This window comes from Triticum aestivum, chromosome 1D (assembly GCF_018294505.1).
Source record: "Triticum aestivum cultivar Chinese Spring chromosome 1D, IWGSC CS RefSeq v2.1, whole genome shotgun sequence".
Classification (NCBI taxonomy): domain Eukaryota; kingdom Viridiplantae; phylum Streptophyta; class Magnoliopsida; order Poales; family Poaceae; genus Triticum; species Triticum aestivum.
The window spans coordinates 435142725-435213437 of record NC_057796.1 but is presented as its reverse complement, the minus strand read 5'-3'; the positions used below and the strand labels follow the sequence as shown (position 1 = coordinate 435213437).

The following is a 70713-nucleotide window of genomic DNA, read 5'->3' as shown; positions in this document are numbered from 1 at the left end:
CCGGAATGGTCCGGAGGTAAAGATTTATATATGGGAAGTCACCATACGGTCACCGGAAATATTCGGGGGTATACCGATATTGTACCGGGACCACCGGAGGGGTTCCGGGGGTCCACCGGGAGGGTCCACTTGCCCCGAAGGGCCTTATGGGCTGTAGGTGGAAGGGAACCAGCCCTTAGTGGGCTGGGCGCCAACCCCCCTAGGGCCCATGCGCCTAGGGTTTGGGGGGAACCCTAAAGGGGGGCGCCCCCCTTGCTTGGGGGGCAAGCTCCCTCCCCCTTGGCCGCCGCCCCCCTCTAGATCTCATCTAGAGGGGGCGGCCCCTTCCCTCTTCTCCCTATAAATAGAGGGGTGAGGGGAGGGCTGCAGCACCACATCCAAGGCGCAGCCCCTCCCCTCCCCAACACCTCTCCTCCTCCGCGTGTGCTTGGCGAAGCCCTGCCGGAGAACTGTCACTCCACCACCACCACGCCGTCGTGCTGCTGTTGGAGCCTTCTTCCTCAACCTCTCCCTCCTCCTTGCTGGATCAAGGCGTGGGAGACGTCACCGCTCCGTACGTGTGTTGAACGCGGAGGTGCCGTCCGTTCGGCGCTTGGATCATCGGTGATTTGGATCACGACGAGTACGACTCCATCAACCCCGTTCTCTTGAACGCTTCCGCTCGCGATCTACAAGGGTATGTAGATGCACTCCTCCCCTCTCGTTGCTATTAAACTCCATAGATTGATCTTGGTGATGCGTAGAAAATTTTAATTTCTGCTACGATCCCCAACAGTCCATGGCTAGGAAACTTAACCATCTTTGATTAACGAGCTAGTCAAGTAGAGGCATACTAGGGACACTCTCTTTGTCTATGTATTCACACGTGTACTAGGTTTCCGGTTAATAAAATTCTAGCACGAATAATAAACATTTATCATGATATAAGGAAATATAAATAACAACTTTATTATTGCCTCTAGGGCATATTTCCGTCATCAAAAAGAGAGAAAGAAGCCATGTAGCTACTGCCTACAGACCCGTAGGTCTGTGGTAAACTACTCACGCATTATCGGAGGGGTACCAATGAGGATGATGAAACCCCTCCGTAATCGTTTCCCCCTCCGGAAAGGTGCCGGAATAGGGCTCTAGATTGGATCTCATGGTTCTGGAATTTGCGCGGCTGGAATTGTGTTTTGTCGACTCTCCTAGGGTTTCTGGAATATTTGAATATTTATAGAGCTATGAGGCGGTGGAGAAGCTTCCCATGGTGCACCTCCTGGGTTCCCTAGGTCTCTTCTAGGCAGAAAAACCAAAAGGTTTCACTGCATTTGGTCTTCGTTTGATATCAATATTCTGCGAAGTTAAAAACAAGCAAAAAATAGTAACTGGCACTGGGCACTATGTCAATAGGTTAGTCCCATAAAATGATATAAAGTTGCTATAAAATGAATATAAAACATCCAAGAATGATAATATAACAGCATGGAACAATAAAAATTATAGATACGTTGGAGGCAGATCAATGTTCATTGGCACGTTTTCTGCCTGAGGATCAACTGCTTCATGATTTTCATCTGAATTCTTGATACGTCTCCAACGTATCTATAATTTTTGATTGCTCCATGCTATATTATCTTCTGTTTTGGACATTATTGGGCTTTATTATTCACTTTTATATTATTTTTGGGACTAACCAATTAACCGGAGGCCCAGCCCAGAATTGCTGTTTTTTGCCTATTTCAGAGTTTCGCAGAGAAAGAATATCAAATGGAGTCCAAACGGAATGAAACCTTCGGGAGCGTGATTTTTGGAACGAACAAGATCCAGGAGACTTGGACCCTACGTAAGAGAAGCTTCCAGGAGGCCACGAGGTAGGGGGCGCGCCTACCCCCCCCCCCCCCAGGGCGTGCCCTCCACCCTCGTGGGCCCTCTGTTGCTCCACCGACATACTCCTTCCTCCTATATATACCTACGTACCCCCAAACGATCAGAACAGGAGCCAAAAACCTAATTCCACTGCCGCAACCTTCTGTACCCACGAGATCCCATCTTGGGGCCTGTTCCGGAGCTCCGCCGGAGGGAGCATTCATCACGGAGGGCTTCTACATCAACACCATAGCCTCTCCTATGAAGTGTGAGTAGTTTACTTCAGACCTTCGGGTCCATAGTTAGTAGCTACATGGCTTCTTCTCTCTTTTTGGATCTCAATACAATGTTCTCCCCCTCTCTCGTGGAGATCTATTCGATGTAATCTTCTTTTGGCAGTGTGTTTGTTGAGACTGATGAATTGTGGGTTTATGATCAAGATTATCTATGAACAATATTTGAATATTCTCTGAATTCTTTTATGTATGATTGGTTATCTTTGCAAGTCTCTTCGAATTATCAGTTTGGTTTGGCCTACTAGATTGATCTTTCTTGCAGTGGGAGAAGTGCTTAGCTTTGGGTTCAATCTTGCGGTGTCCTTTCCCAGTGACAGTAGGGGCAGCAAGGCACGTATTGTATTGTTGCCATCGAGGATAACAAGATGGGGTTTTTATCATATTGCATGAATTTATCCCTCTACATCATGTCATCTTGCTTAAAGCGTTACTCTGTTTTCATGAACATAATACTCTAGATGCATGCTGGATAGCGGTCGATGAGTGGAGTAATAGTAGTAGATGCAGGCAGGAGTCGGTCTACTTGTCTCGGACGTGATGCCTATATACATGATCATACCTAGATATTCTCATAACTATGCTCAATTCTGTCAATTGCTCAACAGTAATTTGTTCATCCACCGTAAAATACTTATGCTCTCAAGAGAAGCCACTAGTGAAACCTATGGCCCCCGGGTCTATCTTCATCATATTAATCTTCCAACACTTATTTATTTCCTTTTCTTTTTACTTTTCTTTTATTTTACTTTGCATCTTATCATAAAATACCAAAAAAATACTATCCTATCATATCTATCAGATCTCACTCTCGTAAGTGACCGTGAAGGGATTAACAACCCCTTATCACGTTGGTTGCGAGGATTTATTTGTTTTGTGTAGGTACGAGGGACTCGCGCGTAGCCTCCTACTGGATTGATACCTTGGTTCTCAAAAACTGAGGGAAATACTTACGCTACTTTGCTGCATCACCCTTTCCTCTTCAAGGGAAAACCAACGCAGTGCTCAAGAGGTAGCAAGAAGGATTTCTGGCGCCGTTGCCGGGGAGGTCTACGCAAAAGTCAACATACCAAGTACCCATCACAAACCGTTATCTCCCGCATTACATTATTTGCCATTTGCCTCTCATTTTCCTCTCCCCCACTTCACCTTTGCCGTTTTATTTGCCCTTTTTCCGTTCGTCTTTTCGTTTGCCTTGATGTCTTACTTGGCTCGTTTGCTCGTTTGGTTGAAATAGTTGAGTATTTATTCCTAAACAGAGAAGCTAAGATCTATGGATCCTCATCCTCTTGCCAATCTTTTTAAGAGATCCAATTATGATGAACCAATTGCTAGTAAGTTTTGTGCACTAGATTATCTTTATGAAGTTTTGCTTGAAATTTGTGAATCTGGAAATTGTGATGAAGTACTTTATGAAGAGATTCACGATAGCTCCTTGAATAAAAAGCATGATTGCAATGATTTTATTATAAATTCTCTTGATGTCAATTGTGCTAATATTATGCAAAACCCTAAGCTTGGGGATGCTAGTTTTGCTATGTCCACTACCTGTTGCAATAATCATGATTGGGGAGATTCTTCTTATGATCTTGAAAATTTATTTAAGCCCCATGATGAATATAAGATTGATAATAGTGTTTGCAATAATATTGAAAGTGGGTTTGGAAGAGTGTCAACTTTAGATCCCACATATTTGGAGAATATTCAATCTTATGAAATTTTTGATAAAAGTGGGTTTGGAGAGGTCATGACTTTAGTTAATGTTAATCCCACTATTTCGGAAGAGTGTCAACTTTGCATGCATGTGGATCGTGTTGAAAGTATTTATTGTGATAGCTATTTTGTTGAATTTTCTTATGATCCTACATGTAATTATTATGAGAGAGGAAAATATGGTTATAGAAATTTTCATGTTACTAAATTACCCCTCGTTATGTTGAGATTGCTATTGTTCTTTTCCGCTTCCTTGCATATGCTAATTTTTTCTTGCTATGATAATTTGTTTGCCTATAAGATGCCCATGCATAGGAAGTATGTTAGACTTAGATGTGTTTGTCACGTGTTTCATGATGCTCTCTTTGCGCTTCATTTCTTGTCTTTCATGTGAGCATCATTAAAATTATCAATGCCTAGCTAAAAGGCTTTAAAGAAAAGCGCTTGTTGGGAGACAACCCAATATTTTTCCTTGCTGTTATTCAATAAATATTTGTTATAGTTTCTGGTTAGATGTATTTTTATGTTTCAATTAGTGTTTGTGCCAAGTTAAACCTATAGGATCTTCTTGGAAGATAGTTATTTGATCTTGCAGAAATTTCCAGAAACTTTCTGTTCACGAAAACAATTGTTAAAAATCACCAGAACGTGATCAAATATTTATTCCAATTGCTGCTGATCAATAAAAAAAATTCCTAGGTCGTCCTATTTTTGCTGATTTTTTGGAGTTCCAGAAGTTTGCGTTAGTTACAGATTACTACAGACTTTTCTGTTTTTGACAGATTCTATTTTTCGTGTGTTGTTTGCTTATTTTGATGAATCTATGGCTAGTAAAATAGTTTATAAACCATAGAGAAGTTGGAATACAGTAGGTTTAACACCAATATAAATAAAGAATGAGTTCGTTACAGTACCTTGAAGTGGTCTTTTTTTTTCTTTCGCTAACGGAGCTCACGAGATTTTCAGCTAAGTTTTGTGTTGTGAAGTTTTCAAGTTTTGGGTGAAAGATTCGATGGATTATGGAACAAGGAGTGGCAAGAGCCTAAGCTTGGGGATGCCCATGGCACCCCCAAGATAATCTAAGGACACCAAAAAGCCAAAGCTTGGGGATGCCCCGGAAGGCATCCCCTCTTTCGTCTACTTCCATCGGTAACTTTACTTGGAGCTATATTTTTATTCACCACATGATATGTGTTTTGCTTGGAGCGTCTTGTATGATTTGAGTCTTTGATTTTTAGTCCACCACAATCATCCTTGATGTACACACCTTTTGAGAGAGCCATACATGATTTGGAAATTATTAGAATACTCTATGTGCTTCAGTTATATCTTTTGAGTTATATAGTTTTGCTCTAGTACTTCACTTATATCTTTTAGAGCATGGTGGTGGATTTGTTTTATAGAAACTATTGATCTCTCATGCTTCACTTAGATTATTTTGAGAGTCTTAAATAGCATGGTAATTTGCTTAAATAATCCTAATATGATAGGTATTCAAGTTTAGTAAAAACTTTCTTATGAGTGTGTTGAATACTAAGGGAAGTTTGATGCTTGATGATTGTTTTGAGATATGGAGGTAATAATATCAAAGTCGTGCTACTTGAGCAGTTGTGAATTTGAGAAATGCTTGTGTTGAAGTTTGCATGTCCCGTAGCATGCACGTATGGTAAACGTTATGTAACAAATTTGAAACATGAGGTGTTCTTTGATTGTCCTCCTTATGAGTGGCGGTCGGGGACGAGCGATGGTCTTTTCCTACCAATCTATCCCCCTAGGAGCATGCACGTAGTGCTTGGTTTTTGATGACTTGTAGATTTTTTTCAATAAGTATGTGAGTTCTTTATGACTAATGTTGAGTCCATGGATTATACGCACTCTCACCCTTCCATCATTGCTAGCCTCTTCGGTACCATGCATTTCCCTTTCTCACATTGAGAGTTGGTGCAAACTTCGCCGGTGCATCCAAACCCCGTGATATGATATGCTCTTTCACACATAAACCTCCTTATATCTTCCTCAAAACAGCCACCATACCTACCTATTATGGTATTTCCATAGCCATTCCGAGATATATTTCCATGCAACTTTCCACCATTTTGTTTATCATGACACGTCCATCATTGTCATATTGCTTAGCATGATCATGTAGTTGACATAGTATTTGTGGCAAAGCCACCATTCATAATTCTTTCATACATGTCACTCTTGGTTCATTGCCTATCCCGGTACACCGCCGGAGGCATTCCTATAGAGTCATACTTTGTTCTAGTATCGAGTTGTAATCATTGAGTTGTAAATAAATAGAAGTGTGATGATCATCATTTTCTAGAGCATTGTCCCAAGTGAGGAATAAAAAAAGAGAAAGGCCATAAAAAAAGAGAAGGCCCAAAAAAATGAGAGAAAAAGAGAGAAGGGACAACGTTACTATCCTTTGCCACACTTGTGCTTCAAGGTAGCACCATAATCTTCATGATAGAGAGTCTCTTGTTTTGTCACTTTCATATACTAGTGGGAATTTTTCATTATAGAACTTGGCTTGTATATTCCAACAATGGGCCTCCTCAAGTGCCCTAGGTCTTCGGGAGCAAGCAAGTTGGATGCACACCCACTTAGTTTCTTTTGTTGAGCTTTCATACATTTATAGCTCTAGTGCATCCATTGCATGGCAATCCCTACTCCTTGCATTAACATCAATCGATGGGCATCTCCATAGCTCATTGATTAGCCTCGTTGATGTGAGACTTTCTCCTTTTTTGTCTTCTCCACATAACCCCCATCATCATATTCTATTACACCCATAGTGCTATGTCCATGGCTCGCGCTCATATATTGCGTGAAGGTTTATAAGTTTGAGATTACTAAAGTATGAAACAATTGCTTGGCTTGTCATCGGGGTTGTGCACGATGAGAGCATTCTTGTATGACGAAAATGGAGCATGACTAAACTATATGATTTTGTAGGGATGAACTTTCTTTGGCCATGTTATTTTGAGAAGACATAATTGCTTAGTTAGTATGCTTGAAGTATTACTATTTTTATGTCAATATGAACTTTTATCTTGAATCTTTCGAATCTGAATATTCATACCACGATTAAGAAGAATTACATTGAAATTATGCCTAGTAGCACTCCGCATCAAAAATTCTGTTTTTATCATTTACCTACTCGAGGACAAGCGGGAATTAAGCTTGGGGATGCTTGATACGTCTCCAACGTATCTATAATTTTTGATTGCTCCATGCTATATTATCTTCTATTTTGGACATTATTGGGCTTTATTATTCACTTTTATATTATTTTTGGGACTAACCTATTAACCGGAGGCCCAGCCCAGAATTGCTATTTTTTGCCTATTTCAGAGTTTCGCAGAAAAAGAATATCAAACGGAGTCCAAACGGAATGAAACCTTAGGAAGCGTGATTTTTGGAACGAACAAGATCCAGGAGACTTGGACCCTACGTAAGAGAAGCTTCCAGGAGGCCACGAGGTAGGGGGGCGCGCCTACCCCCCCCCCCCAGGGCGCGCCCTCCACCCTCATGGGCCCCCTGTTGCTCCACCGACGTACTCCTTCCTCCTATATATACCTATGTACCCCCAAACGATCAGAACAGGAGCCAAAAACCTAATTCCACCGCCGCAACCTTTTGTACCCACGAGATCCCATCTTGGGGCCTGTTCCGGAGCTCCGCCGGAGGGGGCATTCATCACGGAGGGCTTCTATATCAACACCATAGCCTCTCCGATGAAGTGTGAGTAGTTTACTTCAGACCTTCGGGTCCATAGTTAGTAGCTAGATGGCTTCTTCTCTCTTTTTGGATCTCAATACAATGTTCTCCCCCTCTCTCGTGGAGATCTATTCGATGCAATCTTCTTTTTGCGGTGTGTTTGTTGAGACCGATGAATTGTGGGTTTATGATCAAGATTATCTATGAACAATATTTGAATCTTCTCTGAATTCTTTTATGTATGATTGGTTATCTTTGCAAGTCTCTTTGAATTATTAGTTTGGTTTGGCCTACTAGATTGATCTTTCTTGCAGTGGGAGAAGTGCTTAGCTTTGGGTTCAATCTTGCGGTGTCCTTTCCCAGTGACAGTAGGGGCAGCAAGGCACGTATTGTATTGTTGCCATCGAGGATAACAAGATGGGGTTTTTATCATATTGCATGAATTTATCCCGCTACATCATGTCATCTTGCTTAAAGCGTTACTCTGTTTTCATGAACTTAATACTCTAGATGCATGCTGGATAGCGGTCGATGAGTGGAGTAATAGTAGTAGATGCAGGCAGGAGTCGGTCTACTTGTCTCGGACGTGATGCCTATATACATGATCATACCTAGATATTCTCATAACTATGCTCAATTATGTCAATTGCTCAACAGTAATTTGTTCACCCACCGTAAAATATGTATGCTCTCGAGAGAAGCCACTAGTGAAACCTATGGCCCCCGGGTCTATCTTCATCATATTAATCTTGCAACACTTATTTATTTCCTTTGCTTTTATTTTACTTTGCATCTTATCATAAAAATACCAAAAATACTATCCTATCATATCTATCAGATCTCACTTTCGTAAGTGACCGTGAAGGGATTGACAACCCCTTATCGCGTTGGTTGCGAGGATTTATTTGTTTTGTGTAGGTACGAGGGACTCGCGCGTAGCCTCCTACTGGATTGATACCTTGGTTCTCAAAAACTGAGGGAAATACTTACGCTACTTTGCTGCATCACCCTTTCCTCTTCAAGGGAAAACCAACGCCAGTGCTCAAGAGGTAGCAATTCTCAACAGGGAAATTGCTATTTCGAGAGGTCAGATTTTCTGCTGGCGTGAGCTGTAAATCTTGTGTCATGTCCTCGTCACCATGATGCGCATGCATCTGCGAATCATATAGGGCATCGTCTATGGTGCTCTAGATCTTGTACGTACTGGAGTTGGTCGAACAGTAGCGTCAGTTTGCTTCTCCTATTTTGTGATACGTCTCTGTCGTATCTATAATTTTTTATTGTTCCATGCCAATATTATTCAACTTTCATATACTTTTGCCAACTTTTATTATTATTTTTGGGACTAACCTATTGATCCAGTGCCCAGTGCCAATTCCTGTTTGTTGCATGTTTTATGTTTCGCAGAAACCCCATATCAAACGGAGTCCAAACGGGATAAAAACGGACGGAGAATATTTTTGGAATATTTGGAGACTATGGGAAGAAGAATCAACGCAAGACAGTGCCTGAGGGGGGCACGAGGCAGGGGGCGCGCCTGCCCCCCTCATGGGCCCCCCATAAGGCAGTTGCTGCTATTCGTTTGCTGCAAGAAAGCTAATTTTTGGAGAAAAATCTGGGCGAAGGTTTCAATCCAATCGGAGTTACGGATCTCCATATATATACGAAACGGTGAAAGGGCAGCAGACCAGAACGCAGAAACAGAGAGAGACAGAGAGACAGATCCAATCTCGGAGGGGCTCTCGCCCCTCCCACGCCATGGAGACCATGGACCAGAGGGGAAACCCTTCTCCCATCTAGGGAGAAGGTCAAGGAAGAAGAAGAAGGAGGGGGGCTCTCTCCCCCTCGCTTCCGGTGGTGCCCGAACGCCGCCGGGGGCCATCATCATCACCGCGATCTTCACCAACACCTCCGCCATCTTCACCAACATCTCCATCACCTTCCCCTCCCTATCTACAGCGGTCCACTCTCCCACAACCTGCTGTACCCTCTACTTGAACATGGTGCTTTATGCTTCATATTATTATCCAATGATGTGTTGCCATCCTATGATGTCTGAGTAGATTTCCGTTGTCCTATCGGTGGTTGATGAATTGCTATGATTGATTTAATTTGCTTGTGGCTATGTTGCTGTCCTTTGGTGCCCATCATATGAGCGTGTGCGTGGATCACACCATAGGGTTAGTTGTATGTTGATAGGACTATGTATTGGAGGGCAAGAGTGACAGAAGCTTCAACCTAGCATAGAAATTGATGCATACGGGATTGAAGGGGGACCAATATAACTTAATGCTATGGTTGGGTTTTACCTTAATGAACGTTAGTAGTTGCAAATGCTTGCTAATAGTTCCAATCAGAAGTGCATAGAATTCCAAGTCAGGGATGACATGCTAGCAGTGGCCTCTCCCACATAAAACTTGTTATCGGTCTAGTAAACTAGTCAATTGCTTAGGGACAATTTCGCAACTCCTACCACCACTTTTCCACACTCGCTATATTTACTTTATTGTGTCTTAATCTAAACAGCCCCTAGTTTTTATTTACGCGCTCTTTATCTTCTTGCAAACCTATCCAAAAACACCTACAAAGTACTTCTAGTTTCATACTTGTTTTAGGTAAAGCGAACGTCAAGCGTGCGTAGAGTTGTATCGGTGGTCGATAGAACTTGAGGGAATATTTGTTCTACCTTTAGCTCCTCGTTGGGTTCGACACTCTTACTTATCGAAAGAGGCTACAATTGATCCCCTATACTTGTGGGTTATCATGTTGCCTGAAAGAGAGGAGTGTACTCGAACGCAAATGTAATGCAGATACAAGATGATGCAAAATTAAAATGTACTAGAGATGTATATTTTGGTACCTCAACGGTTGGGGGCAGCTCTAGGGCGTCAGCACCTCCCTCTGAATTATTGTCACCTTCGTTGTCATCATTTTCTGGTTCTGAACCCCCTCGTTCATATATTCACTAAATCTTTCTCATGCTGCAAATCACATTTTTTTCTTCCGGGTCTGCCCTTTTTCTTGTGTCCTCTCAACAACGTTAGCAACACCATATACAAATTTGTGTGCAAGTTCAGAGATATCCCCTATAACTGAGTTTGAAGCCATTCCCTTCTCTTCATTTTTTTCGACGCACGGATGGCATTCTCCCTTAAGGTTTCCCCCTCATTTTCTCATACTCATTTTGTATGTTGGGTGTAGCAACCGTAGAACAAAGACGAAAGAATGATATCTACAAAAGAATCCACAAAGATACAACCTCAATACATAATCACTGGATGAACTGCAATATCACATAAGCAATGATTGTGTGGCCGTCTAGTAAGTGATCATGACTTCATGGTCGGTCCATGAATAGGGAATACAGATGTGAAATGACGTTCTTCCTAACGTAGATCTACGTTTAATCATGTTTTCAATTAACGAGATCAGGTACACTGAATTGTAAACGCTTGTATGGTTGCTAAACTGTAATAGTTCAGAGGAACGCAACATAGTAATGATATGCAAACAAATCTAGTACACACAAGCGGAAAACACTCGGATACGAACCTTAAGTTAGTACTGGTGTGGAATTAACCATGGACTTCCTGAATACAAGTGGATAAATCGAACATGTGTACATATACATATGCACGTACGGATGTTCAACAGCTGGGGTAGTGAGGGAGGGGGAGATGATTGTTATCTGGCTGTTTATGATTAGTTATTGGCTTCAACCTCACAGGATCCTTGGAGACCTTCCCGCTGCGAAGGTTACCTGCCGTCATGTTGCTCAACGGCCACGGTGGAATAAACCGAAGCTGATGGGGTCACCTACTACTGGTAGGGTCAAGGATCTGACATCTAAGGCCCACCTGGGATCCCACACCATCAGTGGTAGGTCTCTGGACCATAGACACATTCGGATGCGCACAACAAGAAATCCACTCAGATACACCGACGCACTCGGAGTCTTCCCTCCAGTCGGCCGAGCCACCACCACTCGGACAAGGGAGGCGCAAGGGCATTGTGGGAGCTGCAACGGTCGGCTAGTCTTAAGTCGGGCTTCAAGTGTAGTCATGGTTGCCGTTACCTGTAATTGCCGTAGTTGTGTCTATTAACACCTGTAACTGCCGTAGTTATAGTCATTAAACCTCCTTTAATGTGGGAGTAAAGAGACCACGACGCACTCTATATAAGACGCCCTCCTCCTCCATGGCAAGGGTTCAGCATTCCTTGTAATCATAGACCCCAAGAGAAAACAAGCCCGAGGGCATGAGACGTAGGGATGTTGCCTCCTCTGAGAGGGGCCTGAACTAGTCAAAACCGAGTTCTACACCTACACCGTAGCTAGGCTCTGCCCCTCTTTCATACCCCTAACACTCATTGTCAGGATTGTAACCCCGACAGAAAGCACCAGGAGGGTTCGAGATCTGGAGGAGGAAGTGCGGGAAAAGGAGCGGTGGAAATTATGAGTGTGGTTTATTGATAGCAATAAACAAGGTATTTATTGACGTTGGAGAAATATTAGCGCGTCCCCTTTTGGAAATGAGAGAATTCCTTATTTGACAATACCTTAAAATGTGGTTCCCTATTTGGCCCTGAAGAAATTTTTCTTCCTTGTTTGACATATGCACTAAATTTCTTTCCCAATATGACACTCTAGTGCATTTTGTTCACTAACGGAGTTAAAGACAGATGTGAAAATACCTTCTTACCCCTGGTGCATAAAGTGACTAAAAATCTGTATATGACAATATCTACAGTTATTCTACATATTTGGTCATGTTAAATGACCAATTGAGACCCCATAGTTTGGTCAATGAACTGACTTCAATCCAAAAAAATTCCTCTCATTTTAATTCAAAAAATGAAAATTTGGCAAAACCTCCCCTGTAATTTGATCCCATATCTCACACAATTCATATATACACACACTATGCATCACAACATGAACAACAACCAGAAGCAGCCATGTCCACACATACATCACATTCAGGTTCAGATTCACCACATACATCAGTACTAGTTGGCATGCATCACATACTGTTTCACACATGAGGTCAGGTCCACAAGTACATCACATGAGCAGCACAAAAGTACATCCAAAAGTAACCATGACATCAAGGAAAACATGAGAATCACAAACTAAGCCGCCTTTTGCTCTTGGTCTGATTTTATTTCTGGAAACGTTTTCAGAACTTCATCATAGTAGTGAACATGCGCAACTTCCAAATAACATGGCTGGTACTGCACTATAATTGATTCAACCAAATCTTCATAATTTGTCAAGTCTGAATCAATGACCTTCTCAAAATAAAAACACATGGGCTCTTTTCTAGCTTTTTTTTGGGTTGCCAAGCAATCTAATTTTCAGCACATAACAAGAATTTGGATCCATCCTGTACATAAAAGAGAAACTTATGCCTGATCATTGCTACTGGATATGGGTCAACCTGCTCCTCCTTCTAATCCTGCATTTGGAGAGAAATTTGTGGAAGGAACTCACCCTTCTAAGTCTGCAGCCGCACCATGGCCCAAGCCCGCATCCACGCCCGCAGCATCGCCATGGCCTGCGCCCACATCTGTGCTCACCGGCAAGTGCTGCATAGCCACGCCACGGCCGGCGCCAGCAGCTGACCTCACCGACGAACCATCCCCAGCCCCGCCTTGGCCGCCGTCCGCCGTGCCTGGGTCGCCGTCCACCACGGTGCTTGCTCCCGCACCCACAGCCGTGCTTGATGCTCCGCCCGCAGCCACCCCTTGAGCCATGGCCCCTCAGCTCACGCCGCCGCCGCCGCTGTACGAGCCAGCAACCCGCTGCAGCCTCTGAGGGAGTCCTAGACTAAGGGGTCCTCGGACGTCCGGCCTGTTAGCCATGGGCCGGACTGATGGGCTGTGAAGATACGAAGACCGAAGACTGCACCCGTGTCCGGATGGGACTCTCCCTCGCGTGGAAGGCAAGCTTGGCAACCAAATATGTAGATTCCTTTCCTTTGTAACCGACCTTGTGTAACCCTAGATCCTCCCGGTGTCTATATAAACCAGAGGTCTTAGTCCGGATGGGAGACTCATTACCATAGTCATACAAGCTAGACCTCTAGGGTTTAGCCATACGATCTCGTGGTAGATCAACTCTTGTAATACTCATATTCATCAAGATCAATCAAGCAGGAAGTAGGGTATTACCTCCATCGAGAGGGCCCGAACCTGGGTAAACATTGTGTCCCCTGTCTCCTGTTACCATCGACCTTAGACGCACAGTTCGGGACCCCCTACCCGAGATCCGCCGGTTTTGACACCGACATTGGTGCTTTCATTGAGAGTTCCACTGTGCCGTCCCCAAAAGATTTGATGGCCCCTTCAATCATCAACGGCAATGTTGTCCAAGGAGAAACCTTCCTCCCCGGACAGATCTTCGTATTCGGCGGCTTCGCACTGCGGGCCAACTCGCTTGGCCGTCTGGAGCCCTGGCCATCAGGTCAAATTTGGGAGCTTGAACTACGTCGCAGACGTCCGTGGAGACTTGATCTTTGCTGGATTCGAGACCGTGGCGATCGCTCCTGGTCACCCCGATGAACATGACCTAAATCTGTCATCGGTCCGCATCCAGGAGATTGCTCCTGTAACTGCTCTGGCCGTAGATCCGGGGCATATTGCGCCATCCAAGGACGGGAGGCTCAACCCCACCGCGGAGGCCACAGATTCCACGGCGTTGGAGCCAAACATAGACCTAAAATCACACGATGTCTTGGTCACCGGAACTCCGGGCTCGCCTCTGGTCATAAATTCCGAGCCATGTGCATCCACGGACGCCGAACTTGATCGCTTGTCGATCTTTGAGTTTAGCGCCGCAGGCATCTTCCAACACTCGCCCTTTGGTGATGTGCTAAACTCACTAAAGAATCTGTCCCTGGCGGGGGACTCATAGCCGAATTATGTCCGGTTTGAACTGGAGGCTGATGATGGGGGGGAATTCCGCTTCCCACCCGCCACCCACTTCATAGCCATTGTCGAAGACTTAACCGACGTGCTTGATTACGGCTCCGATGACATCGACGGTATGGACGACGATGCCGACGAGGAGCAGGGCCAAAACCCGCTGCTTACCGGACGCTGGACAGCCACTTCTTCATATGACGTATACATGGTGGACACACCTAAAGAAACTAACAACGATGACAAAGAGGATCCAGTTAAGGACAAACCTCCCGACACACAGCCCCGGCACCGGCGCCAGCGATGCCGGTCTAAGTCACGTCGTACAAAAGACAACAACACCGGCACCGGAGAAAATAATACTCCGGACGAAGCCGAAGACAATGAAGACCCTGTCGGGGCAATCTCCGAACAGGATGAACGGGAGGACGGGCACGGTAGCCCTGATGAACAGGCCATACACGAAGACTCGGAGGATAATTATCTTCTGCTCTCCGAGGAAGAGGAGAGCCTCGGCAACGAGGAATTCATCGTGCCTGAAGAACCTCTCGAGCAGGAGCGCTTTAAACGCCGGCTAATAGCCACTGCAAGGAGCCTAAAAAAGAAGCAGCTGCAGCTTCAAGCTGACCAAGATCTGCTCAATGATAGATGGACCGAAGTCCTGGCCGCCGAAGAATATGGCCTCAACGGCCCAGCCAAAAATTACCCGAAGCACAAATTGTTACCTCAGTTCGATGACGAGGTGCTGGAGCCCGTACCATCATCGCACAACGCGGCCGACCGACCGCCACGCGGCCAGGATAAAGCGGCAACTCAAGCCGAACACCAAACCGCCCCACCTCGCCGTAAAGGCAAGAATAAAATAGCTCGGGGTTGTACATACGACCGACGACAGGACTTGGACAGTAGAGCAGGACACACAAGATCGATCTATGGATCGCGAGGACGTGCCTCGACACGCGACGACGACTACCTATTCGGACGTGACAAACCTAGCCACGCCCGGACCGAAAACTGTAAACAAACTCCATCGGAGGTACGTCGCAGTGTGGCCCAGTATAGAGGCGCCGCACACCCTCTTTGCTTCACAGACGAAGTAATGGAGCATGAATTCCCAGACGGGTTTAAACCCATGAATATCGAATCTTACAACGGAACAACGGATCCCGCGGTATGGATCGAGGACTTCCTCCTCCATATCCACATGGCCCGCGGAGATGACCTTCATGCCATCAAATACCTACCACTAAAACTCAAAGGACCAGCTCGGTACTGGTTAAACAGTCTGCCGGAAAATTCTATTGGCAATTGGGAAGATTTCAAAGACACCTTTCGCGACAACTTCCAAGGAACATATGTCCGGCCACCGGATGCCGATGACTTAAGCCACATTGTCCAGCAGCCCGGAGAGTCAGCCAGGAAGCTCTGGACTAGGTTCTTAGTTAAAAAGAACCAAATCGTCGACTGTCCGGACGCGGAAGCCCTTGCGGCCTTCAAACACAGCGTCCGGGATGAATGGCTTGCCCGCCACCTCGGCCAAGAAAGACCTAAATCCATGACAGCCCTTACCGCTCTAATGACCCGCTTTTGCGCGGGAGAAGACAGCTGGCTCGCTCGTAGAAGCAACAGCGCCTGCGACCCGGGCACTTCCGAAATCCGAGACGGCAATGGCAAGCCACGACGCAGCAAACACAAAAGTCGCAATGATAATGAAAGATCACGCGACACAGCGGTCAACGCCGGATTCAGCAGTCCCAAATCCGGTCAACGGAAAAAGCCATTCAAGGCGAACAGAGACGGACCATCCAATCTAGACAGGATATTGGATCGACCCTGCCAGATTCACGGCCACCCCGATAAACCAGCTAATCATACCAACAGAAGCTGTTGGGTCTTCAAGCAGGCCGGCAAGCTCAACGCCGAACACAAGGGGAGGAGGCCGCCCGGCGATAGGGACGACGAAGAGATCCACCAACCAAATACCGGGGGTCAGAAGCAATTTCCCCCCGAAGCAAAAACAGTAAACACGGTATACGTGACACACACCCCTAGAGGTGAGCGCACGAAACACTCCCTCCGTACAGGAGATCATACTACGGCTACCTCAGCCGAACTACACAGCGGCCTTATCACGCCGCATACCACGTCGGCCATCACGCCGCCGGTCTCCATTCAACATGACCGATCAATGTCCATATTGGACTAGCAATTCGGCTTCCGCCGTTCGCCTAATATGCCTTCGAAGTGGGTACCGCGCATACATAATTATGCACTTGAAATACCCTGGGCACCGGCGGAAGCACAACGCGGGTGTGCCTGCAAACCCCCCTACTTTTCTAACTGCCCCTTTTTTCCTTTTTATTATCCCCTCCACAGGTAGCTCAAGGGCCGGTCACCCAGAGGACTCTACCAAAGTTCGGGTTCGTACAATCATCCAAGGGTTATTCCTGTCAAGGAATCCCTTAATCGAGGACAGGCGGCGCAGACGTGCGACAGGAGGTCCAAAATAAATTTTTGTAGATCGAGCTCTCTACTCCGAGCCTGTAAATTTCCTTTTTCCTCAGCCTTCGACCCCTGGCATGTCAAATAGCCAGGGTTGCGGCTTTGTTATCTTTATAATTATTGGCATATCACTCAGCTCCCAGTACACGTAACCAGTGTCCAATGTTGACTTTTTCCTAATCGACCCGAATTTTTTGCTCCTGTGGTTGTTTTACACACACACCTCGGCATAACTCGCCAGGGGCTCGGTATGGGAACAAATGAGTTGCCGGCAAGTCCGAACAGCTTTATAGCGTACCTCGGCGTCGCGAGTTTGGCCTTATCTGCATCAGCTCCGAATCATGTCTTGGGTCAATAGTTGGGTTCCCCGGATTTTGTGCTTGCTACCCTATGTTCCGCTCTATCGGCTAGGGTAGTAAAGGGAGAACTACTGCGATTGTGCTTCCGGTTCATCTGGTCAAGCACCTCAGTAGAGAAAACCGAAAACTGACTGTCATGATGCGGCAAGAGCTGGTCAACCACTCGACGACTTATCGGAATCTTTAGCGATTCTCTCCGTGTTATACGAAGGATCTTTTTCAGATCATCTGTACAGCGCATCGTACTAAAAATAAGCCGCGTACATACCAGGGGCTATATCGTAGACCCACCATAAAACTCCTATGGCTAAGTGAAAGTGTTAACGCCCTATAGTCTGATTGCCTGGTTCGCCGCATTGTCACCTCCTTCATGGACCAAGACGTTGGGTCAAGAGTGATCAAATGCTTTTCGAACACCCCCGTACTTCCTACGAGGGGGCTGAAGCCGACGACTGGAAAACTTTCAGATTATATAAAAATGGCCGCACAGGAGGAACAAAAAGCTTTCGAGCAAAACACAAAAATAGATTAAATATCAAATTGTCTTTTACAATTCCCTTACACCTCACTCGAATACTATGTCTTTCGAGCATTGACCCTCTATCAAGCAGGCTGCCTCTAAGACGTCTTCAAAATAATGCTCCGGTGCATGATGGTCCTTGCCCTTGGGTGGACTCTTCGCTGCAACATCGATGGCCTTCATCTTCCCCCAGTATGTCTTGACACGGGCAAAGGCCATCCGTGCACCCTCAGTGCACGCCGACCGCCTCACAGCATCGATACGTGGCACCGCATCAACAAGCCGCTGCACCAAGCCGAAGTAGGTATTCGGAATAGGCTTAGTCGGCCACAGACGGATTATGACGTTCTTCATGGCAGCGCCAGATATCCTATGAAGCTCGGCCCATTGGGACATATGTTCATTCAGCAACAAAGGGCGCTTTGACGTGCCAAATTGTGACCAGAAAAGCCTCTCCGTTGCATACCCCTCTCGCGCCCGGTAAAACTGCGCCGCATCGGAAGAACTCTTCGGCAAGTCTAAAAACTCGTCCGGAGAACTCCACACTTGGTTAAGCTGAGCATAGTTCGGATCGCCGAACTTAGTCTGTAGCTAATAGGGCTTACCGACCGCAATCTCCCCAGCTTGCCGGATCTCCTCACGGGCTGCCCTAGATTCAGACCGCGCTTCTCTCGCCTCTTGTAAGGCCTTGTCAAGTTCAGTCATTTTGGCTTCATTCTTCTTCTCAAGAAATTCACAGCGGCTAGTAGCATTTTTTAGTTCGAGCGCCATCGTGGATATTTTCTCCTCGTCTTGGCGCCGAGCAGCTTGTTCGGCCTTTAACTCAGCCGATGCCTTTTCGGCAGCCGCATTACTAAACCGGGCCTGCTCCTTGGCTCGGGCCAGCTCCGCCCGAAGAATCTCAACGGTGGCGGCACCATCTGCAGCCATGCATATCCCAGTATGCAACTTTCAGCGTCATGCTTATATTACAAATATGTATGTGTACAAGCTGTTTCGAATACATACCTTGCGACTCGTCAAGACGCATATTGATTAACGCAATGTCATCCGCTGCCACATCAAGCTTCCGCTGCAGCTCGGCTACCTCCGTAGTCCGGACAGTCGCCAGGGGGGAAACGGCATGTGTTCCAATTACATCAGATTGTTACCTGAGCATATCTTTTTGATCCTCCGATCGCCTCCCTTGGGAAGGCAATCCGAGTCTCAGGGGCTACTATCTATACACAGGTGCATTTTGCGCTTAAGGTACAGTTGGAAAAATTATATCACAAACCTCAAAGCCTCTTAGCAGGCTCGTAAAGGATTCATTCAATCCGCTCTTCGCGGACAGAACCCTCTCGACCACCGTACCCATCAAGGCACGGTGTTTCTCTGAGATAGACGCTTGTCGCAGCAGGCTCGTCAACATATCCGGCGCTTCTGGATCTTCAGAAGCTGCCGCAGGAGTACGGCCTTCCTTTGAAGGAACCCGTTCACTCGTTTCCAGAATCATCTCTGGCTGTAAACCGGATAGCCCGGGACCTTCATTGTTGGCCCCTGAACCCCGAGCAACAGATGGACCACCTTCCGGTAAGGTTCTCTTCACCCCCGCACTGCTTGTCGGTCGGGAGAAACCCTCCGCGACGACACCTCGAAGTCGTCCGCCCTGTTGGGCGAGGAGGTCGGGGGAGGCGTATCGCTTTCCATCATCTCCGGGAGAAGGTCTCCCGAGGAAGAAGATTGTTGAGGACAACTGTGCGCCGAATTGCGAAGATATATATATATATATTAGATGCTACTTCGGTAACAAGAAAGGAGCAGGATATGTTTAAAGCACCCTGCTTGACTTACGATTTGGTTGGAAGCTTGTCCTCATAATGGAACCGCGCGACGATCTCGCTTGCCAAGCCCGAGCCGCCCGGCGATGGCATTTTGCCTCTCTTGGGAGACCTCCCCTCCGATCTTCGGAGGCAGCCGTTTTCTTGCCATGGGGAGAGGGGACGTTCGCTCCTGCTGCACCTTTGTCTTTGGGCAAAGAAACTTTGATTTCCCCGGACACAATGTCTAATCCGTCTCCGGAACAAGGGTCACCTCTAGTCTCCCTGTTCTTGCCCTCTTTCATCGGCACCTGGTATGGAGTCGGGGCTAGCATCCTCGTTAGCACGGCGTCTGCTGAGTCTTCTGGAAGGGGGGCCGGACACCTGATTCGTTCCACTTTCTTTATCCAGCCCTGGAAAAAGACGGTTTGCTCAGTACCCTATTACGGTACATTCGACTAAAAGGTGTTCGGGAATTAAGTGCTTACCGAGGTATCCGGATGGTTGCAGTCAAGACCAATATCTTCGGTGGTGTTCGGCCACTGCTTTCGTTTCCCGAAAAATAATTTCCACATTCCCTCGTGCGTGGTGCCGAGGAAGTGCAGAAGAGTCCGCGGCCCTTTTGGATTAAAGTCCCACATGTGGAGAGGCCGTCGCTGGCACGGCAGGGTCCAGCGGACTAGCATTACCTGAATAATGCTGACAAGATCAATATCCTTCTCAATAAGGCTTCGGATGCGGCTCTGCAGAGTCCGCACTTCGTCAACTGGTCCCCAGTCCAACTCCTTGTTAATCCATGATGCAAGCTGAATTGGGGGCTGGATCGGAACGCAGGCACAGCTGCCCACTTGGAACCACGGGGCTCGGTGATATAGAACCACTCCTGCTGCCATAAGTCGGAAGATTCTGTGAAGGATCCTTTTAGCCAAACAGCGCTGGTAAGCTTGCTCACTGAGGCTCCACCGCACTCCGCCTGCTCCCCCTCCATCACTTGCGGCTTCACATTGAAGGTCTTGAGCCACAAGCCGGAGTGTGGAGGAGTTCGGAGGAAGGCTTCGCACGTGATGATAAACGACGAGATGAGAAGAACAGAGTTCGGGGCGAGATCATGAAAATCTAGTCCATAATAGAACATGAGCCCCCGGACGAAGGGATTAAGGGAAAACCCTAATCCTCGGAGGAAGTGGGAAACAAACACGACCCTCTCGCCGGATCTGGGGGTGGGGATAACCTGCCCTTCCGTGGGAAGCCGATGGAGGATTTTCGCGGTCAGATATCTTGCCGCACGAAGCTTCGTGATATCCTCCTCTGTGACAGAAGAAGCCACCCACCGGCCTCGACGGCTGGATCTGTTGACTGAGGCTTGCGGCGATTGAAACCTGGGTGTTGGAACTCAAGGTAGTAAGGGTTGAGGAAGAAGCAAGCATGGGGAAGGAAGACGGGTTTGTACCCCTTTATGAAGGCCGTGAATATCGAACGCCTCCTCCTGGGCCGTAAAGCTTGCCTATTCCCAAGGAGTTGTACCCTAAAGATGGTTGGGTTACCCACGTCCGTGTCGATAAAGAATCCCTTAATAAGAGGACACGATCTTTGCTTGGACAAGACGTGCCAATGACAACCGCGCCTCGGAACGCGGGGCAGCAGGCGGAAAAAAGGTTCGAAATAATGACCAGACTGACGTGATGTCATGTTGTAAAAAGTTGCCAGAGGATTGGACTTATAAATTATTATGCCCTCTGTGGAAGTATAAGCTACTTGTGTTGCAGAGCCGAACTCGATCATCCGAAGACCATTGTGAAGCATCCGGAAAGAGGGGAACCCGCCTTGCAATGCCGAATACAAATCTGCGTGCTGGACTCCTCGTGGTTCAGGGGCTACTGAGGGAGTCCTGGGCGTCCGGCCTGTTAGCCATGGGCCGGACTGATGGGCTGTGAAGATACGAGACCGAAGACTGCACCCGTGTCCGGATGGGACTCTCCCTCGCGTGGAAGGCAAGCTTGGCGACCAAATATGTAGATTCCTTTCCTTTGTAACCGACCTTGTGTAACCCTGGATCCTCCCGGTGTCTATATAAACCGGAGGACTTAGTCCGGATGGGAGACTCATTACCATAGTTATACAAGCTAGACCTCTAGGGTTTAGCCATACGATCTCGTGGTAGATCAACTCTTGTAATACTCATATTCATCAAGATCAATCAAGCAGGAAGTAGGGTATTACCTCCATCGAGAGGGCCCGAACCTGGGTAAACATTGTGTCCCCTGTCTCCTGTTACCATCGACCTTAGACGCATAGTTCGGGACCCCCTACCCGAGATCCGCCGGTTTTGACACCGACAGCCACCGCTAGGGTTGGGGGTGGGGAATCGAGCGAAACAGGGACGAAACGATGGCTAGATCGGGATCGGGCTTGTGGGCTAGCGACTCTAGTCAAACTTCCTTGTGGGCTAGCGACTAAGACGGGGGTATTTTGGTCCATCCAAAAAAAATAACGGAACGGTGTAACAAAACGGACGGCAATGTCACGTAAGGAAGAAAATTTAGACTACATGTCAAATAGGGAAAAAAATTCTTCAGGGTCAAATAAGGAACCACATTTTAAGGTAGTGTCAAATAAGGAATTCTCTCTTTGGAAATGTAGGCGTAGTCAGGGAGCGAAAAATCGGAGGGAACCAAATATTCTGAGCATACAAAATATTGTTGTAACGGAGACAGGACAGCTTTTTAGAAACAATGTTAACACTTTCACAAATAATGTGAACATTTTCGGAAATAACGTGAACGTTTTCAGAAATTTGATTCGGGCACGTGTATATGTATAAGTTTTTTTTTCTGGCATGCTTGTGCACGCATGTGTGTGGGTCTGATGCACCATGTTGTTTTGGTATAGAATCTAAAGTGAATTGGTCGTCGTTTGATTGTACTTTGATTTGAATTTGAACATGTTGATCCATTCATATATGTGTGCGTTTTGCACAAGCCTACCTTTAATTTTTCTTTTATACGGCCCGCCGTTAGAGAACGAAAATTATCCTAATCCAAAGATACTCGCCCACATCCTCCAGACCGGTTAGAGATGCCCAGCAATTTCGCGCCAATATTCATTCACGGCAACTGTGAAGCTTCAGTACGGTGGGTTATTACTGTATTACTTGTGCAGGCAGTAGCTACAGTTTTTATAGATATTCCTTGTGCGGGTCGTGTTGGTTGTGCTAGACAAGCATCAAGCCCAAGCTGGTCCAGGCGCGTAGTACAGCGGAGCCATATACAGAGTCTGGACGAGCCGAGGCGACAGTAAAAGGAAGCAGCCCAAAACATTAGCATTAATTTGACCGGATCGGTGCGGTGCCTACTGCTCGTATGCTCGTAGCACTCCAGTACTAGCGGTACGCAGGCAGAGTACCGGCGGGCGGTAGAGAGCGCCACCGTGAGCGGCCGGCGTCACATCACGCTTGCTTTTCCCCGCCGCTGGCCCTCCCTCTCCCGGCGTAGGCATATGCATAGCGCATAGGCAGAGTCACAGAGAGGGTGGGAGGGAAGTGGGAACTGGGTAGCAGCGCAGGGCGCCGGGCACTAGGCGATACGGCTCCACGATCTCGTCCCGTGTACCCATCCCATCCCATCTATCCCATCTACAAGCCCCGCCGGAAATATAATCATTCGCAGGATCGGGATCTTGGCGTGAGCTGGTGGCCGCACCCGCCCCAAAAGCCGCGCCAGCCACCCCCGGGAGCGGGACGACGACGACGACCGCAGCGGCGACGAGAGTTTTGAGGCGGGCGAGGTGAGATACAAGTCATGATTGCGTTGCAAGCTCCCTCCTGGTTTTTCTTTCTTCTTCCCCACCGCCGTTGGTTTCTTCTTTCTCGCGTCTCGTTTTGCTCGTGCCTCCTTTGTTGCGTTGCGCCCGGCCTCGTCGTAGACAAGCCGGGGGAATCTTTTTCACATCCCTGTTGCTGCTTGTGCGTGGTCACAGGTCACAGGCGAGGCGAGTGAGAACACGCGTCCGCTCCCATCTCCCACCTTCCCCCTTCTCTTCTTCGCTCCTTCTCTGCCGCTGCTTTTTACGGTTCGTTCGTTTGGGTGGGTGGGTGGCTTTGCTTGCCTGAAAAGCTCGTCCGGGGAAAAGGTTTCCTCTTCCGGGCTTCACCTAGGTCGCTTCCACTGATCCAACTGCCATCCCCCACGTCCCACCCACCAACTCCGCTGCTAGCCCGCCAGCTGCTGCCGCCGTTCTTGGCGCTACGCCGCTGGCTCTTTTCTGCTCGGCCGTGTTCGGCTTCCTCTTCCTCTCTAAAAGGTTTCTCCTCCTTTACCTCCCGACGAGAAAGCGACACAAACTTATCTTTTGGGGTGGTTCAGTCAATGCTTTTGCTTTCTTCCTCAACCTTCTCCCGTTTCAGTTTCAACCTGCTCCCGTAGCTTCCGGCCTCTTGTTTACGCACGCTGTTTCAAGTTTCGACTCCCCCGCAGGTCGACGCCATCTCCTCTGTTCTTGCGGTTGGTCGTACCTTTTTGTGTGTTCTTCTTGCCGAATCTTGACGCGTCCTTCTTCGCGCAGGTAGGAACAGGATCGGTCGTCGCGCCATGGGGCGCGCCATGCGGTGGCTCAAGAAGCTGCTCACCGGCGGCGGCGGCAAGAAGGAAGGGGCCAAGGACCAGAGCGCCGCCGCGCCGCCGGTCGAGAGGAGGAGATGGAGCTTCGCCAAGGCCAGGAGCAGCGTCGCCGACGCCAGCCGCAGGCCTTCCGTCACCGCCGTGGTCGCCGGCGAGCTCTCTCAGTCTCAGGCGAGGCCGTGCGGGTGCGGCCAGGCGCGCGAGACGGAGGCCGCCGTCTTGATGCAGAAGGCGTTCAGAGGGTACCTGGTACGACCCTGTCCATGCTTCTCTCGCGGTTCTTCTTTTCCTTAGTCTCTCACACAAACATCAGACTGAATTTTGCGATGAACACACGTACGTTTGAAGATTTACCAGGCCATTTTTTAGCCATTTCATTTGTATCATCTCTTGACAGATTAACAGTTGTAGACCGGCATGGAATGGGTAGATGAATAGGTGAAAGGCATATTGGTAGATTCCTCTGCATCTGCTGCCTTCTCGTTAGCAACTGCTCATTCTTTAATCTGCTGCTCCTGCTGCCGCTTAGAATTTGTTTATGTTTATTCGCACAGTTGTGCACGCCGTGACACAAGCCTAGTCGGTGCAGTCGTCATCATCACAGTTATTAAACCTATCAAGCACTAAAGAAATGTATAAAGAAGAAGTGTGTAAAGATTTGAAATTTGTACCGCGACCGGCAGGCCAGGAAGGCTCTCCGCGCCCTCAAGTCGCTGGTGAAGCTGCAGGCCCTGGTGCGCGGCTACCTGGTGCGGAAGCAGGCGGCCACGACGCTGCACCGGCTGCAGGCGCTCATGAGGCTGCAGGCCTCCTCGCAGGCCCTCAAGAACCTCTCCTCCCGGAGGTCCATCCAGCAGGTCCAGTCCGCCAGAATTCCTTCTCGCCGTGCATCGTGAACCGCATTTCGTCTGTGAAAATGAAGCTGAAAATTTGACGCTTGGTTGTGTGTTGTTGCGTAGGAGCGGAAGACGTCGGTGCCGGTGGCGCACCGCCGGAGGCTGTCGGAGGGCGGCGCCGGGGACGACCGCAGCCCCCGGATCGTGGAGATGGACACGTGCCAGCTGCGGTGCCGGTCGTCGCGGATCGCGGGCCGGTACGCGGCCGCCGACCCGCAGGCGCCGCCGATCTCCTCGCCGCTCGCCTACTTCTGCAAGCCGCCGTCGCGGCTGCAGGTGCGGGAGCTGGAGCCGCGGCAGCCCAAGACGACGCAGAACACGCCCCGCCTCCCGGCCATCGTGCCCGGCGGATCGCCGGCGAAAGCCCGGCCCTCGTGCGGCGGCGGGGGCGGGCGGGAGTCGAGCAGCCCGCGGTACATGGCGGACACGGCCTCGTCCGTGGCGAGGGGCCGGTGCCAGAGCGCGCCGAGGCAGCGGCACGGCAGCAACAACCCCGCCTTGGCGCGCGGCGGGTCGAGGAAGGCGGCGCCGCAGCCGCAGTCGCAGGACAGCTTGAGCTTCAAGAGCTCGGAGGCGTGCAGCCGCGTGGAGGACTACTCCGAGATGAGCGACGAGGTGACCAGGGACTACTACCTCGACCAGCTCTGGTGATGATCGTCCGGCGCCATTGTAGTCGCTCGGTATATAGTTAGTAGGAGTAGTATCATTTAGAATTAACAAAATGCTTACTAGTAGTAGTTCTAGTTCATGGCACAAGATATCATCACCATCGATGTGCTGCCGTTGTAGTCGCTCGGATGCCAGAGGGAACGGGAATAAAATCCGTTGTGCTTCCGGGAAACCATTTGGGGGAAAACGAGGCCGCCAAAGCCCATGAATCCCACGCGCCTCTGCTCTCTTCTGTCCTCCTGCCAGGATTCAATGGTGATTACTGAAACCATTTGGGAAAAAGAGGCCGTGACGCCGACGTCCCGCCCTCTAAAAAACACAAGGCATGGAAGCTGGGACGAGGGAAGTTAAAGAATACTGGAGTACGTACTAGGGAGTACTGGCAGTGGCGGATCCTTGGCAGTGAAGCCAAAGGTTTGTGGTTGTTTGGAGTACGCACTACTGCACTGCACTACAGAACTGCAGCGCCACTGAAGCGCACCGCTTTGGCTTAAATGCTGCCGTGCCGTGCTTCTGTTGGAAATGGCAGTACCAGATGGCCTGGCTGTCCCTTGATGTTGAGGTGGTGGGGTGGTAGAGAAGAGGAAGCTTGGCGAGGTGCATCAATGCCGGCGCAATTCCGGACGATCGAGCACGTCCTTTTCGTCCTCAGAATCTCTCTCTGCGTGAGTTAATGTGACACATACATACGGTGCAGGGCAGCAGTTGCACAGCATCGTAGCTTGCCCAAGACGGGGAATACGTGCGTACAAGAGCATTGTTTGGTGTGGATTGGAGGCAGTAATATATGGTCACGTCGCTGCAGATCTGTTGGTCCGTTGCGTTGCGTGAAGAGTCTAGAGGTTCAGATTACGGCGCCGGATTACGCGCGAGGTAAACCGGGGCCGAGGCCCCGGGAACCCGCATTCCCAGCACTTGCGCGCCAGCTTTACCTGCTGCGAAATTTTACCTGTCGTGTCACCGGATGCGGATCTCCTGCCTCAGCTCTGAACCCAGCCCCTGATGGATGGATTGAGGCTGAGGTTGAAGAGGACACGGGTCGCAGCTGTCAGTTTTTGGTGCGGAGCAGACGGGGTGACTACTGGCTCCAGCGATTGATCGATCGGATGGGCTCGCCGATTTGTTTTTACTCGCCGCTCTGCCGGATCTAGATCTGTATCTGCGACCGCGAGGCCGCTTTTTGACACAAGACGGGTGTCGTCTGAATCTGTATTTTGTCTGTCTCTGCCTCTGTGGCCTCGTACGTAGTACTTTGCATGTATGTACAGTATAGTTACTGCACTCGCGTGCGTGCGTGTACGAGCCGGGAGGGAGGGAGATCTCTTTGTCCGTGCCCTTCGACCCCCGCGGTCTCGCAGACTGTACGTACGTAGCGTGAGCGTGCAAGCTTCAGCTTCGCTTGACCTTGTCAGTCAGTCAGTCAGTGTGGCTGGCTGGTTCTGCATCTGCATGGACGGACGACGCAGAGGAGTGAAACGGCCCGCCTGCTCATACGGAGTAGTGTAAGTAAATATCCTACTTCTTTTGCTGCAAGCAAACGAAACATTTGTCAAAGCTTACCAAAGAAAATATTCAGAATTCTTTGAATTTTTTACTAGTTCTTCGGCTTTACTGTTCATCAGGTAGCATTTGAGTTGGGGAGCAGACACTACACGCCCCCCCCCCCCCCCCGAGCGAACGTTTTTGGTTCGCTGCAGGTCCGTTTTTTTCCAGGCAGGCCTTTTCCATTCTTCCAGGCCCATTCGCCATTCTCTTTTTAAATTTTCTATAAAAAGACACATAAATCATTATAAAAAATAAAAGAATAAAGTTTCCATGGCATTTAAAATAAAATTATCATGGTATAGATAATGAAAATTTCCATGATCTTAATAATTAAATTGTTGTCTTCTATATTTTCTATGTCATAACTTAAGCACATAGAAATCACCATGATATAAAATAATAAAAATTGCCACGCCATTTAAGTTTTTTCCATGATCTATATAACTTGTCAAAACAATGGTGTGTTGTTTTAACTAAGACTTCCTTCATATGCTTGGCTACGCGTCGTTCATAGGAAAAAGGTAAACAAGAATCTAACCGAGACCACTGGCGTCCGATATTCTCATGATCCTTATCCTCTTCAAGAACCAGCGAACACTCTGCACATGCGGGCATACGAAGAGCTATCTAACAGCTACAGAGGGTGTGTTTCGATTGCAATCAATAGCAATCATACCAAAAATTTGGCAAAGCCCACGAAAATTGGTGTCCGTTTGGATGGCAACCAAATTTTTGGCTCGCCCCACGCGCCCACCACCGACCAATACGATTCTTGCCAATGCGAGGGCGAGTTTTTTTTTAACACGGTACAGACGCAAGCGCTCATATACACGCGCATACACTCACCCATATGAACGCACACACGCACACCCTACCCCTATGAGCACCTCCAAAAGACTGAGCCGGTATATCATCTTGAAATTTACGAAGTCACCGTAGTCACCTCGTTGTCGACGTGAACGTCTTCTCCCGCTGAATGCGCATCGCCGAAAATCCTGAAATAAATCCAGGAATAAATGCGAACACAAGGATTTGACTCCCGGTGGGCTGGGGATATCACAATCCCTCTAACCATCCAACCACAGGTTGGTCCGCAACGCGAGGGTGAGTTGAGGGCGCGGAAAAGCTGCGCGGAAAATTGGTAACTCCCTCGCCCGCTCTCTCCGTGGGACCCGCTATATTATTGCAACGATTAACTAGCGATTTACTCTCGAAACGTATTTATTGGTCTGTATATCTCTCCAATTTCCTAATCTTCAGGTGATACATGCTCCTTTTTTGGCTCAACTAACCGGCAGGTGCATGCAGCAAGATATGTACTTACCAAACAAATTAGCATCGGTTGTTTAGATCGACTATAATCCGGTGCAAACCCCGAACCTCATTTGTTTATTATTACGGCCCAGAGCAGCCCTTTAGAAAAACTAATCCATAATTTGCCTTACAAAAACTAATCCTGAATGTCCTAAATAAAAACTACTTCTGAAACCTTTTAAAAAACTAATCCTGGAAAAACGGGAATTTTATCTCAAAAAAGATTGTTCTTTTGTGTGACAAATGTAACGTACATTTGAGCTTTTGCATGCCAATTTTCGTTTATTCAGCGTATTGTAGCTGATTAAAAAAGTTATGTGTCACATTTTTTTGACCGACTATGGATAAAAGGAAGCATGGATCAATCGTAAGTCCCAAACTTTGTTATGTTTAGTTGGCAACAAACCAAATGGCGGCTTCACTGATTTTGCCAAAAAAATTGGTAGGTACAATGGATCTAAACCAAAAAAGGTTAACTTGCCAATTTTCTGGTCATGCCAAAAATGCCAAAAAATTGGTGGGGCTAGCTGGGGCATAAATAAACACACACAGAGACATCATACTATCTCACAATTCCAAGATCAATGTCCTTTAGGTTCAAATAAAAAAAATGCACCAATGGTTGGGCCCGATACATACCTAGATAAATTATTAAAAAAATGTGATTTGCAGAGCATAAAGTTAACACTATTAAGGGGTGGAGGGGGCATATGCCCCCACCCCCAACTTCACCACGTTCTATCTATTGAACGGTCCAAAAACCACAACTATTGGAATACAATTTGTGTCATGTGGTTCGCCAAACCAAACATGACGACCCGAAGCTAAAGTAAGAGAAAATGTAGCTAAACTGTGCATGCCAATATTGACCGCACGACCCTCAAAAGTGAAGATACAATTAAAAGAAGTTGCTCAGGTTTTGCAGACTTACTTCGTTCTTTTCTTTTGTTTCTTCTACAGTTCGGTTTGTTCTTTCGTTTGTTTTCTTCCCATTTTTCTTTTTCTTTTTTTGATTCCTTAAAAGCGTGGTTTTATAAAAAAAATCATGAATATTTTTTCCAAAATTGATGATCCCTTTCAAAATTAGATACTATTTTTTAATTTTATGAATTTTTTCAAAAATCGATGAACCTTTTTAATTAGATAACTATTTTCACTTTTGATGAACTTTTTTTAAAATTCTAAGAATTTGTTTAAAATTCGATGATTTTTTTCTAGTTAGATGATTTTTTTTCAAATTCAATGAAATTGTTTTAATGTTGATGAACTTTTTTACAAAGTTGATGAATTTTTTTCAAGTCCGATGAACTTTTTTTTTTCAAATATGATGATTTTTTGAAATATTAAATGAAATTTTTAAAATTCTTTGAACTCCTTTTCAAGTTCACGTTTTTTTTTTTTCAAAATCAGTGAACTTCTTTGAATTCATGATATTCTTCATTTTTTTGCGAATTATTTCATTTCTTCCTTTTTCCCCAAATGCGATCGAGCGAACCAGGGGGAAAATGTGAAAAGTAAATGGGTCGAGGAGCACTCCCAGCCTCCCCAAGGGTCACTTCGGGTGGGTTGAGAGCGCACCACTTGGCGTGGCGCGCTCTCAGCCACCGCCATGTGTCACGCTCTTGGCGATTCCTCCAAATTTTACTTTTTTAATTTTTCCGCGCGCGTTTTTGGACTTTTTGATGATTTTTTCGGCTTTTTGATATCTCATTAGTCTTCCATAGCTTTTAGACCAAAAAAAAATGTTTTTCTTCATGAAAAATGTGTTTTCTTTTTTTTCATCCACGAGAGACACGGATTTGCTCCCGCGAGAGGCACGATTTTGCTTCCGCAAGAGGCACGGCCATGCCTCTAGAAAACAAAAAAAATATGTTTTCCCTCTTTTTTTTTCCTTCCGTGGGAGGCAATGTTTTGCTTCCATGAGAACCTCTCGGAAACGAAAAAAAAAATTGTTTTCTTTTTCTTTTCCTTTCGTGAGAGGCACGGTTTTAGGCCGTGCCTCTTGCAAAAAAAAGTGTTTACTCTATCTTTTTTTCCTTTCGTGAGAGGCACGGCCGCGTCTCTCGTAAACGAAAAAACATGTATTCTCTTTTTTTTTGCTTACGTGAGAGGCTTGGTTTTGCTTCCGCGAGAGGCACGGTCGTGTCTCTCGAAAAACGACTTTCGACAAGGGGAAAAACGTGCTCCCGGTCCATTTTTTCTTTTTTTTCGTGAAAAAGAGGTTTGTTAAAACCTATCAACCTAGGAGCTAGTTTTGAAGATCTCGATGCGAGGAATCCAACGGTGAAAACAGTTCGAGATTTGGACGACGGTTTAAGAGATAAAACAGTTTGAATAAACGGATCTATGAAAAAAAAGGGAAACTCACAGGTTACGACAAGTGGCGCATATCCAGTGCACATGCAACCCGCCATTTGTCACAGTCTGAGAAGATGGCAGTGATCTTTAAAAGGAGTACTTCTCAATTAGTGATTCCACAATCACATGACAAAGTGCACACTCTCGGCAATCATGATGGTTGTAATCGATATACCGAGGCCCACAAAGGTGTGGTGTCTATAAAGGGTTTGGCTCGTCTGGGCTGGGCTGGTCTGAGATGGACCCGCTGCTGCTAACACCGCCGCTTGGGCTTAATGTCTCTTTGAGTCTTTCCCGTCACGACTGTTTTTTTCTTAGTTCTCAAAAAAAGAGAGACTGTTTTCTTCTTACAAAAAATCACTAGTATCACTGAACAGAGAACACAAGGTGCATGCCACAGTTTTTTTTTTGAAGCTGTTTGCTGTGTTCGTCAGAGCTCACAACAACTGTTAAAACGAACCGATGTGGTGTGATTCACATCCCACTTCTAAAAGCCAAAAAAAAAAACGGAGCCGGAGGGCGGAGATAGCCGTACGTGCTCGTCATGGATTCAGCTGCAAATGCTGCAGCCGAATCAAAAGTTACTCTGCTGCTAGTCATTAACTTGCGGTTGCCGCTGCTACAACTTGAGCCACTCGAGGCCGTCTATGAAGCTGAGGGAGATGAATGGCTTGGCCTCCTCGTCGGTGAGCTCCCGGGACCAGTCCACCCGGCCGGCGTGGTTGGCCCCCGGCCCGGAGCACTTGTACTGCCCGTAGAACACCGTCCTGCGCATCCAACAGCAAAAGATGTCAGCCCAGCTGCACCGGAGGAACATAGAGAGAGAGAGAGAGAGAGAGAGAGAGAGAGAGAGAGAGAGAGAGAGAGAGAGAGAGAGAGAGACGTACATCTCTCGCGTTGGGTCGCCCCAGTTGTACCAGCCGCGCGGGATGATGATGTTGTCCATGTAGGTGTAGGCGAAGACGACGCGGGAGAAGGTGCCCCAGGCGCGGCCCAGGTAGAGCGCCCCCGACCCCGTCACCCGGCAGTTGAGGAAGGAGAACCCCGTGTCGTCCAGCATGCTCCGCCGGTTCTGCGCCGTCAGCGCGCCGGTGTGCGGCGAGATCGCGTGCACGTGGCAACCCTGTATGCATTCCCCACGTACGCCAAGTTAGGATAATTAAGCTAAGGGCAAGCAGATAGGCACGGCACCAACTGGCCAGCCAGCTCCTCCGTCACGGGCCGGGGCTAGCTGCCGGCACCTGGGGCCAAGCCCTAGATGGAGGGGCCGGAGAACCTGCCGCCACCAGAAAGCCACATTCCGCAACGGTACAAGGGGGGCGACACTGGCTCACCGCCATCAAGAACCAAAACCACCATTACTTAATGGAAATCAACATTCCCTTCCATCTTGTCTTGTCCCTGCGTGCACGGCGGACGAACAGAAACGAGATGGATACGGCCGTTTTTTTAGAAAAGGAGGATGACCCCGGGCCTCTGCATTTGGGAGATGTATACGGCCACTTTATTGATTATTTTCGAGGACCTTACAAAGTATTACAAACAATATACCTGAATCCACCATCTTGGCAACATATGCCGTTACTCCTATCCATATGATGAAGGGATGTTAGCTGGGCCACTACCCAAACCACTCACCTAAACCTAACATCAAAAGCCGGAAGCCCCAGCCGAGCCACATACCGGGTCTGGGGCACAATCCGGTCAGACGCACTCGTGTGTCGTCGCAGCCATCTTTCACAGGTCCGTCTTCAGATTATATTGAGGCTTCTACCTTGTCTGGCCACTCTGCCATCGACGTCACCATGACGCTAGACAGCTACCTCCTCCTGCGCGAGTCCATCTCCGCGCATCGGATGCCGAGCCTCCACAGCGCCATGCCGCCGATCTCCCCGCCGCCGGAGAAGCGCCGCACGCACCAGTGAGGCCGCCGCCTCAGATCCGGGCCCTCACCACCGAAAGGGAGCGGCCAGAGGCCTCGCCGCCGCCCTCACAGGCAGCCGCGCGGGGGCCCCGGCGAGGAGGATGGGAAGGGGGAGGTGGCGGCGCGAGGGAACCCTAGGTCGCCCCCGAGAGAGCGACGCGGGGGGGGGGGGGGGGGGGGGGCGTATAGATGGATACGGCCGTGACCCAGCATGCATGCAGCTTGCCGCATCCATCCGCCACGGGACGAGATTGTGTCTGGCATGGGCACGGCGCCACGGACGGCATGGATCGGGAGCGGTGCCTGCCATGCAACGAGATCGTGTCTGGCCCAGAGCGAGAACGGCGGCCTGGGTTGCTGGCGGGACAAGATTCGTCACGGGCTCACGGTGCTACTGGCTACGTACTATTCCCTTCCAGGAATGTACTGTCAGGAACACTATCCTCTGTTTTAACAGTGTGAGAACGCTCATGACCGACCCGTGCACACGTACGTGACTCTACGGGGACACTGGTAGGCCACGCACGCTCGAGCTGGATGCTCTGCTGTGGCCCAGCCCCCAGCGGGTACCTGACTGACATGCCACCACCTCTTTGTGCTCTATGCAGCGCTCGACCAGACGTAGTACAGTGGCAGCCGACACACTGACAAGTCAGGTCGAGCAAAGATACTCTGTTGACTCGAATTGCCGGTGCTAATTAACCAAGTCTTGATCAAGCTTGCTTGAGAAATTAAGAGGGAGACGGAGACGATGATGCACCTCGTAGAGGGAGAGGGCGTTGCCGAAGATGAAGTCGACGGAGCCCTCGATGTAGCAGTCCTTGTAGTAGTGGCGGCCCAGGTGGTCATACAGCGTGTCCTGCGCGCCCAGGAAGTTGCACCCCACGAACGCCGCGTTGTCCGCCGATATGCGCAGCGCCACCCCCTGCTTCCCCAGCGCCCCCGGCCGGGGCACCGGCGCGGTGTTCTGCACAGTTTCATCCACAAATCAATCAGTCAACGTCGTCACGGCCGGCCAAGCCACCCGAGCCGGCGTCACGAGTAGGTGCAGTACCTTGAAGGTGATGTTCTTGGCGACGAAGAACTGCGAGTTGACGGCGAAGGTAGCGGAGGCGAATGTGCCGAAGGGGCGGCCCCAGGGCCCGGCCGTGCCCGCCGTGTCGCCCCACTGCACCACCGTCCGGTCAGCCCCCGCGCCCTCCACCGTCACGAACGCGCGCAACGGCGAGATGCTCACCTTCTCCCTGCAGCACGCCGCCTCGTCAGACGCCGAGCACCGAAAGAGAACGATCGATCGATCGACAAGTATACAATATGGTTGTCAGGCCAGGTCACGCACGTACGTGTAGGTGCCGGCATTGACCTTGATGACGACGCGCATCAGGTTGATGAGCGGGAGCGAGTCGACGGCGGCCTGGATGGTGGTGAAGTCGCCGGCCCCGGGCGTCCTGTCCACGACGATCGTGCGCGTCGTCGGGAGCAGCGCGCGGTTGAGCGCGCGCTGGAACACGCTGTGGTCCAGGCCGCCCATGAACCGCACCCACCGCGTGAATCGCCGCTCGATCGCCTCCCCCGCCGTCGCGTTCGCCGGGTACGGCCTCGCCGCCGCACCCGCAGCCTTCCCCGGCCGCAGTCCCTTGGTGTGCCTGTGCGCCGCGCTCCCGCGCCCGCGCCCGTGCTGCCCGGCGTCCACGTCGCCCGGCGCGACCAGCAGCAGCGCCGCCACGGCCACGCACGCCAGCAACCTCGCCCGCGCCCGCGACGACGACGACGACACCGCCATTGCCGCGACAATGCGCTGCACGCACGTACGCCGATGGCAGCAGCCGACGTGTGCTGCTGCGGTGGTCACTCACCTCACCGGCAGGTAGCTGGGTGCAAGGCTACAAACAAGGGGGTGTGTCAGGTTGAATCCGGGAGCGGGGGGAATTTAAGGAGATCACGGGCGCCCTGTTCCGAAGGAGCGATGGAATGACACAGCTCACGGGCAGAGCCCGCTGTTCGTGCTGGTTGGCTGGCTCTAGTGGGCCGTGGGCGTGGGCGTGCGCGCGCATCTAGCAGAGCGGCGCTTGTGCGTGCACTCGTTCGTCTTCGTCTTCGTCTTGGCCTTCGCCTCTGTTTCCCACTGTCCTATCCGGAAAGGCAAACCAGCCTTGTACGCACTTACGGTGTCTAACCGCGGCCCCGTGGTTTACTTTGTTTTGAGCACTGTTTCCTTGTATCCCGGTTCCATTCCGTGGCGGCATCACGACCTCTGGCCTGACTCCCGTGGCCGTGGGTGATGAGAACTAGGAATGCATTTTTCTTTTATATAAGTAAGTATATGACTGACAACAGTGTTTCTTGAAACGGATTTGCCGGCATTTCTATTTCTGGGAAGACGCAATGCAATTGTTGGTTGGTTGGTTAGTTGTCCGTGGACGGCCGAGTTGCATGCGCGTCGCCGACCACAAAAGTCGTACGGGGATGAGTACGCAATTGAGCAATTCGGCATGCTTACCATCAAGTGCAACCTCCACCACAATTGCAGCTTTAAACAATTATGTGCACATATCCATACTTCGTAGCACTACTATTATCACCGTCAATCAAGTGATCTCTGTGCACCATGGAATTGGAAGGGCTGGCAGGTAATACAGATATGCATCAACATACAGACGCAGAGAAGCGCACATTCTCTGTCACTGTTTGTTTCCCCTCTCGTCCTTGTGCCGTCCGTGAGCGTCAGGTCTCTCTCGCTTTTACGAAGGCGGTATTGCAAAACCGGCCGAATCGCTACCGGTTCCATAGATGCTGGCTGGAACAAACCGACAATACACGCTCCATATGCATTTGCTTCGCGCCACTTGCGCTAGCTCAGCTGGGCCGGCGACCCTGTTGCCTCCAGCTCGGTGCTACTGCTACCAAGCATGGCGATGGAGTAAATTGTGGAGATACCACTCATTCACTCGGGTATCAGGGCCACTTCCCCACTATACCGATACTCTACTGCATTACCGTATAGGGTATGGCAAGTGCAAGTGCAACTTTCTACTTTCCTCTCCACAAAGCCGCACGCACTTCCCCAGATCTACTACAAAGGAGCCACATTTCCAAGCATCATTTCAAATGCAGGTGGACTTTTGTTTCAACATAACACGCTTATTTAAGTACAGACTTCCACAGACATGCCTTGTTTAGCATCCGGTAAACTTATTAGCCAGCCTAGGTGTGTGCACTACATGCATCTCAGCAGATTTCTGAAACGGACTACGCGCACACACAAACGACAGTACACACAACATGGCCAAGAAGAGGGTGGTTATTAGTCTCCCAGGAACTTCACTGGCTACCACTCTGACGATGAACGGCGGGTATATATGGGGCTAGGCTAAAAACGAGAGCGCGACAAGGATGGCGCAGGCGCCACGCTCTCGGTCTAGGTTCTAAGTCTGCGGAAACGGAGAAAAAGAAGACGGCACAATTCAAGACAGGGTTCGCTGTACATGGAGGGCGGCATCATTCTTCCTCCTGTTGTTGTTCTACATCTACAACATCCGCAATCTGGGAGCTGCGGATCCCCCAGAAGGATTTCGGGTGGAGGTGCCTCTTGGTGGTACTGAACAGCCAGCCTATGTTGGAACCGCAGGACGCGCACGACGCGATAGTCCAGGCGTATCTGCACATATATATAGCAAGATAAATGTGCTTATGGTTTGATCTCACGTTCAAATATCGTAAGAATAAACACGGAGGTGACTGGAAGATGTTCAAATATCGTAAGAATAAACACGGAGGTGACTGGAAGATAAACAAGGAGTCGTGAAAGAAGGCTCATACCCTGGAAACCAGCTGTGTTCTTCTGTGGGATCCCCCTCGAGAGCAAGCCCCATTGCATTGTTCACAGTAATCGTTGCATGCACGTACCCATGATTGTTAACGTAAGTACCAAGAGGCCCATCGCTAGACATCACCACCACATCGCTGTGTTTTGCTATTTCGGACTGCCATAATTAACATACATGTCAGAATAGAGTAATGGCCATAATCTTGAAATTCTTTGATTTAGCTACACATGAGCAATACGGATTAGAAGCAACTTGGTTTTACATTACTGCCATTACTCATCAAGCAGCTGCAAGAGGCAACAGCGCCCAAGTATCTGGGTGCAACTTTGGACCAAGCCTTGTTGCAAAATAACATGTTAATCTAGCATGCTGTGATACAGGTGAGCTAGAGAGGCTATTTTTTTAATGAAAGCAACAGACCACAAACTAGTGAAACCGGATCAACATCAAGATATAAAAACCAGTCAGAAACTAGTTAAAATATCACCTCCAGATACAGTAGATTGTTACCTTGCAGTATCCACATTTTATGAGATCACAGGCCTTTAGAAGCTGGATCTCCCTTCGTAGGCGATACAAAACCCCATTAATCTCCAGCAATTTTTGTCTCACAGTTTCCGATACTGGAAGTTGGTTTCCGATGTAAAATGACAAAAGATCTGGTTTTTTTACAAGCTCATCAATGCTTGGCGTTTTGATTATCAGTCTCCACAAATCTGCAACAAAAGGATTTGCACAATTATCATTCCTTTACTTTGGTGAGAGGATGTTTTTCCTATGAAAACAATATACACAGAGCAAATTTGGTTGGTATACTAAGGTTGCCACACTTTGTCAGGCCACAAGTTAGTATGGCAAAGTGTGGCGCCAATTTTAACTGCCTAACCTTAGGCATGTATGGCAAAAAAGTGTGTCAAATGTTGGCAAACTTGGTATATGAACCAAACAGACACGTAATGACAAGAATGCACTGTAAGATTCGTAAGAAACCAGTTTGATGAAATAGGAGCGCTTCACATACCAGCAGCTCTACAGGCAAGTGAATATGGGTCATACATTTCATAAGCCCATTGAGGCCAAAAGGCCAATGATGCCTGAAGAGGCTTCTTCGAGTAATTAGCAGCATTGTACTGGTGCTGGTGCTTTGTATCTGTTCTTGAGCTCGAGGGTGTCGAGCAAATATAATCCTCCTCATCCATGTTGGTATTCTCGCCTGACTGACCAGAAGGCTTCGTTGAATTGCTAGACTGTGAGCTTGAATCACTTGCAGAAGGAGTATCACAATCTAGGCCTGAATCCATATGGCCCTGTTGTTTCATTGGTGACACATCCAAGCTCATAACTGGTGAAGAAGTATGCAGCCGGCAGCTCCTAGATGCAGCTAGCTGTGCAAATGCACCTCTTGGAGTTCTCAGTGGAGGATCTTCCTCAATGATTTGAACCTCACCCCACACCTAAGGACAAGAGTAAATGAATCAAAGCTACATTTGTCCTGCTTCTAATTCAAAAGAACATAAAACAAGACTACCCAATTAGATCTTAGACTTACCACCCCATCAACATCCGACCAGTAACGGATCAGACGAAATCGTTGCTGACCACGTGCTTTAACATTTATTGAACCATCATCCGACCGTCCAAGTTGCCGTATCTGCAAACAAACAAAAATACCAACTGATCTGATCAGGCTGTTCAGAAGAATAGTTCTAACCATAAAAGACAAATCGCACCGAATTACATATAACATTTTATCTTTCGAGATTATGCAAGGGATCTTGAAATTTATCACATGTGTGCCATGCCACCACATGTAACTAATAACCCCTAATCCCTCCGCCCTAATTTACATGGCGCCCACGTATTTCAATGTTCAAGTTTGACAATTTACTTGCCCAGTAAGACGTAGATTGTGTGCCACAAAAATTATACCATTGAATTTATATTTGAAAAAAGTTTCCAGCAGTACTGTTTGTATGGCACATACTCATATATCATTGATCTAATTGACTGTCAAAGTAAAATCACAAAAAACGAGGCGCCACGTAAATCAGGACGGAGGAAGTATTAAGTATATAGAACTAGGAAATACTAGCATACACATGGCACTAAACAGCTCTATTGGGAATTTAGAACGAAAAAAAGCTAACCAAATGAATAATCCATGCACATAGAGATTGATCAATAACTTCAGACTGGTCTGGAAATTGCAACTCAAAGCATAACAGAAATAAATGTACGGCACCTCTGCTGTGGTTCCAACTGAAGCATTAGCATAATTTCGATGATTTGGCCGTCCGTGCATGAGAACCTATACATCGAGTCGTAGTCTTTAAAAATTAATCCACAAGTAAAAGCAACTAATTTTAACATGATTGGAACGCACCACGCCTATTGTGTCCGGAGCATCATCACGCCTTAAAGCCTTCTCGACAGCTGCCACAAACCTAGCCTCAATTAGTTTCAGAGGCAAGGTAGCTCCAGGAAACAGGACGACACCTGTGAAATATTCATAGCACCATTACATTTGACAGTCTGTAAGAAAAAATAATATAACCTTTATGCTATGACTTCTAATGTGTAACCGTGCACGATTCAGGTCAAACCATACCAAATTGTGCCTCTTTTCGCTGGATCTGGATTTGCAATTAAGAAACTATTTTGACAGGCCATCCTATCAGGATCCCAAAGAATCTAATAGCAAGTTATCAGCATATTACCTTTTTAGGATTGCTCGTAGACGATTCATTATTGAGTATAACTTATCTAGTTACAGACGAAAACTTCAATTATCAAGAGAAACGCCAGCTAATATTTTCCTTCTGCTTCCTGATCTTAGACGGATGGCCAGGGCCCATGGGAGCATCAGCCTAGTGGTGTAGGCGGCTGAGGCAGAGATGTCTGGTGGGCAGAGCTGGTACAGGGGTTCTCGTCTGAGAGGACACTAGGCGGGAACGGGGTGGGGTGAGCCATTGATACACTGTAGGTGGGCATGGGTGGTGTTGGAGGGGGGGTGAGAGGGAGGAGCTTGGAGGGGAGGAGGAGGTAGAATTGCAGCTTTCCGCTTTCGGTTGGAAGACGAAGCGTTTCAACCACAACCTTCCATTTATTGGCTGTCGGAAGGTCGTCGTTCAGCACAAACAAGCTAGCATGCATGAGCTAGATGCTTTATTAATTGAAAAGCCAAGGCATCTTGACATTTTTACTGTAAAGTAGACACGTGTCTTTATATCTGCAAATCTCCAATTCTAAAGGAAACAACTACCAACAATAATGCTTTTCAATTCAGATTATCATATTCAAAACTAGACAAATCACTCACAATCTGTGGGGCATAAAAAGTATCTATTAAATGATATCTCAGTAAACTTGACAAAGCACCAATCCATGCATCTTCAAGGTTATCAAGACAATAAAAATCTTTGCCAAAAGAAAGACACTAAAAGTAAAGGATACAAGTGCATGAATTAACAAATAAAACACAGAGATAGAAGAGCATTACTGTGAAGAAAGGACATTGGCGAGCTGAGAACGAATTAACAAATAACATACAGAAACAGAAGAGTATTACCATGAAGAAAGAGCATTGGCAAGGTGAGGATGGAACCAGCATCTAAGAGAGTAGCTTTTCTGCCCGGTATATCATCAACGTCTGAATGACACGCAAAGAGACATTTAGAACATGCAGTTAGCATCATAAAAAGCATGGAGGTCGGCACTGATAATTTACCGCCAAGATAGGTGTGCAGTGCAGTTTGACGGCCGAATTCCCTACGTCCATCCCCATCATTATCCAACCTGGCACACATGAATCAGGAAATGAGCATGAGAAGTCCCATGATCCAATCTAATGAACACGATCCGCAGCCAATCATCAGGACTACATAGCGAGATTTCCGTCAGGGATGCTGTGTTTGGAGCTGTGGAGCTACTCCTTTCCCTGAAATCCCCACACACTCCCCACACTAGGGTTTAGTCCGGATGACAATATACTTCTTTATATAATCTTTAATAAGCGAAACGAGAGTAAAACATCCATTCCCTGAAATCACCACACCCTCTCCACCCTAGGGTTTACAGGCCTAACGCTCTCGGCGCCGAAATGCTCTCTCGGGCGGATCGCCTCGAGGCAGGCGGCTTCCGCACCGCCGATTCCACCGGTAGAGCTCTACAGTTCCGCCCCCTAGACCTAGAACAGCAAGCACGCTACGGCTACGGCTACGGCTACGGCGCGGATGCTGCGCGGGAGGGGGGGAGTGGTGTCGAGAGATGACCTCGCGAAGGAGCCGATGGCGAGCACCTGGCGGTAGATCTCATCCTCCATCTGCTCCCACTCCCTCTCGAACCTCTCCTGGCCGCCCGGGTTCTCGTCGAGCAGCCCGGCGGCGCGCGTCACCCTTTCGAACTCCTCCATCTCCGCGGCGTCCTGCGGGTCCGTCCCGTCCCAGACCCACTCCGCCTCCATCTCGCCGAGCACGGACGGGACGACGCCGGCCGGCCACAATCGCAGGCGAGATTGGCTTCTCCTCTCTCTCTCCGGCTGTTTCTGTCTCTGTCTGGGCTGCCTGGGTCCAGTTTTTTTCCCCCAAGGTGTGTGTAAACTACGCGAGGCTTCTCGTCACATCCATTCCGTCCAGTCCACGTGTGCACGGCCCATTACACATCTCCCCCGGGCGGCCATTCGGCCCATTTGCCCGTACGAGCTCCTCCGCAGCGGCCTCCTCTCAGTCCTCAGAGGCGCAGCCGCGCAACGCTGCCGGCGTCAAGCCGGAGTCCGCCCGCTTCTCCGTATCGTCTGCCGCACTGCGACAGCGGCTCCCGGTTAATTTTATCCACGCTGATTTGTGCTGATTCGAGAGCAGGGGTCGGCACAGTCGCGCGGAGGATTGGGGCCGCTGCTGTACTGGTCGCCGGGGCTCCTGTCGACGAATCGCTCCTCCGCCAATCCCTCGCTCGGGTGTAGGCATCACCGGGGCTTTGCCTTTGCGCAGCCCCAATCCGGGCGTCACTTGGGGGGAAAGTGGGTCTCCAACTCTCCATGCGCCATCACATCAGCCGCGGAATCCACATATCTAAAAAGAGGTAGTGTATCCACGCGACATGCCTTACCCGTTGCTACCCTTGACAGAGATTGCCAACTTGTTATTCAAGTATAATAGATTTTCGCATTTTTGCCGAGCTAGGTTCGTGATCCCACTAGAAGCATGCTGTAGCGTTTCTACCATCTTGATGTTTGGTCTTCAGAGTCTGGTAAATCCAACTAGGGAAGTCACTGGAGCTTTCCAGAGTATGCTTATTTGATATGCATAATCGGTAGCGCCATTTTAGATCTCGCGGTATTGTTTGGCTAGAGGTTGCTAATAAATGGGTCGCCAATCGCATCGTTATAATTGAAATTATGAGGACAAATGCAAGGACTCACTACACGCGAAAACAAAACAAGAATCATCTGAACACCGAGCAACTAAGAACATCGTGAGCATGCGCACAAAAGATTAATAGAAGGTATCTTTTTGAAGATGAAGCTTGAGCCCATGAAGTGTGCTGTCAGCCATGTAGAGTATATGCGCGTCGTGAATAGTATCTTTTGTTTTACAGAGGCGCATCTGTCGTTACTATGAAGAGCGTGCTGATACCTAGTTTCCTCAGCCGACACAAGCCACTGGTAACAGAAAAGTCGCACAAGAGGATATGTATGCCATGTATATGGTAATTCTTGCAGCCACGATTGAAGAATCTCATCATAGTACTATCTCCGCTATGTTGTTCGTTGTCTTTGAGAGGATGTGTGTAAAACTTCACGAGATGCCCTATCTTCCCGGAAAACTGTTCATTTAATATTCCTAAAAATCTAAAAAAAAACCTTGAGTGTAGTCCCGAAAGCTGGGCAACTATTATCCGATTATTGTTTCTATCAACGGTAAGTAGTGAGCAATAACCGCTTGATGTGCACCCTCTCATACACAATACAAATATCATCAGACATTACCATGACATTATGATGAATCATATGGGAGGGAGTGCTATGTTGATTACTTAAAACCTCATGCCTCAATCATGCATGAAGTGCCAACATGGCATTATGTGTCATATATTACTGGGCACAGCAGACTTCCTTTGTTACAGATTTACAGGTAAATATATAATGAATTGAGTGATGTTGTTGTCTTGTTTTGAAATGCAACAAATGGATTATGTACTTCTACACTATCTTGAATGTGGTTTAAAGAGAACATTTTCTTGTCGTATGCCCGTGCAATTTCTTGGAAGAGATATTCCATCTTCTATTGCATGTAGAGGCCTGGCATGCGCTTTCCGAAGGGTGTTGTCATATGAATGTTCTGTATGTAAAGGGAAAGCGATGCAGCTGCAAGGATGAAGAGTGAAAACCATGCTATAGGATCTTTACATAAATGCATGCAACATTCAGGGAAGGTAGTAACTGTTATATGTTAATTCATCTTCTGCAGTCGTTTTATCACTCAGTGCTATAGCAATTTTGTCTGCCTAGAACCTTCTCTTCTTTTCTAATCCTCCAATCAAATGGGCCTTTGGGCTATTTCATTCCACATCAGATTCTCTTATCAAGATGTGATGCTGATTGAAGGGCGGTGAAGACCAATCCTTGGACCAATCACTGGATGGATCTATTTCGCTTCTTTTTGCAAAGCTTGATAACGTGCCACGTGGTCCAGTGATTTGAGAGAGTCTTGGTTTGTAACTGTTGGAAGGAGATTGAAATCGTTTTCTTTCTCTACCTTTCTTTGGGCTGAGCACAAAGTAGGCATATCTTAGACCTATTCGAATTCTCTATCGTTCTCGATGATTTTATCACCACATTATGCTTGAACTTTGAGATGAACAAACACTTGTTTTGTTATACCATTCCCCTTATGTCCGTGTATTAGTTCCTGCAACGTGTCACTCTAGAAAATTTCCTCTATCAGGACAGTTCATATATCCAGACATGACAAATGTTCATTTCCTGTAAGAATGAGCCACCACATGAAACATTTTATGTGATCAAGTAATATTCTTTCTATTCATTGTCTTGATTCTCGGACTCCAGTATGCTCAGACCGAGGCATGTATACATGAACCCATGTAAATGTTCCTCACCGGAAAAAGAGAATGCTGTTTTGTTTCGCCCTTGATGAATGACCATTGATTCCTTCTTCCCAATTTAGTCTGATAATGTCAAGCCTTGAGAAAGTTGTTAGAATTTAGAACTTGTCAGAAGCTATCACATGCAGATGCTGACCTGTATCTGATTATGTGATAAGTATTGTTTTTTTATTTACCTTTTTACCTTCTTCTGGAGTTTGTTCTTCAGGTTTGCAGATGTCAAATTTGTATGCTCGATGATGTGCGATGTAGAAAAAATGGACTGAAGGTAGTAACCCATCTGCATAGACCAAAGAAGAAAGGTTTGGGTTTCTACACGCCAATATAAAGGAGGAGCATCACAGTCTGTTGATGTTCAAGTCATTCTCCAAAATGTGAATAGATGCTGCACACGCTGCAACAAAACCATTGGCATATGTAAGATGATAAGGCTTTGCCATCGGAACTTCAAAATATCTTCACTTCCACTTATGTTGGTGGAGGAACAGTGAAGCCTCCGAAGCTATATAAACAACCTGATGTTCAACTTTCTACAAGCAGAGAGATGGACCAGTTGGATATGCATTTTGTGCTTGCCTCCCACAGCCCCTGCTTAGCCTCTTTTCCCATCATTCAACACTTGTAAATGGAGTATGCTAATTTACGACGCCAAGCAGCATCCTTGAAAAGGAGCCTCTTTGATCAGGCTTGTGCTCTGTTCATCTCATACATTAAGCATCAGAGTTCATGCAGTAAACACTTGTCATGTTTTCTTTACAGAGCCAAGACAAGAATTGTCACTTTGCACCTCTGTTTCAAACTTTGACACACCTTAGAAAAATCTGAATGAAGCACAAATATTGAATAAGTTTGCTACCATGCAGTGCTTAAATTCCACTTTTTCTTTATTTTCAGCAATGCTTTAAGAATACTTTTTAACCATTTTGGAACTCTCCTTTTCTGCTACTTATCTTATTCTAATGTGCGTTGATATGGATATGTGCTGATTTAGCTAATCATATTTGGTAACAGGGGTATTTGGATGAGCAATTTTGCCAGGTTGAGGACTTGCAGGATGAAGCAAGCCCCAATTTTGCAGAAGAAGTGGTCTCCTTGTTCTTCAAGGACTCAGCGAGGCTAGTGACAAACATTGAGCAAGCTATGTAAGCAATGGCACTTCCATAAACTTGGTCAATTGTTGTTAAGCAGTATCTAACAACAACACTGCAGGGAGAAGTATCCCAAAGATTTCAATAGATGGGATGCACACATGCAGCAGCTTAGAGGCAGCTGTTTTAGGTATGTCCAGACAGTCAAGTTTGAATATCTTTAGGCAATAGATGATTACATGTTGCATGCCTATGTGAAAGAAATTCGTGGTGGACTCTTAGAGGCTGTTGAATTTGTTGCCCTTTTAGGCAAATTCTTGACTGGTCTTGATTACCTATTGGGCGGGACCCCTGCTTTTGCCAACAAACTGGTCAGCTTGGATTAGAAAGCCATCACCTGTTGAAGGATAGACGTGCATGGCTAAACTCAGTTTCGTGGGTGAAAAGTGATAATTGTTTGGTTTTGTAAAAAAAAAAAGTTTGCAGAAGTTAATCTGAACCTTTGACTACTACCAGAAAATAATGGATAGGAAAATTGCCAAACGAGCTGTTGACTATTTGTTTCATGAGCCACCAGAAAGCTCCTGTAGCACAGTGCTTCTAGATATCAGATGTGTCTCAACACTGCATGTTTGTGTCCTCAATTCTCGAAACCATGTTTTTTTGCCGTCCTCAATTCTTGAAACAGTGCCTTGTTTACTTCTTTTTTTTGCTTGGTGGTGCTTCTACGTTTTTGTTTTACTTTAAGTGCCTCAGCGAATGTGTACACCAGAGTTTTTCTTTTTCTTGACAGAGATCTCCTAACGCAGAGATTTATATTGCTTTCACCATGCAGTACTAATCATGTGCGTCCATTTTACAACTAGATGTTGGATGCATGTGGAGTAGCAAACATTGGCCTTTTACAAATGATGATATGTATCATGAGATGACATGCTTGCAGCTCCTTTGCCATGATATAAAGAGCTGACATTTTGCATTTCTTATATACTACTCTGCTGTAAAGTTTTGGGCTTAAGCTTAACATATACAACTTGCCACAGCATCGGCGCTTCTAAGATGAACAATGAGTGCACATCTTTCAGGAACAGCTGTGGAGAAGAAAATGCTGAAGGGTATCTCTCTCTCTCTCTCTCCTGCTTAATTAGTTGGTTAGCATGTCGACATGTGGTTTAATATCCAAAGCATACAGGTTAATCGCTACCGACGCGTCTTCTTTCATCCATATTAATATATTATTATGCAGTTGCAGGAGAACTTTCCAGAAAGTGAAGAGGGAGCATGCTATTCTGAGGCAGAAGCTGGAGTCCTACTTCCAGGTAATCTTCATGAATCAATCATCACTCTGTGTATCCGATCTCGCCATGTGTTCTAACAACATGACATGGCCACACACAGCTGCTGCGACAAGCCGGTCCTGCCAGGACCGCGACCAGGCCTGGAAGCATGTAAGGCGCTGGCCGCTGGCGCTTTACAGGGAGGTGAACCACTATATCTCTATACGGGATCGTTGCAGAGAAAGAAGACCCAGGAGCAGGAGACATGCCTGGTACTGCCATGGGTGCTAGCTAGTTTATTAATGCCTGAAAGATTATAATGATCATAAAAAAGTATCATACTGTACTATAATCATAAGGGCGCCATGTTGGTGTCCTGTTGGATAATAGTCTGATATAGTCGTGTCATGTCATGTCCGCGCTTATGTACGATAAATAACACGAACCGAGCTTGCAAGTGTCTGTTATTAATTAATTATTTTATACAACAAGCTTTGTGAATGTTTGCACAACAGCTAACTGGAAAGCAATGGTCATAGTATTTCTTATATCCTCTCAAGATGCCATCTAATAAAGTCGACTACAGATTTGATCCCCTCACTTGACCAAAACTGTGAAAAAAAAACAATACACTATGAACCCATTGATTCTTCTCTTTAATTGAAACCTATCACTCGCCGCTCTTTTTATTTGATTTAGTCTTCATTTTTTATCTGGGATATTTGTAGAGGTTAGTAAATCTTTTTCGCTTTGCCTTTATCCGCCCTTATTTTGTGTGAGACGTCGTCCAGACTGCGAGGGGTCGCTGTGCGGAGCTGAAATTTAATCTCATGTGCGTCGGTGACCACTGATGTGGTAGGCTGAACTTGGAGTGTTAGGACCGCCTGAGAGGTTGCGATGGCTCTAATCAACGTCTGATGGACATTACTGAGCTAACGGGGGAATAGTTGTGAAATCTCCCGTGATGGGTATGACTGAGCTACCATGGATACATCTCACTATGCCAAACTTGTTGCAGGGGGTATTGATTGATTGATTTGTTTACATGCGCCCGCTTTGTGGCCTGACTGTGAAGTCGCAACCACTTTGGGGACGACGCAGGCAGAGATGATAAAAGGGAAACCAAGATGAACTCCCAGTTGCCGAAGAACAGAGGGGGAAAAAACTTCGCGCCGACACAAACTTGACCATTTGAGATGTACTCCCTTCGTTTCAAAATATCTGAATTCTTTTTTTTTACATTGACCAAGTCTATAGAAAAATACACCAACATCTAAAACACAAAACTAATTTTATTAGATACATCATAACACACATTTTCATACTACATATACTCCCTCCGTCCGGAATTACTTGACGCTGAGATGGATGTATCTAGGCTAGTAATTCTGGACATAGGTAGTATTTGATGTTGTGGATATTAGTAAATTTGTTATGAACTTGGTCAAAATTAAAGAAGTTTGACTTAGGACAAAGTTAGAACTTCTAATGTGGTGTGGCAACCTCCCCGCACAACTATATTAAGATAACGTCGATGCTGTCTGTGGAGAGCATTAGCACCGCAAGCGTGGGGGGTGTTGCTAGGAACTCTTCTCGTGATTTATCATATCTTTATGGGACTTTATTGTGCGGTGCACTAGTGTGGATGAAGCGGAGCTTCGGGCGTGCATCGTAGGTCTTTATATCGACATTACTCTTCACAAGCCTATATAATTTGGAGACTGATTGTTCTTTTGTGGCTTCCTTTACAAATAAAATTTTGGGCAGGCCCCCTCTTGTTCATCTGAAGAGTATTGAGCATCACTATGCTTCTCCAAAGTTTTAAGACGAAAGTGTTTTTCTAATCCTGAGCTCACATAATAATAATAATAATAATAATAATAATAATAATAATAATAATAATAATAATAATAATAATAATAATAAATCTTTTGGGTATCAACAATGGTGAGTGTTTCACCTGCAAACAGATTTTCGTGATGGAATGTCATTCGTCGAGGTCTGGGCAAAAAATAAAATCGATGCTCCAAAATGCTTTAAAAAATAGTCTATTTGGGCATCAATTTTTCTAGCAAAAATGCTAAGCGCACAGGCTTATTAGGGGGGATTATGGGCCCTTCCTTCTAATTCTCTTCAACCCCCCCCCCCCTTTGATTTTCAGGTGGGTGGGGCCCCTCCCTCTCCCTTAATCCAATCAGTGAATGTAGCATTGCTCATTTTTCTAGACCTCCATTTTTGGAGCATTGTTTTTTATTTTATTTTTATAGGGCTCGACGAATGCCATTCAATCAGGAAAATTTGCACGCAGGTGAAACATTCATCAATGTTTATCACAATTTTTTTTATTTTGTTTGTATTATTCTTTTGGATTTTACTGTTCGGCCAGGTGCATGTGAGCTTAGGATCAAAAACTTGGTGTCCAGCTTTAAGCTATATAAAATTAATCGTCGGGCCAATCGAATGGCGCTTGAGATTGGGAAATTTAATTCCAATAATAGGTCGGATGATGTTCATCTTAATAGTTTTCCGTCATGCGTGGCTTATGTTGTGAGGATGGATCGTAATAATCTTTTAATAATAAATTAATATATGAGGGTGTTTATAAAAGATAAAGAACTTAATCGTGCGATACTGTGCCGGTAGTCCGGTACCTATTTGCTTGAAGAGATGAAACAGTTATTTTTGGAGCATCGTTTTTTTTTTCATTTTTCCAGATCTCCACGAATGTCATTCAACCAGGAAATTTTGTACCCAAGTGAAACATTCATCATTGTTTATAAGATTTTTTAAAAAATTATTCTTTTGGATTTTAGGTTCAGCCAGGTGCATGTGAGCTTCGGATTAGAGACTCCGTGCCCAGCTTTAAGCTATATAAAATTAATCGTCGAGCCAATAGGATGGCGTGTGAGATTGCGAGGTTGAATTTTGATAATATACCGGATCATGTTCTTCTTAATAGTTTTTTCGTCCTATGTGCCTTATGTTGTAAGGATGGATTGTAATAACGTTTTAATAAATCAATATATGATGGTGTTCTTTTAATAATTTTAGAATCGTTCGATACTGTGTACCTGTCTGCTTGAAGAGATGAAACCGTTGTGGTACTAATTAAATATCAGCACAACCGCCTCCTCCCCAATTAGGGTTTCTCCACCTCCCACCGGCGCTGCCGCTGGTCCGCCTCGTCTCCGGTGGCCTTATTAGGGCCTGGGGCGCAGTGGATCCCGACCCTTGCCGGTGGGAGGGCTCCGTTTTTAGATGTGTGTTCGAGATTTGTTAGGGTTTGTGTCCTGCTCAAGAAGGAGAGACGACGACGATTCCCTAAAGATGGAATAAGGTTGTCTCTGCCTAGCCCCTGTTCCGGTGGTGCGTCTAGCATCGCCGGTGGGCGTGTGGAGTTGTGTCTCCGGCGGATCTGTACTTGGTGGATTTGCTCGGATCTGTTCGTCGTTCGTCTATGTTCGTGTGTCTTCACGTTGGATCCTTCCGATCTAGCTACTCTTTATCGACGATGGTTGTTGTTCTGATGTGCTGGTCCTATGGGGTCTTAGCATAACGACTTCCCGACTGTCTACTACAACAAGTTTTGCCCGGCTCCGGTGAGGGAGGAGCGATGACGGCGGCGCACCTCTGGCTCGCTTCTGTGCTTGTAGTTGTGCTAGGTGGTCTACGGATCTGGATGTAATTTTTTATTATTTATGATGTTCATGCTCCTATGATTGAAAATGAACGAATGTTTTAAAAAAAATGGATGGAACAGTCGGCATTCAGTTCAAAAAAGAAAAAAAACAGTTGGGGTTCGTATTCAGTTCAATGGCCGGCCCGGCGGGAACACGATTCAACTGCTTGAACGCGTCAGCGCAGCCAAACGTGCCGGCCATCAAGTGGGCCCCTCGGCCGCCCGCCATCCCCTTCTCTCCAGCGCTTCCAGACTTCGAAAAGTATGTGCCGCCCACGCCGTCAGGACGCTTCACTTAACGCCGTCAATTCTTCATCCATCAGCCCTTCGTGCCAAAGCGTATCGATCAAAGCTGCTGCTCGTTGCTGACTGAGTATCGATCAAAGCTTCACTGCGGTACATTGAAACATTCCACGGATCCCTCTTTCTTTCAAGGAAAAGTATACTGATATACTTTTTCCAGTTTTCCAATTTTTTAGACTTTTGCTCTGCGATGATGTAGCTGTGCCGAGTGTAAGGCCTTTTTAAAAAAGCACCGACTTGAGTTTTCTGATGATTTCAGTTAATAGTTTTATTGTTTCATGGTTTCGTTTTCAGCAATGGAAATGGGGCTGGGCCAGGTGTCCGGAAAAACGTAGTCTTGTTGTTTTGACCAAACTTGAAATTATATGTCTTCTTTATCGAGTTATTCGGCGCATCCATTAGCGAACCAAACAAAACAGAAGCAAGTATTTATAATGCTTAAGAAAACTGTTACGTGATATTATTGGAGTATTCATATGACGAGCCTGTTAGAATAAATCCGAGTCATACCGTCGATCATCCGAGGACCAAGCAATCACACGCGCACGACATCGAGATTTGTTAACGAAGGTTCACCGATATGCCTACATCCCCGGGGCCTGACTATTGGCGCTCCTCCCATGACACCGCTACAATACCGCACCCGGTCGCCCTGGACACCGGTACATGCCGCCGGCTTCCCCTGCATTCCGGTGCTATTATATTGGCATACGTTACATCGTGTGTCTACCCCCGCTATATATGAGAGCCTAGGATACAAGTGTCCTACTTGGACACGACTCCATATCCTATCTAAACACAATACAACTACAAGTCCAACTGTAACCTACCTTGTACACAATATTCGACACAACTCCAACAAACTCCACCTTGACGAATATTCTCCACCATCCTGAATTTGTCAATGCGTCAAACTTCCATGTACATTGGACTTGAGTTTATCCCATGAGTACCGCTGCTACTCCAAAGACTCCATGTGACTCCACCTGCAACTTGTAGTCCCTCTTTTCTTGACCACAGTCAACACTCGAGCAAAATTAAGTTCCACATTACTCTAGTTTGCGCTCCAACTTCCAGGGCATCAGTCCAACACCATCACACATTGATCACTGACCTGCGTGAAAGTGAACAACTCACATATTGGGTGTCACATAAGAGTTACCTGAACCCAACATCACCGCTCCTTTCTTGACCGCCTGTCTGAAACTTGAAGGAATTCCACCATTGCTTGTAGTCATCCCGAGTCAAATTCGCAGTTGTCTCGCCACATGTATGACCACCAGAGCCCTAGCCCGTCTCCATGTCCCGTGCGCACCGCACGCCTCGCCACTATTACCGCGTCGAGCCTCCGCTGTCCTAGTCGAGTCTCAAAGGTCGCGAACCCACACCACTCAACCCCCACTTCAGAGTACCACCGATCATTGCCGACCGATGACGAGTTTCACGCTTCCATCAGACCACTGGGCTCCAATCCGAATTACGTGTCCCTCACTTTTCCCGCTGAATAGGCTTCGACTCTCTGTGCACTTACGCCGTAGCCTCTCAATCAGTACCGAGTGAAGTCCTCCAGACTCCAGCTCCACCTTCAACATGACTCCATGGTAGATGATCAGTCCACCCCTATGCCCCATCGACTTCAAGCTCACATGCGTACGCCATCTTGAATCAACCCGCGCCATAGTCTTGTCGAAGCCACACAAGCCCTCGGGCCTGCGCCACGTGTTTCCACGTCCAGAAGTCGGTCACCATCAGCATCACGCTCGTATGTCGTCGTCGCCGATCCCACCACCGTCTTCTATACCAACCGACTTGCGTCAATTCGTCAGACTGCCTAGTCCGACCTAGCCGAACTCGTTCGACTGTATGACATGCTCGAGGCTCCCAAATCGTCTTCCGCGAATTTCCATCCATCACATAATAATTCCATCACAGCTGACATGACTTCCCGCAACGCCTTCAAGCATCCATGTTGTGTCAACAAATTTCTCACTCTTGTCTGCCATAATCCAAGGTTTTCAGTTCCGTGAACTTCTCCACCTCAAACCTGGTACCCGTTGGCGCCATAGTTCTTTGTATGGCTGACCCTGCGAAAAATTATCCAAGCTTTCCACACAACGCCCCAAACACACGGACAGAACCTCTGCGTGCTACTAAAGCAAAACCAAGAGAATTAAAATCTTTGGCCTTCACGTGGTGGATCGGCTCCCTTGCACAAAACTTTCAATGCTAGCTTTGCCTTGCCATGACCTTATGCTTTCCAACGGATTATCCCTTGCGATTCTTTCTATTCGCCAGTTGATTTCCCTGCCTATCTCAGTGTCATTTGGAGACGCGGTCTCCTTCCTTTTTGTCCAAAACAGATCTCGCGTCTTCATGCTCTACCCGCACACCTGAACACAGCTTGCAGCTCTCCAGATTGAACCATCCAACACCTAGGCGTCCAGCCATATGGGCCACGCTCCGTGCTTTCCGAGGCCACATCTGCCACGTGCACCAGGGCTTGGACCGCTCCGCCGCTGCTCGCAACGCGTTGATCGAACGGATCTCGTCGAGACTCCTGGCTACTGCATGTATTCCGTCGCCGCCGCTTCATGTACGCGCTGATGGGCTATACGCTCGCCCGACCGATCCATCAATCAATCGCCGCACGTCTCACCACCTGCTGCCATGCGCACACACGCCTTCCGCTGATCTTGCTTTTCTCCAATCTTGTCGAGAGACACGCCGCAGCCGGCTGCATCTCAAATTTGATGTTCCCTCTAGATCAACTCCTTGTCGACCTCGTCCAAACCTTGCTCATGATACCACTTGTTAGAATAAACCCGAGGCATACCGTCGATTATCCGAGGACCAAGCAATCACACGCGCACGACACCGAGATTTGTTAACGAGGTTCACTGATGTGGCTACATCCCCGGGGCTTGACTATGAGCGCTCCTCCCCATGACACCGCTACAATACCGCAACCGGTCGCCCTGGACACCGGTACATGCCGCCGGCTTCCCCTGCGTTCCGGTGCTATTATGTTGGCATAGGTTACATCATGTGTCTACTCCCGCTATATATGAAAGCCTAGGATACAAGTATCCTACTTGGACACGACTCCATATCCTATCTAAACACAATACAACTACAAGTCCAACTATAACCTATCTTGTACACAATATTCGACACAACTCCAACAGAGCCATACATTAGACTTGGACGAGGGTAATTGAACTGTTTGATTTTTAATTGTTAGTAATGGGGCCTAGAAAAAGGAACTGACTGGCCTATGAAGTTATGATGCGTGTTCTAGATTTGGAGTTCTTTTGCGTTTCCCTTGAGATTGGATTTGTTACTTTCAAGTTGATGTTGAGTGAATACTTGTTGAAGCGGCAGTCCAACATAAGCAAGTACAATACTCAATACACATTTCTATTCCCTACGCAGCCGCCACCTCCTCTCAAAAAGCTTAGGGTTCTTGCCTCCCGTCGGCTCCGCCGGTCCGTCTCGTCTCCAGTGGCCTGAGAGCCATGGGAGCGTGGTGGATCTCGGCCCTTGTCGGCGGGAGAACTACGTTTTTAGATGTTTCTTTCAGTTTTTGTATGGTTTGTGTCTTGTTCAAGAAGGTGAGACAACGGCGGCTCCTTGAAGATGAAATAATGTTCTCTCCGCCTAGCCCCTGTCCCGGTGGTGTGTCTAGCATGCATCGTCGGAGGGTGTATAGAGGCGTGTCTCCGACGGATCTCGAATGATTCGGTTGGTGCTTGTCTTTGGTGAATCTACTCAGATCCGGTCTTCGTTCGTCTATGTTCATGTGTCTTTTGGTTGGTTCCTTCCGATCTACACGTCTCTTCATCGCCGGCGGTTGCTGTTCTGGTGCGCTTTTCCTATGGGGCCTTCGCACGATGACTTTCTGACTGTCTACTACAACAAGTTTTGTCTGGCTCCAACGAGAGAGGGGCGATGATGGTGGCGCGCCTTCGGCTCGCTTTAGCGCTGATGTCTACTACGCAACCTTCTTCATGTAGACGTTGTTGGGCCTCCAAGTGCAGAGGTTTGTAGGACAGTAGCAAATTTCCCTCAAGTGGATGACATAAGATTTATCAATCCGTGGGAGGCGTAGGTTGAAGATGGTCTCTCTCAAACAACCCTGCAACCAAATAACAAAGAGTCTCTTGTGTCCCCAACACACCCAATACAATGGTAAATTGTATAGGTGCACTAGTTCGGCGAAGAGATGGTGATACAAGTGCAATATGGATGGTAGATATGGGTATTTGAAATCTGAAAATATAAAAACAGTAAGGTAACTAATGATAAAAGTGAGCACAAATGGTATTGCAATGCGTTGAAACAAGGCCTAGGGTTCATACTTTCACTAGTGCAAGTTCTCTCAACAATAATAACATAATTGGATCATATAACTATCCCTCAACATGCAACAAAGAGTCACTCCAAAGTCACTAATAGCGGAGAACAAATGAAGAGATTATGGTAGGGTACGAAACCACCTCAAAGTTATCCTTTCGGATCGATCTATTCAAGAGTCCGTAGTAAAATAACACGAAGCTATTCTTTCCGTTCGATCTATCATAGAGTTCGTACTAGAATAACACCTTAAGATACAAATAAACCAAAACCCTAATGTCACCTAGATACTCCAATGTCACCTCAAGTATCCGTGGGTATGATTATATGATATGCATCACACAATCTCAGATTCATCTATTCAACCAACACAAAGAACTTCAAAGAGTGCCCCAAAATTTCTACCGAAGAGTCAAGACGAAACCGTGTGCCAACCCCTATGCATAAGTTCACGAGGTCACGGAACCCGCAAGTTGATCACCAAAACATACATCAAGTGAATCACGTGATATCCCATTGTCACCACAGATAAGCACATGCAAGACATACATAAAGTGTTCTCAAATCCTTAAACACTCAATCCGATAAGATCACTTCAAAGGGAAAACTCAATCCATTACAAGAGAGTAGAGGGGGAGAAACATCATGAGATCCAACTATAATAGCAAAGCTCGCGATACATCAAGATTGTATCACCTCAAGAACTCGAGAGAGAGATCAAACACATAGCTACTGGTACATATCCTCAGCCCCGAGGGTGAACTACTCCCTCCTCGTCATGGAGAGCGCCGGGATGATGAAGATGGCCACCGGTGAGGGTTCCCCCCTCCGGCAGGGTGCCGGAACAGGCTCCCAATTGATTTTTGGTAGCTACAGAGGCTTGCGGCGGCGGAACTCCCGATCTATTCTGCTCCCCGATGTTTTTAGGGTATATGGATATATAGGCGAAAGAAGTCGGTCAGGGGAGCCACGAGGGGCCCACGAGGGTGGGGGCGCGCCTCCCTACCTCGTGGCCACCTCGAAGCTTCCCTGACGTCTGCTCCAAGTCTCCTAGATTGCTTTTGTTCCAAAAATAACTCTCCCGAAGGTTTCATTCCGTTTGGACTCCGTTTGATATTCCTTTTCTTTGAAACACTGAAATAGGCAAGAAAACAACATTTTGGGCTGGGCCTCCGGTTAATAGGTTAGTCCCAAAAATAATATAAAAGTGTATAATAAAGCCCATAAACATCCAAAAGAGATAATATAATAGCATGGAACAATAAAAAATTATTGATACATTGGAGACGTATCAGCATCCCCAAGCTTAATTCCTGCTCGTCCTCGAGTAGGTAAATGATAAAAACAGAATTTTTGATGTGGAATGCTACCTAACATATTTATCAATGATATCTTCTTTATTGTGGCAAGAACATTTAGATCCATAAGATTCAAAACAAAAGTTTAATATTGACATGAGAACAATAATACTTCAAGCATACTAACAAAGCAATCATGTCTTCTCAAAATAACATGACCAAAGCAAGCTACCCCTACAAAATCATATAGTCTGGCTATGCTCTATCTTCATCACACAAAATATTTAAATCATGCACAACCCCGATGACAAGCCAAGCAATTGTTTCATACTTTTGATGTTCTCAAACTTTTTCAATCTTCACGCAATACATGAGCGTGAGCCATGGACATAGCACTATAGGTGGAATAGAACGGTGGTTGTGGAGAAGACAAAAAGGAGAAGATAGTCTCACATCAACTAGGCGTATCAACGGGCTATGGATATGCCCATCAATAGATATCAATGTGAGTGGGTAGGGATTGCCATGCAACGGATGCACTAGATCTATAAGTGTATGAAAGCTCAACAAAAGAAACTAAGTGGGTGTGCATCCAACTCGCTTGCTCACGAAGACCTAGGGCAATTTGAGGAAGCCCATCATTGGAATATACAAGCCAAGTTCTATAATGAAAAATTCCCACTAGTATATGAAAGTGACAACATAGGAGACTCTCTATCATGAAGATCATGGTGCTACTTTTTGAAGCACAAGTGTGGAAAAAGGATAGTAGCATTGTCCCTTCTCTCTTTTCTCTCATCATTTTTTTTGGTTGGGCCTTTTCTCTTTTTTTATGGCCTCTTTTTTTTAGTCCGGAGTCTCATCCCGACTTGTGGGGGAATCATAGCCTCCATCATTCTTTCCTCACTGGGACAATGCTCTAATAAAGATCATCATCACACTTTTATTTACTTACAACTCAAGAATTACAACTCGATACTTAGAACAAAATATGACTCTATATGAATGCCTCCGGCGGTGTACCGGGATGTGCAATGACTCATGAGTGACATGTATGAAAGAATTATGAACGGTGGCTTTGCCACAAATACAATGTCAACCACATGATCATGCAAAGCAATATGACAATGATGGAGCGTGTCATAATAAACGGAATGGTGGAAAGTTGCATGGCAATATATTTCTGAATGGCTATGGAAATGACATAATAAGTAGGTATGGTGGCTGTTTTGAGGAAGGTATATGGTGGGTATATGATACCGGCGAAAGGTCCGCGGTATTAGAGGGGCTAGCAATGGTGGAAGGGTGAGAGTGCGTATAATCCATGGACTCAACATTAGTCATAAAGAACTCACATACTTATTGCAAAAATCTATTAGTTATCGAAACGAAGTACTACGCGCATGCTCCTAGGGGGATAGATTGGTAGGAAAATACCATCGCTCGTCCCCGACAGCCACTCATAAGGAAGACAATCAATAAATAAATTATGCTCTGACTTCATCACATAACGGTTCACCATACGTGCATGCTACGGGAATCACAAACTTTAACACAAGTATTTCTCAAATTCACAACTACTCAACTAGCATGACTCTAATATCACCATCTTCATATCTCAAAACAATTATCAAGTATCAAACTTCTCTTAGTATTCAATGCACTTTATATGAAAGTTTTTATTATACCTATCTCGCATGCTCATCACATTAGGACTAATTTTATAGCCAAAGCAAATTACCATGCTGTTTAGGACTCTCAAAATAATATAAGTGAAGCATGAGAGTTCATCTATTTCTTCAAAATAAAACCACCGTCGTGCTCTAAAAGATATAAGTGAAGAACTAGAGCAACCGACAAACTACTCCGAAAGATATAAGTGAAGATCAATGAGTAGCCGAATAATTATGAAACTATGTGAAGACTCTGTAACATTTAAGAATTTCAGATCTTGGTATATTATTCAAACAGCAAGAAAAACAAAAGAAAATAAAATAACGCTCCAAGCAAAACACATATCATGTGGTGAATAAAAATATAGCTCCAAGTAAAGTTACCGATGAACAAAGACGAAAGAGGGGATGCCATCCGGGGCATCCCCAAGCTTAGGCTCTTGGTTATCCTTGAATATTACCTTGGGGTGCCTTGGGAATCCCCAAGCTTAGGCTCTTTCCACTCCTTATTCCATAGTCCATCGAATCTTTACCCAAAACTTGAAAACTTCACAACACAAAACTCAACGGAAAATCTCATGAGCTCCGTTAGTATAAGAAAATAAAGCACCACTTAGGTACTGTTGTGAACTCAGTCTAAATTCATATTGGTGTAATATCTACTGTATTCCAACTTATCTATGGTTCATACCCTCCGATACTACTCATAGATTCATCAAAATAAGCAAACAACACATAGAAAACAGAATCTGTCAAAAACAGAACAGTCTGTAGTAATCTGTATCAAATGTATACTTCTGGAACTCCAAAAATTCTGAAATAAATTGGTGGACCTGAGTAATTTATCTATTAATCACCTGCAAAAAGAATCAACCTAAAATCACTCTCCAGTAAAAAATGGCAGCACATCTCGTGAGCGCTAAAGTTTCTGTTTTTTTACAGCATGATCATGAAGACTTCACCCAAGTCTTCCCAAAGGTTCTACTTGGCGAAAACTCTAATTAAAACCTAAAACCACATCTAACCAGAGGCTAGATTGATTATTTATTGCTAAAAAGGATCAAAAAGTAAAGAATAAAATTGGGTTGCCTCCCAACAATCGCTAACGTTTAACGCCCCTAGCTAGGCATGATGATTTCAATGATGCTCACATAAAAGATAAGAATTGAAACATAAAGAGAGCATCATGAAGAATATGACTAGCACATTTAAGTCTAACCCACTTCCTATGCATAGGGATTTTGTGAGCAAAAAACTTATGGGAACAAGAATCAACTTGCATAGGAAGGTAAAACAAGCATAACTTTAAAACTTTAAGCACATAGAGAGGAAACTTGATATTATTGCAACACCTACAAGCATATGTTCCTCCCTCATAATAATTTTCAGTAGCATCATGAATGAATTCAACCATATAACCAGCACCTAAAGCATTCTTTTCATGATCTACAAGAATAGAAAATTTACTACTCTCTACATAAGAAAAATTCTTCTCAATCGGAATAGTGGGAGTATCATAAGAGACTCGAATACTATAAATTGTTTCCACATTATAAGAGTAATGTTTAGAAAAAGGGTAATCATAATCATGACAAGTTTTATAAATATAATCATCACTACTCTTTATAGCATAGGTGTCATCACAATAATCATCATAAATAGGAGACATGCTATCATCATAATAAATTTGCTCATCAAAACTTGGGATGCTAAAAATATCATCCTCATTAAACATAGCATCCCCAAGATTGGGCCTTTTCATATCATAAGCATAATCACTCTCATCGTTAATAGTATGGATAGCACCAATAGTATAGCAATTATCATCATCACAATGAGTAATAGGAGCAACATCATTAGGAAGGGATACCTTTTCACCTATGCTTCTCCGTCTTTTCTTTTTCTTCTTCACATCATGTGTGGGTTTAACTCTCTTTTTTGAGCTCCTTATTGATGAGATTGGTTGAATAGAAGGCTTCTCCTCGTTACCTGATTCATCATAAGAAATAATAGGAGGATATTGGGAAGCCTCTTCCATTTCATTAGTATTCTCTTCACCCTCTATTTGTTTTCTTTTCTTTATGTAATTGGCAATATAAGGATTTTCAATGCAATTCACCGCACAATACATAAAAATTTCTTCTAGATCAATATCGAGGAATTTCTCAAGGTTATATTCTGGAATATGCTTAGTTGTATGTTTCATTTCTTCATAACCCAAAAGCAAACTAAGTTCATTATGATGTGCAAGGAAAATCAAATCATCACAGTTTTTGGACACGATACGATCATGAAACAATTTGCATTGGAGATTTAAATGACCATGTTCATTGCAAAGTTCACAAGTATGGTGAAGAAATTTTAAATTTTCAGCACAAACATCTAGCCTCTCTTGCAGCCATTTAGTTTCCAAATACTTATGCCTCTTGCAAAATCTATTTTCCCTAATTGGTGTGTACTTGCAAACTCTATGCACTCCACAAAAGTTTATATGCTTATAAGAGACACTTTCATCATGACTAGTGCAATCATCATTAGTACTATGGATATTCAAGGAGTTCATACTAACAACATTGCAATCATGCTCATCATTCAGAGATTTAGTGCCAAACATTATAATGCATTCTTCCTCTAGCAATTGAGCACAATTTTCCTTTCCATCATTCTCACGAAAGATATTAAAAAGATGAAGCATATGAGGCAAACTCAATTCCATTTTTTTTGTAGTTTTCTTTTATAGACTAAACTAGTGATAAAACAACAAACTAAAAGATTCGATTGCAAGATCTAAATATATACCTTCAAGCACTCACCTCCCCGGCAACGGTGCCAGAAAAGAGCTAGATGTCTACTATGCAACCTTCTTCTTGTAGACGTTGTTGGGCCTCCAAGTGCAGAGGTTTGTAGGACAGTAGCAAATTTCCCTCAAGTGGATGACCTAAGGTTTATCAATCTGTGGGAGGCGTAGGTTGAAGATGGTCTCTCTCAAACAACCCTGCAACCAAATAACAACGAGTCTCTTGTGTCCCCAACACACCCAATACAATGGTAAATTGTATAGGTGCACTAGTTCGGCGAAGAGATGGTGATACAAGTGCAATATGGATGGTAGATATGGGTATTTAAAATCTAAAAATATAAAAACAGCAAGGTAACTAATGATAAAAGTGAGCACAAACGGTATTGCAATGCGTTGAAACAAGGCCTAGGGTTCATACTTTCACTAGTGCAAGTTCTCTCAACAATAATAACATAATTGGATCATATAACTATCCCTCAACATGCAACAAAGAGTCACTCCAAAGTCACTAATAGCGGAGAACAAACGAAGAGATTATGGTAGGGTACGAAACCACCTCAAAGTTATCCTTTCGGATCGATCTATTGAAAAGTCCGTAGTAAAATAACACGAAGCTATTCTTTCCGTTCGATCTATCATAGAGTTCGTACTAGAATAACACCTTAAGATACAAATAAACCAAAACCCTAATGTCACCTAGATACTCCAATGTCACCTCAAGTATCCGTGGGTATGATTATACGATATGCATCACACAATCTCAGATTCATCTATTCAACCAACACAAAGAACTTCAAAGAGTGCCCCAAAGTTTCTACCGGAGAGTCAAGACGAAAACGTGTGCCAACCCCTATGCATAAGTTCACGAGGTCACGGAACCCGCAAGTTGATCACCAAAACATACATCAAGTGAATCACGTGATACCCCATTGTCACCAGAGATAAGCACATGCAAGACATGTGGGGAATGTAGTAATTTCAAAAAAAATCCTACGCACACACAGGATCATGGTGATGCATAGCAACGAGAGGGGAGAGTGTGTCCACGTACCCTCGTAGACCGAAAGCGGAAGCGTTAGCACAACGCGGTTGATGTAGTCGTACGTCTTCACGATCTGACCGATCCGAGTACCGAACGTACGACACCTCTGAGTTCAGCACATGTTCAGATTGATGACATCCCTCGAACTCCGATCCAGCCGAGCTTTGAGGGAGAGTTCCGTCAGCACGATGGCATGGTGACGGTGATGATGATGCTACCAACGCAGGGACCGCTACGATATTATTGAGGTGGAATATGGTGGAGGGGGGCACCGCACACGGCTAAGAGATCAAGAGATCAATTGTTGTGTCTTGGGGTGCCCCTGCCCCCGTATATAAAGGAGCAAGGGAGGAGGAGGCCGGCCCTAGGAGGGCGCGCCAAGGGAGTAGGATTCCTACTCCTAGTGGGAGTAGGTTTCCTCCTTTCCTAGTCCAACTAGGAGAAGGGGGAAAGGGGGGAAGGGGAGAAGGAAGGGAGAGGGGGGCTGAGGGAGTCTTGGACTAAGGGGTCCTCGGGCGTCCGGCCTGTTATTCATTGGGCCGGACTGATGGGTTGTGAAGACATGAAGACCGAAGACCATACTCATGTCCGGATTGGACTTTCCTTGGAGTGGAAGGCAAGCTAGGCGACCAGCTGTGAAGATTCATTCTCATGTAACCGACTCCATGTAACCCTAGATCTCTCCGGTGTCTATATAAACCGGAGAGCATAGACCGGATAGGACACATTCATTACCATATATACATAGGCTAGACTTCTAGGGTTTAGCCATTACGATCTCGTGGTAGATCAACTCTTGTAACACTCATATTAATCAAGATCAATCAAGCAGGAAGTAGGGTATTACCTCCATAGAGAGGGCCCGAACCTGGGTAAACATCGTGTCCCCCGTCTCCTGTTACCATCGATCCTAGACGCACAGTTCGGGACCCCCTACCCGAGATCCGCCGGTTTTGACACCGACAATTATGCTTTCATTGAGAGTTCCACTGTGCCGTCGACAAAGGATTCGATGGCCCCTTCGATCGTCAGTAATGGTGCCGTTCAGGGAGAAACCTTCCTCCCCGGACAAACCTTTGTGTTCGGCGGCTTCGTACTACGGGCCTACTCGCTTGGCCATCTGGAGCAGATCGACAGCTACGCCCCTGGCCATTAGGTCAGATTCGGAAGCTTGAACTACGTTGCGGACATCCGTGGAGACTTGATCTTCAACGGATTCGAGACCGCGGCAATCGCTCCCCGCTGCCCCGATGAACATGGCTTAAACCTGTCATCGGGCCGCATCCAGGAGAGAGCTCCTGCAGCAACTCTGGCCTTAGATCCAGAGCAGATCAAGTCCCCCGAAGATGGGAAGCTTAACCCCATCGCGGGGGCTACCGATTCTGCGGCGTTGGAGCCGCTCGCAGATTCCACTGCGTACAACATCTGCATCAACGGAACCCCGGACTCTTCTCCGGCGTCGAGTTCCGAACCCTGCGAGCCCGCGGATACCGAACTCGATCAGTTATCAATCTTCAAGTTCAGCGTCGCAGATGTCTTCCAACACTCGCCCATGGGCGACCTACTAAACCCATTAAAAAACCTATCCTTGGCAGATGGCTCGTCGCCGAACTATGTTCGGTTCAAACTTACGGCGGATGATGGAGAATTTTGCTTCCCACCCGCCACCCACTTTATACCCACCGTCGAAGACCCAACCAACACGCCTGACCCTCGCTCCGAAGACATCGCCGGTATGGACGATGATGAGGGGCAGGGCCAGAGCTCGCTACCCGCTAGACACGGGATGGCCACTTCCTGGTATGATGTGTGTATGATAGACACACCCGATGATGAGAAGGATCCAGTCGAGAATAAACCTCCTGGTACACAGTCCGAACACCGGCGCCCACGGCGCCGCTCCAAGCCACATCGCCCAAGAGAAAACACTGCTAGCACCAACACTCCGGACAATGAAGACCCTGTTGAGGTAGAATCCGAACAGGAGGAACAGGAAAGCGGGCAAGACAACCCTGATGAACAGGCCGCATATGGAGACTCGGAGGACAGCAATTATCTCCCACCCTCTGAGGAAGAGGAGATCCTCGGCAGCGAGGATTTTATCGTGCCTAAGAAACCTCTCGAGCAGGAGCGTTTCAAAGCCGGCTTATAGCCACTGCAAGGAGCTTAAGGAAGAAGCAGCTGCAACTTCAAGCAAGCCAAGATTTGCTCAATGATAGATGGACCGAGGTCTTGGACGCCGAAGAATACGACCTTAGTAGCCCAGACAAAAGCCACCCAAAGGGTAGGTGGCTCCCTCAATACGATGGCAGGGCACTGGAGCCCACACCACCATCGAACAATGCGGCGGGCTGGCCACAGTTCGGTCCAGACAAAGCAGCAGCCCAAACTGAGCAACATACCAACCCATCCGGCCATCAAATCAAGAGCAAAACAGCTCGAGGGAACACTCGCGACATCAACCAAGACCCGCAGGATAGAGCAGGGCGCACAAGATCGATGTACAGATCACGGAGATACACCCCGACCGACTATGATGGTCACCCATTCGGACACTACAGAGCCGACCACGCCCGGTCCGAACTCCGTAAGTAGAGTCCGCCGGAGGTGCTTCACAGTGTGGCCCAACATAGAGGAGCCGCACACCCTCTCTGCTTCACCGACGAGGTAATGGAGCACGAATTCCTAGACGGGTTCAAACCCATTAATATCGAATCATACGATGGAACAACAGATCCCGCGGTATGGATTGAGGATTACCTGCTCCATATTCACATGGCTCGCGGAGACGACCTTCATGCCATCAAATACATACCTCTCAAGCTTAAGGGGCCAACTCGCTACTGGCTAAACAGTTTACCAGAAAGTTCTATTGGTAGCTGGGAAGACCTGGAAGACGCCTTTCGAGGCAACTTCCAAGGAACATATGTCCGGCCTCTAGATGCCGATGACTTAAGTCATATTGTCCAGAAGCCCGGCGAGTCAGTCAGGGAGCTCTGTTCTAGGTTCTTAGTCAAAAAGAACCAAATTGTCGACTGTTCGGATGCAGAAGCCCTCGCAGCCTTCAAACATGGTGTCCGGGATGAATGGCTAGCGCGTCACCTCGGCCAGGAAGGACCCAAGTCCATGACAGCCCTTACCGCTCTAAACACTCGCTTTTGTGCGGGAGAAGACAACTGGCTCGCTTGTAAAAGCAACAACACCAGCGACCCGAGCACTTCCGAAATTCGATACGGCAACGGTAAGCCACGACGAACCAAACACAATAGTCACAGTAATACATGCGACATAGCGGTGAACGCCGGATTTCACAATCCGAAGCCCGGTTAACGGAAGAAGCCACTAAAGGCAAACCAGGATGGACCATCCACCCTTGACAGGATATTGGACCGACCTTGCCAGATTCACGGTCACCCTGATAGGCCAGCTAATCATACCAACAGAAACTGTTGGGTCCTCAAGCAGGCAGGCAAGCTCAACGCCGATCACAAGGGGAGGAGGCCACCAGGCGATAGAGACGACGGATCGGCTCGCCAGCCGAACACCAGGGGCCAGAAACACTTTCCCTCTGAAGTTCGACCACTCCCAGAACGGAAATAGCAGTCCAGCTTCCGCCGCCCACCTACTGTACTGGCAAAGTTCACACCACGCGTACATCACTATGCACTCAAGATACCATGGGCATCGGCGGAAGCACAATATGGACAACCCTGCAAGAATCCCCATAACGTTCTTATCCGTCTTTCTTCTTTTTTATGTATCATTTCTTAAAAACAGGTGACCATCAGGACAACATCTACATCGGACTCTCTAGAAGTTCGGATCCGCACACTCACCTACGGGGCCACTCCCGTTAAGGATTCCCCTCCCCGAGGACGGGCAGCGGAGACGTGCGACAGGAGGTCCAAAACAAGCTTTTGTAGACCGCACTGATACGTCTCCATCGTATCTATAATTTTTGATTGCTCCATGCTATATTATCTTCTGTTTTGGACATTATTGGGCTTTATTATTCACTTCTATATTATTTTTGGGACTAACCTATTAACCGGCGGCCCAGCCCAGAATTGTTGTTTTTTGCCTATTTCAGAGTTTCGCAGAAAAAGAATATCAAACGGAGTCCAAATGGAATGAAACCTTCGGGAACATGATTTTCGGAACGAACATGATCCAGAGGACTTGGACCCTACGTCAAGAAAGCCACCAGGAAGCCACGAGGTAGGGGGGCACGCCTACCCCCCTGGGCGCGCCCTCCACCCTCATGGGCCCCACGTTGCTCCACCGACGTACTCCTTCCTCCTATATATACCTACGTACCCCCAAACGATCAGATACGGAGCCAAAAACCTAATTCCACCACCGCAACCTTCTATACCCGTGATATCCCATCTTGGGGCCTGTTCCGGAGCTCCGCTGGAGGGGGCACCGATCACGGAGGGCTTCTACATCAACCCCATAGCCTCTCTGATGAAGTGTGAGTAGTTTACCTCAGACCTTTGGGTCCATAGTTATTAGCTAGATGGCTTCTTCTCTCTTTTTGGATCTCAATACAATGTTCTCCCCCTCTCTTGTGGAGATCTATTCGATGTAATCTTATTTTGCGGTGTGTTTGTTGAGACCGATGAATTGTGGGTTTATGATCAAGTTTATCTATGAACAATATTTGAATCTTCTGAATTCTTTTATGTATGATTGGTTATCTTTGCAAGTCTCTTCGAATTATCAGTTTGATTTGGCCTACTAGATTGATCTTTCTTGCAATGGGAGAAGTGCTTAGCTTTGGGTTCAATCTTGCGGTGTCCTTTCCCAGTGACAGTAGGGGCAGCAAGGCACGTATTGCATTGTTGCCATCGAGGATAGCAAGATGTTTTTTATCATATTGCATGAATTTATCCCTCTACATCATGTCATCTTTCTTAAAGCGTTACTCTGTTCTTATGAACTTAATACTCTAGATGCATGCTGGATAGCGGTCGATGTGTGGAGTAATAGTAGTAGATGCAGGCAGGAGTCGGTCTACTTGTCTTGGACGTGATGCCTATATACATGATCATACCTAGATATTCTCATAACTATGCTCAATTCTGTCAATTGCTCCACAGTAATTTGTTCACCCACCGTAAAATACTTATGCTCTTGAGAGAAGCCACTAGTGAAACCTATGGCCCCCGGGTCTATTTTCCATCATATTAATCTTCCAACACTTAGCTATTTCTTTTGCCGTTTTTATTTTGTTTATTTTACTTTGCATCTCTATCACAAAAATACCAAAAAATATTATCCTATCATATCTATCAGATCTCACTCTCGTAAGTGACCGTGTAGGGATTGACAACCCCTTATCGCGTTGGTTGCGAGGATTTATTTGTTTGTGTAGGTGCGAGGGACTCGCGTGTAGCCTCCTACTGGATTGATACCTTGGTTCTCAAATACTGAGGGAAATACTTACGCTACTTTGTTGCATTAACCTTTCCTCTTCAAGGAAAAACCAACGCAGTGCTCAAGAGGTAGCAAGAAGGATTTCTGGCGTCGTTGCCGGGGAGGCCTACGCAAAAGTCAACATACCAAGTACCCATCACAAACCCTTATCTCCCGCATTACATTATTTGCCATTTGCCTCTCGTTTTCCTCTCCCCCACTTCACCTTTCCGTTTTATTCGCCCTCTCTTTTTCGCTTGCTTCTTGTTTGCTCGTGTGTTGGATTCCTTGCTTGCCACGATGGCTCTACCTAAATTTGGTGATCTCCACCTTAAAAAGGTTGGAAGAGATCGAAGGCAATGTCAGGAGTTTTATGGTCTTACAATTTGAGCATAATAATTTCTTTAGAAACGAGCTTAAGGAACAAAAAAGCTTTATGAGTTATATGTATAAAGAGCTCGATGATATGTCTAAAGAATTTGATGGTTTGAGATCCCAAATTGCTCACCTTGAGAAGTTAATAGCTGAAATATCGGATAAGCAGGCCACCTTAGTTAATAGGATGGCCGCTAAGCCGGAAAACTTTGAAAACAAAGATGAAGATCTAAAACTTATTGATGTATCCCCTATTAAATCTTTGTTTTGCAATATGAATCTTGATAATGATGGGACTGAATATGATCTACCTTTACCTAGAAGGCGTTCCAAAAATTTGGAGTTTTTAGATCTGGATGCTAAAATTGATAAAAGTGGGATTGAAGAGATCAAAACATTAGATATTAATAAACCCACTATTTTGGATTTCAAGGAATTTAATTATGATAATTTCTCTTTGATAGATTGTATTTCCTTGTTGCAATCCGTGCTAAATTCTCCTCATGCTTATAATAAAGCTTTTACCAAACATATCGTTGATGCTTTGATGCAATCTTATGAAGGAAAGCTTGAGTTGGAAGGCTCTATCCCTAGAAAACTTTATGATGAGTGGGAACCTACTATTAAAATTAAGATTAAAGATCATGAATGCTATACTTTGTGTGATTTGGGTGCTAGTGTTTCCACGATTCCAAAAACTTTGTGCGATTTGTTAGGTTTCCGTGATTTTGATGATTGCTCTTTAAACTTGCACCTTGCGGATTCCACTATTAAGAAACCTATGGGAAGAATTAATGATGTTCTTATTGTTGCAAATAGGAACTATGTGCCCATATATTTTATCGTTCTTGATATAGATTGCAATCCTTCATGTCCTATTATTCTTGGTAGACCTTTCCTTAGAACGATTGGTGCAATTATTGATATGAAGGAAGGGAATATTAGATTCCAATTTCCATTAAAGAAAGGCATGGAACACTTCCCTAGGAAGAAAATAAAATTACCATATGAATCTATTATGAGAGCCACTTATGGATTGCCCACCAAAGATGGCAATACCTAGGTCTATCCTTGCTTTTATGCCTAGCTAGGGGCGTTAAACGATAGCGCTTGTTGGGAGGCAACCCAATTTTTTTTTAGTTTTTTTTTGCTTTTTGCTTATGTTTAGGAATAAATATTTGTTCTAGCCTCTGGTTATATGTGTTTTTATGTTTTAGTTAGTGTTTGTGCCAAGTTAAACCTATAGGATCTTCTTGGATGATAGTTATTTGATCTTGCAGAAAATTCCAGAAACTTTCTGTTCACGAAAATAATTGTTAAAAATCACAGAACGTGATAAAATATTGATTCCAATTGCTTATGATCAATAAACAAATTGTCTAGGTCGTCCTATTTTGGCTGATTTGTTTGGAGTTCCAGAAGTTTGCGTTAGTTACAGATTACTACAGACTGTTCTGTTTTTGACAGATTCTGTTTTTCGTGTGTTGTTTGCTTATTTTCATGAATCTATGGCTAGTAAAATAGTTTATAAACCATAGAGAAGTTGGAATACAGTAGGTTTAACACCAATATAAATAAAGAATAAGTTCATTACAGTACCTTGAAGTGGTATTTTGTTTTCTTTCGCTAATGGAGCTCACGAGATTTTCTGCTGAGTTTTGTGTTGTGAAGTTTTCAAGTTTTGGGTGAAAGATTTGATGGATTATGGAACAAGGAGTGGCAAGAGCCTAAGCTTGGGGATGCCCATGGCACCCCCAAGATAATCTAAGGACACCAAAAAGCCAAAGCTTGGGGATGCCCCGGAAGGCATCCCCTCTTTCGTCTACTTCCATCGGTAACTTTACTTGGAGCTATATTTTTATTCACCACATGATATGTGTTTTGCTTGGAGCGTCTTGTATGTTTAAGTCTTTGCTTCTTAGTTTACAACAATCATCCTTTCTGTACACACCTTTTGAGAGAGACACACATGATTCGGAAATTATTAGAATACTCTATGTGCTTCACTTATATCTTTTGAGTTATATAGTTTTTGCTCTAGTGCTTCACTTATATCTTTTAGAGCACGGTGGTGATTTTGTTTTATAGAAACTATTGTTCTCTCATGCTTCACTTAGATTATTTTGAGAGTCCTACAAAACTGCATGGTAGTTCGCTTTAACAATAATAGGCATACAAGATTAATGAAAGAAAAATTCTTATGAGTGTGTTGAATACTATGAGAAGTTTGATGCTTGATAATTGTTTTGAGATATGAATATGGTGATATTAGAGTCATGCTAGTTGAGTAGTTTTGAATTTGATAAATACTTGTGTTAAAGTTTGTGATTCCCGTAGCATGCACGTATGGTGAACCGTTATGTGATGAAGTCGGAGCATGATTTATTTATTGATTGTCTTCCTTATGAGTGGCGGTCGGGGACGAGCGATGGTCTTTTCCTACCAATCTATCCCCCTAGGAGCATGCGCGTAATACTTTGCTTTGATAACTTGTAGATTTTTGCAATAAGTACGTGAGTTCTTTATGACTAATGCTGAGTCCATGGATTATACGCACTTTTCCTCCTTCCACCATTACTAGCCTCTCTAATACCGCGCACTTTTCGCCGGTATCATACACCCACCATATACCTTCCTCAAAATAGCCACCATATACCTTCCTCAAAATAGCCACCATACCTACCTATCATGTAATTGTTGAGTTGTAAGAAAATAAAAGTGTGATGATCATCATTTTTAGAGCATTGTCCCAAGTAAGGAAAGGATGATGGAGACTATGATTCCCCCACAAGTCGGGATGAGACTCCGGACGAAAAAAATGAGAGAAAAAGAGAGAAGGGACAATGTTACTATCCTTTTACCACACTTGTGCTTCAAAGTAGCACCATGATCTTCATGATAGAAAGTCTCCAATGATATCACTTTCATATACTAGTGGGAATTTTTCATTATAGAACTTGGCTTGTATATTCCAATGATGGGCTTCCTCAAAATGCCCTAGGTCTTCGTGAGCAAGCGAGTTGTATGCACACCCACTTAGTTTCTTTTGTTGAGCTTTCATATACTTATAGCTCTAGTGCATCCGTTGCATGGCAATCCCTACTCACTCACATTGATATCTATTGATGGGCATCTCCATAGCCCGTTTATACGCCTAGTTGATGTGAGACTATCTTCTCCTTTTTGTCTTCTCCACAACCACCATTCTATTCCACATATAGTGCTATGTCCATGGCTCACGCTCATGTATTGTGTGAAGATTGAAAAAGTTTGAGAACGTCAAAAGTATGAAACAATTGCTTGGCTTGTCATCGGGGTTGTGCATGATTTAAATATTTTGTGTGGTGAAGATAGAGCATAGCTAGACTATATGATTTTGTAGGCATAGCTTTCTTTGGCCATGTTATTTTGAGAAGACATAATTGCTTAGTTAGTATGCTTGAAGTATTATTATT

The 70713-nt window shown here is 46.1% G+C and overlaps 4 protein-coding genes across 6 annotated transcripts; 2 read left to right on the top strand and 2 right to left on the bottom strand.

The window, feature by feature from the left end:
• Positions 1-22983: 22983 nt before the first annotated feature.
• LOC123182674 (protein IQ-domain 26) lies at positions 22984-26034 on the top strand. 2 transcript variants are annotated; one of them, XM_044595326.1, is made up of 4 exons: positions 22984-23464; positions 24242-24546; positions 24981-25154; positions 25257-26034. In XM_044595326.1, the coding sequence occupies exons 2-4, from the start codon at positions 24268-24270 to the stop codon at positions 25842-25844; spliced, it is 1041 nt and encodes a 346-aa protein (XP_044451261.1). In that variant the 5' UTR covers positions 22984-23464; positions 24242-24267; the 3' UTR covers positions 25845-26034. The 2 variants fall into 2 exon arrangements, with proteins under 2 accessions (XP_044451261.1, XP_044451260.1); XM_044595325.1 differs by lacking the exon at positions 22984-23464 and adding an exon at positions 23505-24153.
• Positions 26035-31418: 5384 nt separating this feature from the next.
• Positions 31419-35120, bottom strand: LOC123182672 (probable pectinesterase 53). Its single transcript, XM_044595322.1, has 5 exons — positions 34347-35120; positions 34058-34247; positions 33764-33970; positions 31967-32202; positions 31419-31846 (listed from the first exon to the last, which is right to left on the bottom strand). Exons 1-5 carry the CDS (start codon positions 34784-34786, stop codon positions 31699-31701), a joined length of 1221 nt encoding a protein of 406 aa, XP_044451257.1. The 5' UTR covers positions 34787-35120; the 3' UTR covers positions 31419-31698.
• A 992-nt stretch (positions 35121-36112) lies between these two features.
• LOC123182671 (protein cereblon) lies at positions 36113-41412 on the bottom strand. Its single transcript, XM_044595321.1, has 10 exons — positions 41102-41412; positions 40558-40625; positions 40399-40479; positions 39214-39326; positions 39073-39138; positions 38380-38481; positions 37852-38284; positions 37341-37546; positions 36823-36986; positions 36113-36661 (listed from the first exon to the last, which is right to left on the bottom strand). Exons 1-10 carry the CDS (start codon positions 41290-41292, stop codon positions 36502-36504), a joined length of 1584 nt encoding a protein of 527 aa, XP_044451256.1. The 5' UTR covers positions 41293-41412; the 3' UTR covers positions 36113-36501.
• A 104-nt stretch (positions 41413-41516) lies between these two features.
• On the top strand, positions 41517-46774 carry LOC123182673 (pseudo histidine-containing phosphotransfer protein 5). Of its 2 annotated transcripts, XM_044595324.1 has the most exons (8): positions 41517-41909; positions 44161-44369; positions 44493-44637; positions 44964-45094; positions 45162-45230; positions 46084-46155; positions 46287-46359; positions 46439-46774. In XM_044595324.1, exons 3-8 carry the CDS (start codon positions 44578-44580, stop codon positions 46490-46492), a joined length of 459 nt encoding a protein of 152 aa, XP_044451259.1. In that variant the 5' UTR covers positions 41517-41909; positions 44161-44369; positions 44493-44577; the 3' UTR covers positions 46493-46774. The 2 variants fall into 2 exon arrangements, with proteins under 2 accessions (XP_044451259.1, XP_044451258.1); XM_044595323.1 differs by having other exon boundaries at positions 44161-44637.
• Positions 46775-70713: the final 23939 nt, after the last annotated feature.

What these genes read in the sequence shown, in the direction of transcription:
- LOC123182671 (XM_044595321.1), bottom strand. Translation starts at nt 41,292, where the DNA reads ATGGAGGCGGAGTGGGTCTGGGACGGGACGGACCCGCAGGACGCCGCG. An exon ending in CTCCGGACACAATAGGCGTG is followed by an intron (nt 39,139 to 39,213) that starts GTGCGTTCCAAT and finishes CTCGATGTATAG; the next exon opens with GTTCTCATGCACGGACGGCC. An exon ending in TAAAATGTGGATACTGCAAG is followed by an intron (nt 36,987 to 37,340) that starts GTAACAATCTAC and finishes TAATTATGGCAG; the next exon opens with TCCGAAATAGCAAAACACAG.
- LOC123182672 (XM_044595322.1), bottom strand. Translation starts at nt 34,786, where the DNA reads ATGGCGGTGTCGTCGTCGTCGTCGCGGGCGCGGGCGAGGTTGCTGGCG. An exon ending in GTCAATGCCGGCACCTACAC is followed by an intron (nt 34,248 to 34,346) that starts GTACGTGCGTGA and finishes GGCGTGCTGCAG; the next exon opens with GGAGAAGGTGAGCATCTCGC. An exon ending in ACGCCCTCTCCCTCTACGAG is followed by an intron (nt 32,203 to 33,763) that starts GTGCATCATCGT and finishes GAATGCATACAG; the next exon opens with GGTTGCCACGTGCACGCGAT.
- LOC123182673 (XM_044595324.1), top strand. Translation starts at nt 44,578, where the DNA reads ATGGAGTATGCTAATTTACGACGCCAAGCAGCATCCTTGAAAAGGAGC. An exon ending in AAAGGAGCCTCTTTGATCAG is followed by an intron (nt 44,638 to 44,963) that starts GCTTGTGCTCTG and finishes ATTTGGTAACAG; the next exon opens with GGGTATTTGGATGAGCAATT. An exon ending in ACAAACATTGAGCAAGCTAT is followed by an intron (nt 45,095 to 45,161) that starts GTAAGCAATGGC and finishes ACAACACTGCAG; the next exon opens with GGAGAAGTATCCCAAAGATT.
- LOC123182674 (XM_044595326.1), top strand. Translation starts at nt 24,268, where the DNA reads ATGGGGCGCGCCATGCGGTGGCTCAAGAAGCTGCTCACCGGCGGCGGC. An exon ending in AGGCGTTCAGAGGGTACCTG is followed by an intron (nt 24,547 to 24,980) that starts GTACGACCCTGT and finishes CGCGACCGGCAG; the next exon opens with GCCAGGAAGGCTCTCCGCGC. An exon ending in CCCGGAGGTCCATCCAGCAG is followed by an intron (nt 25,155 to 25,256) that starts GTCCAGTCCGCC and finishes GTTGTTGCGTAG; the next exon opens with GAGCGGAAGACGTCGGTGCC.